Source organism: Magnolia sinica, chromosome 18, assembly GCF_029962835.1.
Source record: "Magnolia sinica isolate HGM2019 chromosome 18, MsV1, whole genome shotgun sequence".
Lineage (NCBI taxonomy): Eukaryota > Viridiplantae > Streptophyta > Magnoliopsida > Magnoliales > Magnoliaceae > Magnolia > Magnolia sinica.
The window spans coordinates 33377357-33439445 of record NC_080590.1 but is presented as its reverse complement, the minus strand read 5'-3'; the positions used below and the strand labels follow the sequence as shown (position 1 = coordinate 33439445).

The following is a 62089-nucleotide window of genomic DNA, read 5'->3' as shown; positions in this document are numbered from 1 at the left end:
GTCTCAGTTAATTTGAGCCAACCACATGAATCTCATTCAACCCCTAAATCTCTATGCTTGGAGATATTAGCCGTTAAACTTTTAGCCCTTATCTTATGCGAAAGTGGGTAGTTAGTGCAGTTTTTCTTAAAAGTTTATTAGACTAAATCCGGACATACTGCCACAGGATACCCCAGGACTTTAGCTTTGGATCCAGAGTCATCACCCAATGATCTGAACCGTTCATGTGATGGGCCTTACTTTGGATGGAGGGTGGCCAATAAATCAAACTCTAAGAATTTTAAACTCTTTGATATTGGACTCTTTTCAATTAAATATGGAGGATCACCTTAAATGAAAATCTCAATTCTTTTTAGTCATCCATCTATGATGAGAACAATTGTATAGACGGTTTAGATCATTGAAAAGAATGCCGATCCATTGGCTAAAGTCCTGACTTATGCAATAGATCAGGACGTATTCTAGCAAACCATTTGTTCTTGACCGTCTATTTATGCGCCATCCATGGTAAGGGATCACCGAACCACCACCCCATTTTGGACGAGGAAGAGGAAGGAAACGGATTGGCTACTTCCCCTGCCACTAGCCAGGTGGCTGGTGGTCGGTGCTCTGTGGGCCCCACCATGATGTATGTGTTTCATCCATGCCGTTCATCCATTTTTACAGATCATTTTATATTTTTTTCCCAAAGTTGAGATGGATATAAATCTCAGGTGGACCACACCAGAGGAAAACAATAGTGATTGTATATGCACCATTAAAATCCTCCTAAGGGCCACTGTACTGTTTATTTGACATCCAATCTGTTGATTAGGTCATACAGACCTAGATGAAGGTAAAAAAAACAAAGATCATCTTGATCCAAAACTTTTATGGTCCCCAAAAAGTTTTTAATGGTCGACGTTCATTCAACACTGTTTCCTATAATGTGGTCCACTTGAGATTGGTATATATCTCATTTTTGGTCTCATACCCTAAAATTATCTAGAAAAATAGATGGACGGCATGGATGCAGCACATACATCATGATGGGGTCCACAGAGTACCGACCATCAGCCATTGGCTGGTGGCAGGGGGAGTAGCCAATCCGCTCTCGCCAAGGATCATATGATTATTCTGATGTAAATCTAAGACTGGCGATGGATCGGACCCGATCCATTTACTAATCAGGCCAAAAATAATGGGCCCTGATAATGTGGATTGGGTCCGATCCACTTAAAAATCTGAAAATATCCAGAATGTGGCCCACTTGAGTTTTAGATCAAGCCGATTTTTGGGTTTTGGGCCTCACATGGGATGAAACTAGTGGACGGCTTGGATGGCTCACACACATCACAGTGGGCCCCACACAGCTTAAATATAGGAGTTTCCATGCAGTTGACTGTATCTGATCATTCAAATAAAAATAAAAAAATGGGTTTTGGATAAAACTGGCTAAACACATTTGGACATTTTATGGGTATAAAAATCTAATTTTGGGCATGTTTGGAAAGCAAAAGGGCAATGCATTGGTCTTCCATTTGTGCCCATGGATACTTTGGTCATATTAGAAATTTTCATAAACAAATAAAAAAAGGGTAGTGCTATTTGGTTTTGGGAACGGATATAAGGTCACGTGCCCCTCACTGATTCAAAAGGGTATTTCTACTGTAGGAATGGAAAAGGGTGATTCACTAATATTATCATATTTATCTTTACTGCGTGAGCTTATTAACTCCCATTTGGGGGATATTTATTTTTTTATTTTTATTAAAAAATAAATTTAAATTTAAATTCAAACAGAGATGACTGTAGGAAGAGTCTATTTCAACTCATATGGATCATATGAATCATTGATGGTATGTTAGGTTATTTTTAGACGATCTAAATCATTGAGGAGTCTGCATCTTGAATTAAGGAGGTACCTTCCCACACAACGTTGTATTTTAGCTTTGACATACAACGCTTTTTATTTTCTGCTGATGTGTCACTGTACTGGAGCATCCAAACCATCGAAAGATGCACTATATCATGGATGTTACCTGGAGCAGAAATTGGAACAAATCCACTCTCCAATGAGCCACATACAATATGAGTCAAACCAACGGCTGTCCATTCATTTCGACGTTTTAGCCATCATTCGTGAATGGGCCACTATGTTTTTTTGGCCAAAGTAATCTTTATGACACGATAGTATGTGATGAGCGAGCGACATGTCAGCAGGAAGTAAATACTCTGTATGTGAACTTGATATGCAATGTTGTATCTGAACATTTCTCTTCTTAAATACAGGTAGTTAAAGCAGCTTGAGCCATGTAGCTCACTCATGCCATGCTACGTGATTGCAACCGTTAGATTGCGTGTCCCATGCTCCCATCCCCGCATGCTTTTATTTGGACAGGCCTGGATGAAAAAGAAAAGAAATGATATAATCTCAATCCATTCTACATGAACGTACAGAGGATATCTGAGCCGTGCATATGGTGGACCCCACCATGACTTGAAAGTATAAAATTTTGCTAAAACGGTGTCATACAATCCTGCCCACTTGCATCTTCATGGTAGGCACACCTCATATACGGCTCAGATGTCCTCCACATCTAACATGCTGGTACGTGAACTTTGTTGCATGTGAAGTTAACATGCAACTGGCTTTAGGTGATCATTTCTCGTCTTAAATACTAGTAACGAATTGCTGTCGGTGTGTTGACGTCATCAAATTATGTGGGGCCCACCATGATGTATTTGTTATATCCAAACCATCCTTCCATTTGGTGAGATCATTTTAAGGCTTGAACCCAAAAATGAGACAGATCCAAATCTCAAGTGGACCACACTGAAGAAAGGAGTGTTGATTGAAGTTCTACCATTGAAACCTTCTTGGGGTCACAAAAGTTTTGGATCAATCTAATATTTATTTTTGCTTTTCATCCAGATCTTGTGACCCTATGAAACAGGTCGGATGGCAAATAAACATCATGGCGGGCCCTAGGAATGTTTCAACAATGAGAATCATTGTTCCCACTACCTTTTGTAGCGTGGTTCACTTGAGCTTTAAATATGATTCATTTTTGGGCTCATGATCTAAAATAATCTCTTCAAATAGATGGACGGTGTGGATATAATAAATACATCATGGTGGGCCCACAGAACTCGCAATTAAAGGTGTCAATGGGCGGGCTCGGGGCCGGCCCGACGTACCGACCCAACTGTCCGAAAACGGGCCCAGACCAACCCCTGGCCCGGCCCATTGACAGCCCTACACCTAATCCGCTCCGTTAAATGCTGTACATGGTGGAACAGATATGATCTGGGCACGTCCAAAAAATGCTACACAAATTTTTATGGCTGTGATCGGATGTCTATATAAATTTCATGTCCACACACTTTTGGTGGGCCATCCTAAAAAATCCACACCAAGTTTTCCATGGATCAATGCCGTACAAATTGGATATCTGCATCAGATGTCCAATGATCAATATGAATAGTCCCACTTTGGATATGATGGTTTGCTACACTTGCAAATATATGTAAGACACGTGTATGAGAACTAAAGTGTCAATCACTTCACTCTTCGGGTGGGCCAGTATTTTTTTTCTTCCTGGCTGGCGTATTGACGTCACTAAATTCTGTGGGTCCCACCATTAGGCATGTGCTATATCCAAACCGCTCGTCCATTTGGCGAGCTCGTTGTAAGGCTTTAGCCAAAAAAATTAATACAGTTCCAAAGATCAAGTGGACCACACTGCAAATAGCAGTTGAGGATTGAACGTCTACCATTGAAACCCTTTTGAGGTCACAGTGGTTCTGGATAAATATGACATTTTTTCCTTCTTCACTCAGGTTTGTATGACCTTACGAACATATTGGATGGAAAATAAATGTCATGGTGAGGCTTAAGATTATTTTAACGGTGAGAATCATTGTCCTCGCAGCTATTTGTGGTGTAGTCCACTTGAACTTTGGATATGACTCATTTTTGAGATCATGCTCTAAAATGAACTAGCCAAATGGATGAACTGCCTGATGTAATAAATACATAACTGGGGGGCCATGTAACTTTCATCACCTTTGGACGAAGTGGATTGGTTGGTGTACCACGCACCGGTAATTTGGCTGATGTGTGTACCGTGTACGTGTCGTGCGAAGAGGATCGCTGACGCTCCTAGCTTCTGGTTGTACGAATGGTTCAAGGGAGATCAAAGTTACAAGACCCCACAATGATGTATTTATTATATCCACACCCTTTATCCATTTGGCAAGATCATTTTATAGCATTATCCCAAAAATGAGTCATATGAATAGCTTAAGTGGACCAGGCCACAAATACCAGTGGGGACAATGATTCTCACCATTAAAACATTCGTGTGGGCCACCATAACTGTTATTTTTCATCTAATTTGTTCACAATCATACAAACCTGGATGAAAAGGAAAAACAAATAACATATTGATCCAATACTTTTTTGACCCCAAAAGGATTTCAAGGATAGACATTCAATCTCCCACTGTTTTTTGCAATGTGGTCGACCTTATCTTTGGATCTGTATTATTTTTCAGCTCAACCCTTAAAATGAGCTCGTCAAATGAACAGACGGTTTGGATATAACAGGAACCTCATGGTGGGACTCACAGAACTTGGTGATGTCAACATATCAGCCAGTTGGTGGTGTGGTACACCAGCCAATCCGCTTCCGGTATGTGTGACCTTATGAATAGATTGGATGTAAAATAAATGCTATGGTGGGCCCTACAAATTTTTACCGGTGAGAATCGTTGTCTCCACTGTTATTTCTGGTGTGGTCCACTTAAGGCTTGGATATGAATCATTTTTGGTCTCATGCTGTAAAATGATCTCACAAAATGGATGAACGGTGTGAATATAATAAATACATCATTTTGGGGGCCATGTAACTTTGATTTACTTTGAACCGTTCGTACGAATCGGAGCTCTTAGGAGGGGCAACGCTCGTCTTCGCACGACAGTACCCACACCAGCCATATCGCTGGTGTGCGGTACACCAGCCAATCCGCTTCCCTTGTCTTCGCAAGACCCGTACACACACCAGCTAGGTCAGTGGTGTGTGGTACACCAGCCAGCCAATCCCCTGCCGACATCTAGTCATTTTTTTTAGTTAGAAAAATTGTACTCGATATATGAAAAATATAAAATGAAATAAAATAGATTTCAATTATTTAGTTTCACTAGGCCGAATCACATAAAATGATGCGTTGTCTTTAGAGCATGATTCACCCCCTTATTAATTATTGATGGATTACAAGCGAATTGCTTCAAGGATAAGACAAGCCTGTCTTGATCCGACGTATAACAATCACGATGGGTCTATTTAGGAACAATTCAACGCAGCAGATCGTTTGAAAGAAACAAATAGTGGATGTATTTTAACAGTATTTTTATGAAGGAGATGCAATTTGGAGAATCTGACGGAATGAGAGAGATGTGTGTTCGGGTTGGTGAATTTGGACAGGAATGGTCCAGTTTATATAGGCACTAGGGAGTGGATCGTTGCTATATGGCTATTAATGGTTCAGAACATTTGAAAAATATTTCTAATCGTTAATTATTAATTTCAGTCGTTTCTGGTCATCGAATCGGAAGATCTGACCGTTGGATCATCATTCATCATGGCCCGTCCGTTTTAGAACTGTTGTAGATTTTAAGCCAGCCATTTTCAGAAACGGTTGACCGTTTCGAATTAAAGATTCAACCGTTCTCAGTTGCTTATAAAACCTTGGCTCATTTTAGATCCATCGCACCTAGGCTCCTACTAGACCACTCGCACCATCTCGCAACAGTTCGCGTAAGGTCGAAGGGAGCAACCACTCTGTGACACAATGTGCACGTGTAAAGTACAAAGTGTACCAACTAGCGCCACTATAGCCAAACTACCCATGCTCTCGCCCTCGCCCTCGCCCACGCCTGTGCCCGAGCCTAAGCGTGCGTGCGTGCGTGCGTGTCGATTTTCCCTCCTCTGTTGCTACGAAGGATTTTAATGTTTTTAACTAATTGATTTTCTACTTCGGATTTATAGATCTTGAATGCAATAAATGTTTCATCTTTTGATTTTAATAGATATACATATACATATCTTGAACAATCATTTATAAATGTTATGAAGTACCTCTTCCCTCCTCGGGTAAGAACGCCATTTAGTTTACATATGTCAGTGTGCACTAGGTTTAATATTTGAGATGATCTCTCAACGCTTGAGAATGGTTTCTTAGTTATTTTAGACCATATGCATACTTCACATTTATCTTTGTCATTATCATTGTATGATATTAGGCTGTTCTTATCCATAAGTTTTATGGTACCGTACCTAATATGTACTAGTCTACCATGCCACAGCGTTACAGACTCAATCATGTAAGCAGAAGAATTCTTTTCATTCAAAGAAAATTTGATCATCCCATTACAAGCATAACCCTTACCCACAAGGTTCCCATTCCCGAATAAGATCAGCTTGCCCGGCTCAAATACAACCCTTATCCTAGGTTTGCTCAAGAGATCTCTTGATACTAAGTTCCTCCTTATGACTGGAACATGTAGTATGTTAGTCAAGATTACCTTCTTTCCAAAGGTAAAGAGTAATTCCACGATTCCTTTGCCTATGACTTTCGATCGTCCTTCATTTCCCATTTGAACCCCTTGACCAATGGTAACATCTTTATAAGTTTTAAAGGCAGATTGATCGTTGCATACATGGACTGTGGTACCTGTATCATACAATCAACCGGAGATTTTTTCTTGAACTAAGTTCACTTATGTGACCATTGCTACGATATTATCGTCTACTACATTAGTCTCTTTCTTAGGTATTTTACAGTCTCTAAAGACTCGAACGAAATGTCCGGTCTTACCACAGACATAACAAGAACTTTTGGGTTTGTTCTTTTTCTTATTTTGGGTTTTCTTGAATTTTCCTTGATCTTTGTTAGGTTTAAGGGAATCATTTTTCTCATAGTTATTGTTTTGAGAAGGTATTTCTACTGCATTTACCTTGGACGAGGATGCACCATTAGTGTCATCCTTCCTGTCTCGGTTACGAGATTCTTCTTCAATACGAATATGCTTTTGAATTTGTTCCTAAGTAAATTTTTCAGATTTATAGAGTACCTTCTTCCTGTAGTCTTTCCAGCTCGAAGGCAATTTGACGATAATAGCTCCGACTTGAAAGGATTCAGGCAGGTATATTTTTAAAGCCTTTATCTTATTTATAATTAATTGTAATTCATGGATTTTGGCTAGCAGTGACTTATTATCTATCATCGTGAAGTCGAAATACCTGACAATTAGGAATTTCTGTGTACCTTCTTCTTCAGCCTTATACTTGTATTCCAGCGCTCTCCAGATTTTTTTTGCTGATGTGGTCCCCGTGTATAGATCGTACAACCGATCAGAGAGAGCATTGAGAATATAGCCGCGACACAGCAGTTCATCTTTTTGTCGCTTGATTCTTGCAAAGACTTGTTCTTGAGTGTCAACATTCGTCGCTTCAGGCAAAGGCTGGAGATTCAAGTCCAGGATGTAGAAAATCTTCAGAGCAGTTAGCAGGAATTTCAGCTTGTCCTGCCACATAGTGAAATTTGAACCGTCGAATCGGTCCAATCTGATCAGATCTTGGTTTATCAGTTTGACCGATGCAACACTTTTGATATCCATAATCACGCTTTAGGATTGTTAGAAAAATTGTATTGGATATACCGAAAAATATAAAAAGAAATAAAATAAATTTCAGTTGTCTCGTTTCACTAGGCCAAATGACGTAAAATGATACGATGTTCTTAAAGCGTAATTCACCCCCTTATCAATTACTGATGGGTTACAAGCGAATTGCTTCCAGGATAAGATAAGCCTGTCTTGATCCGGCGTGCAACAATCACAATGAGTCCACTTAAGAACAATTCAACGCAGTAGATCGTCTGGCAAAAACAAACGATGGATGTATTTTAACAGTATTCTATGAAGGAGATGCTGTCTGGAGAATTTGATGGAATGAGAGAGATGTGTGTTCGAGTTGATGAATTTGGATAGGAATGGTTTAGTTTATATAGGCACCAGGAAGTGGACCGTTGCTATGTGGCCATCAATGGTTCAAAACGTTTGAAAAACGTTTTTGACCGTTGATCATTAAGTTCATCTATTTCTGGTCGTCGAATCGGAAGATCTGACCGTTGGATCATCATGGCCCGAACCCGAGCGCGCACGTGTGAAATGCACTGAAATACGCAACCTGAGCGTCTCAATCTCCAAAACTCCAAGTAAGAATACTATACACACATCCACATATAAATCCCAAAACTCTTTCTATCATTTCCTATGTGGGATAAAAGCACACACCACATTTTTCCTATTTGAAATTCCCGAAAATCATTATGGGGGCAAAATCCCGAAAATTTGAAAAATTGAAAATATTTTTTCAAAAACCAATGATTTCAACATTTTTTTATATGCTGTGGTCCACCCCATATCTCACACACGTGTGACATTGCGACATATGTGCCCACATGTGAATGCAGTCGTCTCCCACACGTGGAATTAGCAAGCCCCTTGAGTAACCGGTCTACAAAGGAACCATTTAGACAGATGACCTCAGCCATCCGATCCGCACCTTCGCGAAACACACGGTTATAAAATGAGATTTTAGCACCATCCCAATCACCATGAGTTATTGATGGTGGATCATGAATAGTAACTAAATCCAATGTGCAGTCCAGATCAATGATTAGACTGTCTACATCCAGACTGCAACAGTAGTGTCATTCCACACCTGGGACCCCGCTTCCCATTTATAAAGGGTATTTATTTGATGCTCTGGCAGAGCACGACACTTGATAAGCCGCATTAAGATATTATACATGTGACATATCATGTCACTATATCCTCCTACCAAAATTAAAAGATGTGGGACAATGCTAACCTCTGACTTGTGGATATTTGTTTGTTGAAACAGGATATTGGATTTTATTTTATTTTTTTCCATTTTTAATCATTCTATAAATGTTCACCGATTTGAAAGGCAGATAATCAAATAAGTGTAGTTTTAGGTTCATGATATATCTGGATGGGACCCATAATTTGGACAGCTTAATTTCAATAAACTGTACTTCAGGTAGGCAATCTTGGAGCAGAGTCAAAGTGCATGAGTATCATCCATCACCTTCTCCCAGAGTATCAAAGCTTTACTCTTCAAAAGATGTATTGTCATTTCGAGATAGTTGAGAAATGCATGTCATTTCAATTAAAGAAGGTTTGCTATGTGTGTTTCACCCACCTTAGAACTTCATCCAGCAGCTATAGTGGATGTTCACATAGTTAAGGAAAACTTTCCAGCCCAATCACTTATCTGGAACATCATATTAATCAGATCCGGACCATTGATCTACTAGGTATATTATCGAATGGACAATCCTCCAAAAATCACACCAATACTAGCCACCTCAAATGGGCTTTGTTAGAACAAGTCCAACCAAAGCCAACTGAATTAGCTACAAGCGTTTGGCATAGGAAGATATGGTGAAGTAGTAGAAAAGGGAAGTAGCCATGGTACTATGATCTTGAATCATATGATCCTCCACCTATTTGGACCTTGGGCATTGAATCTATACTTGTGGGACCCATGGTTGGGTTGTCCATATATTTGATATTGTTGGTACCTCAGTGAATGAAGCAGGCATCACAAATTTCCCAGATGCAAAGATCCTAGCTGCCCAATCTTTGGCCGTTTCCACATTGAATGTGGCATTTGCATTTGTAGGCCATGGATTGAAGGATTTGGGTCTTCTGAACTGGGAGAACACTGAGGCATAGTTCAAAAACTCAACTCTACATGTAGCCAGGTCTGGTCGACTCAAAGACTCAAAACAAGTCGTGGTAGACTGAGTGAAATATGCCTTGTTTCAACACCGAGGTCTTGGGATCGATCCCTAGTGGGGGTGGCTAACAGTGAAGTGTGAACTGACAGTGGGGTGTACTAACAAGCTAACAGAAAGAAAAAAAAAAAAAAGACTCAAAACAAGTCCGACTCGATAGTACACAGGCTGTTTTGAAAATTTATATAGTCTTGAATAGCTGTAGTAATAAAATATCCTCAATCCAACATAAATCTGTCTGCTGGTAGTGCCTCTATGCTCTCTGGAAGCGGTCGCCTGATCAATGAGTCGTGCCAACTTGATTGAGTTTTCGAGTCAACTCGATGAGTCTTGTCAAGTCCCACGAGAACCAAGTCTCTTTGAAACAAGCTCATCAAAGAGACTTGGCTCGAAACCTTGTCAAGTCAACTAGGCCGAGTCGCCAAGTTTTTGAACTATGTACCCTCATTTACAATGGGACCCATCAACCAATGGTGAGGATCATCACCAAACCACCGTCCCAAAAGTACAGACGCAGGCAGAGGAAGCTGCATATCTTCTTGGGCCAATGATCATATGATTCCCCTAAGACCTTTGCATACATTCAAAAATTCAAATGGGGTATCATTCATAATGCTTAGTAAACATGACTTCCGAGAAATAACAAAGGCCAAAACCCAGTTCTGGGTCTAGAGAAAGACCTTGGTTGAGCCTGCAGCTCAATCGGACAGTTGTCCCTCTGCCTTGAGCACATATCTGCATTTCACAACAAAATCTGTGGACGGTTTTCTCGTTCCTTTGCCAATTCACCCAGTCTGTGAACAACTTTACAAGCGACGTCATTATATGCTTTGGAAATTTCACATTCAGGTGCTGATGCAACTATTGGATTGCCTTCATCTGAGGTTCTTCTAATATCCACCTCCAACGGTATCTAAAAGTAAGAGAAACCATAAAAGTCAATGGAATCTAAGTCCAATTTTCTACAATTGATTAACAATTAGAGGATATATCGGGTAAGAGGAATTATATGATCTATGCATGGTACGCTTGGGTTTTCAGTTAGTACAAGTGAGGCCGATGGTTAGATACATGATTCTAAAACTCACTTACTTGACTGGAAACTCGGCTGAGTCAACTCAACTCAGCTAGATTTCAAGCCAAGCTGATGGGAAACTTGGTACTGGGCTTGACTCAGACTGGACTCAGTGTGACTCCAAGTCACTCGCCTTAAGAGGTTGGATTTTATTAAGAGTAAGGTGGGAGGGAGGATTCAAACCCCCAATGACCAACGTCAACCAAGGTAAGCAATGAACTTAACTGGTGAGATTAATATACTTAATGTTGTTGCTCTATGTTATGTTGAGCTTCTTTCAGTTGACTTTGGATAGTCATCGTGTCTCTTCTAGCAGGTAACAAATAGAAAGGTTCTACATTGAGGAAATTTCAGGGTACGGTCCATCCATGGTGGGTCCCAACAGACCAATGTCCAGGACCGCTTAACCACAAGCCCCAGTCATTCAAACTGAAGAGCCGAATATAGCGTGCTGCGCTCAATTATTATATCCTATTAATGTGTCATTACGATCCTTGGCTAGGCAATTTTCATGGATCAGTGGTATACAGACTATGTTTCAACACTGAGATCAGGGATCGAGTGCCCGTGTGGTGTGGGTGGGTGTGGGTGGGTGGGTGTGCATTTAAAAAATTAAAAAAGATACTTGGCTAGACAACCATCCATCTTGAACATAGACCGTTGCTTTCATTCCTTTGAAATGTCTATTTGATTTTGCATGTGGCCTACTTGATCAGCAGATAGATTAGGAACATTCAAGATGGAAATATGGATTTAATCAATTTTCGGGCTGGGTCAGACCTGCACACTACCAATTTTTTTCAGGCTCAGGCTTGGCCTACTGTGCTGGTTAGTGCTGGGTTAAGGCCTTGGATCTCAAGTGTCAGGCCAGGCCTGGGCCTAGCCTTGCTTGGCCCAAACTCGGCCCATTGCCACCCCTAAGCAACAGTACTCAGTTGTTACTCTAGCACTTGCCCTTGAAAAGAAACATTCACTAAAGATCTAAATGATTAATAAATACCTCGCCAAGGAAATCCATATCCATCTCATCAGCAGTCCTACGTGCTCCTCCACGGCCAAAAATGTATGATTCCTCGCCACAGTGGGGACATCTGAAGCAGCTCATGTTCTCTACAAGTCCCAATATCTGCCAAAAACAGCCAAATTCCAATATGATGAGTAAACAGGATTAACAGCAGCATTCCTCTCATCACGTGAATCAATTCAAAGCCAATTCTGCATGCTCAAAATTCAAGAGCTTTCATATATGCCTTCTTGGAATCACGGTTAATTTAGAAAATATGGCAACCATAACAAAATTCAAAATCAACAATGCAAGTCTCCTTAAGCCTTCATTTGAGAACTATCACAGAGACAACAATAAAGTTTCCAAGAAAGCTACAAGGAAAGCAGTTGCGTGGAAAAGCAAAATCATGTCAGCCAGTTTTGCCAGAATATGATTATTGTTTACTGGCATTGCTGCAGTGAGCATTGGACAAACAGATATATGGATATATGGGAAAAGTATCAGATTCCATCTCCGTACATGCAGCACAAGAGGACAGGATCTGGACTGTCCATCTGCTGGGTTGTCCTGTGGATGGAACATACCAAAAAGATCACACAGGTCAGATGATCCTAGCCATCAATTGAGGACTTCACTAAGCAAAATGTCCAAGGGTCTCCACTCAACGAAAAAAAGAAGAAAAAGACTACCAACCAATCAGCAGATTCTGGGCATCCGCATTCAAGCTGGGGCCATCAGATCAACGGTCTGTATCACTGAATCATGGCCCGACTTGTGGGACTGATGCATTGGCACCCTATAATTCTTCATCCTTACCTAGTATTGGATCAGCATCACAGCCAAGTCCTTGAAAGCCTCTTTTAATTAATTAAGCAATTTGAAATTTTTATTTATTGTCAGCCCAAACAAGACAATATGCACAAAATCTTTGATGTATACATAAAGGCTTTTCAATTGCACACTATCTGACTTTATATGGTGGTAAACTTGTGACATTGTACCTGTCATGGATTGTAAAGGATGTAGATTGGCTCCTGCCGGGGGCTGCAGGAAGATTCCTACAGCCTTGACATGGCCCAATGAAAAAAGCACCATGTGCGCCGGTCAAATGTGAGCCCCTGAGTGAACAAAAAATATTCCCTTGGCGAAATGAATCTTTTGCCCTTTTTACTGTGGGGCCCACATCTGACAGGGCACTTTTTCATTGGGCCATGTGAGGGCTGCAGGAATCTTCTTGCAGCTAGCAGTTGCAAGCAGTCTGTGTCCAATCATAACCATGCTTTGTGTAGGACTTGTGAAATAGACACTTGATCTTTTAAATGCAAGACAAATCAAAATACAGTAGAAATGGTTCTCCTACAGATCCAAGCTTATCAAATACTGTATTCAGTGAAGAAAGATGTCAAAAAGCGGTGCAAAGAAAAGAACATACAGGAACTTCGACTTTACGAAACATATTAGCTCCTCTCCGAGCATCTATAAGCGCAACATCCTGAGGAGTTGAAACAATCAAAGCACCTGCCACAAGAACCAATACAGTCACGGATTAAGTGACCAAAACATTTGTTGAAAAGTAGGGCAGCAATGGAATGGGTCCCAAAAACCAAAGCAAAGCCAGTCAATTTATCAGGCCTGAAATTCAGCACCAAGCACAGCTCAATCTTGTATGGTGCATGGCCCATTTATTTGGTGGGACTAAAAATCAGGCCCAGTGAGCTCAGCTGTGAATCTGGAACACGCCACAGTCCAATGGAAGCCCTATTGACAAGGAAAAAAGTTATCTTAGTCCACTGTCGCAATTCCAGAAAAATTTAAGTACCAGGCCAGATAGAAAGCCTATAAATTTTCATATTATAAAATGTAAGGATTAAAAACGGCAAGATTGCGGACCACAATATCAGGGTCCTAAAGCAAGTCAATGAGACAAGGTTTGATTTTATAACTTTGCTATTAAAAAAAAAAAAAAAACCGAAATTATAAGATACAAGGTCCACTCAATCTTTCACAACAAAACTTGGGTGAAAAATATAACTAAATAACAAAATTAGAGCTTTGCTAAGCACGTGTGTGCAACAAAGCTCATGTAAACTCCGCATGTGCCCGCATGGCATGATAGGTCCAATATCCAATCCATACATCAGAACGGCAACATTAAATTCATGCCGTAGCCCAAGAATCAGGTTGATCCACTGGTCAGGTGAGCTACAGTTTGCAAAACAAAAAAATGGCTCTGAAAAAGTTGGCTGAAGTTTTCTAACCCATCCACCTGGTTCCAATATTGGGGACCACATGCTGATTGGACCAGATTTTATTTTTGGGAAAACCTGTACCATGTTGGACCAACCTGATGGATGGATTAGATCTCACACATATGTGCCACACTAGCACATTTGTGGTGTGTATAAAAGCTTTATTGCGCATGCTTGTGCACTTAGCAAAGCTCATAAATTATTCTAAAATATTTTGATAATTAATGTACCAAAATATTACACATACAACCATGTCCTCATAACCTAAGTGATGCAGGACAATTAAAAGCTCGAACTGATAGAGCATGGCGAATCAATCCCTATATCTCATAACCCAGGCCTCACATCTCATGGGTTAGGACCTCGGCCGAACTCCCCTCGTGGGCCCCATTTTACATGGGTTCCACTTCACACGAGCCACCCGCTTCACACGGGTGGGGCCTGCCTCACACGAGCCACCCGCCTTACATGGGCCGCCCACCCATAGTGTGCCCCTGCATCCCACAGGCCACCCCACTCGAGCCCGATGTGAAAATGCCTCTGCATTACTAAGATTAGGGAGTCAAGCGAGTCTGACACCTAGAACCTCCATCGCACCCAGTGCCCATACCTGTACCTCTATAATGTAGCAAACCCCACTCATAACTTAGTAACAAGGTATAAAATCAACTATTTTAAGACCAATTTCGCAAGGGAGTCTATAAGAACATCACTGCACATAAAGGGTTATAGAATTTTCAAAGTTCTCCAACCAACTAATGGATGTTTTCCTGCACTTCTTCCCGTTGTTGTTCTATCCTTGGTTCACAAGTGCACTTGTAATGGGCCTTTCAAAGAGACATCACCTATCATCCATTGTCTCATCTACACACCAAGGTTTCTAGCTCATCAAGCTCCTCCTCAGTGTTTGCTACATGAGCATTCTGCTCCAAGTTAAAAAAGGAGTTCAATGAACATTGGGCCTTGTAAACCCAATTTTATAGCCCATCCTATCTCTCAGAATTGATACTAGAACTAGGGTTGCAACTTACGTTTGGGTCAACCTGAACACGACTAACCCAACCCACGTTCGGGTCGGGTTGGATTGTCAGGCTCCTCGGGTCAAGTTAGGGTTGGGAAACTCCAATCCAATTTGAAATTGGGTTGGGTTCGGGTTGAGCAAATACAGGTCAGGTTGGGAATAATCACATGTACTCGTGTCTGGTTGGTCGGGTCAGTATAGGGTTGAACCTCATGTTGGAATTTGGGTTAGGTCAGGTTGTGGGTTGGATCCTTCTGAGGTCAGGCCACCCGAGTTGCACCACTAACTAGAACCCCTCCACTAATAGTTTTGGTTTAGAGAGTTTTTACAGGGTTTGAAAGGGCATGCCAATATTTATTGAATCCCTCCATTAATAGTGTTCGTTTAGACAATACTAAAATAAAATAAAAAATAAACAAAAAATAAAATTTAAGAGAGTTTTTTACTGGATTGGAATGGGCGTGCCAATATTTATTAACTTAAATGGTGTAAAATTACACCAGATGCCACATAAGAGGACTAGAAGATCCATTTTATTTTTTATGAAAATAGCTTGTTTCAATACCTGATAATTGCAAACCTTGTGAAATGGACAACTGAGCGTCGCCTGTGCCTGGAGGCATATCCACAACAAGTATATCGAGCTTTCCCCAAGCAACTCCCCGAGTCAACTTTTCAAGAGCACTCATTACCTGCAAGGATAGAAATCAAATTCTATATGAGAACTAATTGGATATGTGTGAAGAAGTCTTCCCCTTGAGAAGAATACATTTAGATTTGAATTGTATCACGAATTCTGGGAACCTATATTCTGATAAGAGGTTGAAAATAAACAACAATAATACCTAGAAAATTGACACTCAAACATTGCAAATTCCATCAGTGATAATTTGTAATTTGAGAATCACGTCACAATCCCTTGCAATAGGATTTAAGGAATAGGCCATGATCTAATCTGAAGAAGTGACATGAGGAAGTGAAACAATGACAGTTAGATATACTCCAAATAAAATGCAATCCATCATTCCATCTTCAGTGCTCTCCGTGTGCCCAACAAAACGATGGGGTTGGAAGCAATCTAAACCATAGTCCTAAAACTCACTGACTTGAATTGAAACACGGCCGAGTCAACTCGACTCTGTAAGATTTTGACAGGAAACTAAGTATTGGGCGTGACTCGACCTTGGTTCATCGAGTCGACTTGATGACGATCAACTGGATGCAACTCATTGTGACTCAAACTGTGTCACTCAGTTTATGATGGGAGGGATTTTATTATAATTAAAAAAGATGTTGGCAGCGAGATTATAATCAACCCCACCTGACTCAAGATTGAACAAGTTGATCCATGTCTCCTAGTCTAATAAACATGATCTAGGATAGCAAAGAGAGAGTTACTTCACATCTATAACAAGTTGACATAAATAATAGCCAATCAAAGGACTAATATCCAAGCTAATGTAAACCTGCCTAAAACTACAAGGATATAAACAGGAAGAGACCACCAAAAAGAATATAAAGAATTAAAAAAAGTAGTAGAACATTATAGATGCATTGGGTCAATATTTCTAGAGTACGTATGACCTCATAATCATGTGCGATAACTGAAGAACATTATAGATGCATCATGTCGCTATGTTCGCTATGTTTGAATGCATATGAATTTTGATAGCATAATCCTGCATGATGAAAGTGTTGTCCATCCATTTTCACAAACATGAAACTAGTATTAGTTATTTGAAAAAATAGCATCCATTAGCCTACTATTATTTCCATACGTCAAAAAGAAATTGTTCTAAATTCACGCCTACATGACAAAACCAGCCAATTAATAATTGAACATGAGAATTATGCAACAAAGGCACGACTTTAAGACGAAAAACACCTCATCATCATCTAAGCCTTATTCCAGCACCTATAAGAGTAAAAAGAAGGGGGGAAAAAATGCCAAACACAAACCATAGGACCTCTCCATACGATTGGAGCATCATTGTCTACGAGAAATCCAATCGACATACACCGCACTCCATGGTTTTCAAATGGGATCATCTTCAAATCTGCAAAGACAAGTTACGAGACAATTACACCCTGCGAAAAGATGAAAACCATATATGGAACAAGGTGCATAAAGTCAATCATTATTCTTCTTGACTTTCATATCAGTGCAAACAATACATGAAGCACAATATAGTATCAACATAGAGGAATTCTGTGATACTAGACCTGAGAATATGAGTAGTTTCTTGGGACTGGAGCATTTACAAGCAAGGCTCGGTGATCCAGGCAGTTGATCTACAGGCCCCATCTAAGATGTTTCATACTTCGAAATCTACCTGGTGGGGAAATCCCAAGGCTTACAATCAGTGGCCTAGAAATAATTGGTTGAGGACAAAATTAAAACCAAGGTCCATATTTAACAGAAGAAAAGGGGCAAGAGAATGGCAGTGTAGGATCCTCCAAATGGGAGATTATTGGTACATGGTCCATCCACCATGGGCCCATCAAATCAACGGCATGATCACTGAACCATCAGCCCCAGTTGCATCAATAAGAACCCAAGGATACTATTCATATTTTCAGGTCAAGGATCACATAACCCCTCTACTGACATATGGATCACTAGAAATTGATATATAGAGAAGCTTGTCTGCTAGTGACTAGTAATTGTGTAAAATAGCAAAAGAAACCCATCCAATGGTGATTGGTCAATTAAATTCAAACTGATCAATATTGATAAGCACGCATCCAACACAACATTGACTTTTAGAGAAAAATAAAGGACAGACTCAATCAACTTAAAGTGTTCACTAAAACTCAAGTTAAGTAAAAGTCTATGTATTATTGCAAAATAACCAACATGATACACAGCAAACTCACATTAATGTATTCAGACACGACAAAAAGACAAATTCACTTTATCTTGGTTCGATGCTTCTTACTGCTTCAAGCAATTATGTTGGAAGCAGAAAGAAAGAAGGCAGAAAGAAGAAGCATGCTTACTTATTACACACTCAACTCACTGCTAGGATATTTGATTTACATTCTCTGCTGGGTGCAATTCACAGTCTGTTAAGTGATAAAATAACAAAATTACTTCTTCAAAGCATAGAAGCACCATAAAAATATCTTTCAACTCATCTATCTTGTAGAGAAGCATAGAACCTTGTCAAACCATGGATTGAAATATCCGTTTTGTATCGGCCAGTTCAGCATAATGGCATATTGTATCTGTATCGGCTCAATACGATATGTGATACTGGCTATAACAGCCGCAGTGGCCAAAAAAAAAAAAAAAAGGCACAGTGTCAGCCATATCAGCCATTTTTTTCCCCTCGTCTTCTTTCATTTAAACCATGGAGGCTTAGAAATTCGTTTTTACAAGATCTAGGCCTATTTTGGAGATCATAACAAAAGATTTGAGTGAGATTTGACGAATCAAAGTGAAATGGACCATTATAGGAAAAATCGGAAGAAAAAAGAAAGAAAACTGCAGACCATTTTCTTTCTTTCTTTCTTTCTTTTCTGTGCATGCGTGCATGTGTGTTCTAATCTTCTTTTTGTTGTATTTCAATATAATGGACCTCTATTCACCAAATCAAGTTGATTTGTGTTCAATGGCCTGTTTGGTTGACTTTCAACAGGCAAAGCCAACAGACAACATTCTTATCAAAGAAAGCTCGGAGACACCATTATATACATGTCCAAAATATATATAAAGAAAAGGATAGATTCTTGAATATCTCTTTTTTCCCTTTTTCTTTCTTTAATATTTTTTCCTTCAATCTTGGCTTTAAAAAAATTTGGTCCAATACAGGCCAATATGTTCCAATACGGGCTGATACCAATATGCAAAGCCTATGGTATTGTTTTTCGGCTGAGCTGATATGCCCCCTTATATTCAGAACCATGTGTCCAACAAAGATTCCAGATCTAGGAAATCAACAAGACCAACTAAATTGCATAAAATGAAGTTTCAGAAAAACTCCTCAATCACATAGTTACCAATCAAACACACAAAACAGTGCAGATCTGATGTACCCAAAGAAGAGGAGCCTCCAGAAGATAACCACTTAATGTCAAAAAACAGGACTTGTAAAATAGAATAGAAACTCAAATCCTTGCAAGAGTTTATAGAAAGCCTGATATCCTCAAAAGTGAGTTGCGATTATCAGGAAATTATGCGATTGTAATGGACGGAAGAAAGGCAATCCATGATACACTTGAGTCAGAGTGGCTTCCCATAATGAGCAGGGAATGGTGATCAGACCAATGTAATATTGACAACATCTTGAATGTCCCATGGCAACAAAAGAGGATTTCAAACGTGGAAATCACCACCTGTCTCCCTTCTACCAACGTGAGGTATGACCAAAGTCAGTTCAATGATAAGAAAAGGATAAGAATAAAATGCCCCAACAGCACAACTTTTTTTTTTAGAGAGAGAACAGAAACTTTATTCAAAAGGCAAAACAGTCAGCAAAAATACAAGGAAAACTACAAACAAGAAAGGCAGAAAAAAGACTATACACAGCAATGTAAGGCAGAAAAAAGACTATACACAGCTATGTACTTCTCCCTACAGATTATTTCTTAAAATATTTACAATTACACTTCTTCCCAACACTGTGTAGCTAAAAGGCTGCCCTCCATTGCAAGGAAAATCGTAGCCCATTCGATAACCAAGTATTTCGCCTTAGCAAAGACCCCCTCAGCAGAACCTAACTTGATGAAACATCTAGAATTCATCTCTTGCCATATCACCCATAGTCCCGCAAGCAATGATAGTCTCCACACTTTCTTCCCAGCTTTGCCCACTCCTTGCCATGTTTAGAAGAAATCAAATATAGACTTTGGCATCACCCATGAAACCCCAAATAATAAGAAGATTCTATCCCAAATTCCCTTCACAATGGGACAACGCATAAATAAATGGTCAACCGACTCACTATCCGTCCAACAAAGGGGCCACGAATTGACTAGTATTAATCCTTGCTTGCAGAGATTATCAATGGTGAGGATCTCGTTCCACCCCACCAACCAAGCAAAGGCCACAACTTTTCTTGGAGCAGCACATGACCATAGGTAGGAATGCACCAGGTCTTCAGCCACTTGGGACCCCATCATCATGTTATAAAAAAGATCTCACTGTGAAAGAGCCAGATTTATCCAAAACCCAAGTCATCACATCCCGTTCTATACTTAATGTCACACCTCATAGTTTGTCTAATAAAGCCAATAGTTCAGTCTCCTCTTCCAACTTCAGATGTCTTCTGCAAGGTGGTGTCCACACTGCTGACGGACCTAGCCAGGAGACACATTATGCAACCGAAATATCTGGTGCCGCAAAAACCGAAGCTAATCTCTAGAACACTTCCTTCAGCGAACGAGTTCCCAACCACGTATCTTCCCAAAACTTCGTGTTCCCCGTTTCCTACCGAAAAATTGGCACCAGCCTCAAAGCTTTTTACTCCCTTCACGATCGCCTTCCAAAGTCCTGTGGTCCTACACAAGGAAGATTCTAGAGGCCGCCACCTTGATTTATGTGTACCCATACTTTTTTTTATAATAATTTCCTTCACAGACTGTCGTTTTCGGTTCCAAACCTCCATAGCCATTTGCCTAGCAGTGTCTTATGCATTGGGGCCAATTTTCTAAATCTTGCTTTGCTTCTTTTGGTCAGCAGACATCATCCCAATTCATGAGGTGAAATTTCCTTTTGTCCCCTGCTCCTTTCCAAAGAAAGTCTCTTCTAAGTTTTCTCCAATTTCTTCAACACGCCTGGTGGGCATTTAAACAGGGAGAAAAAATAGAGTGGAAGGTTTGCAAGAGCAGCATTAATCAATAGCAGTCTAGCACCAAACGATAAGTGGTGTTGCCTCCAGGATGACAGTTTTCTCTCAAACCTTTCAATTACCCGATCGCACAGATGTGGGGGGGCTTACCAATGCATAGGGGAAGCCCAAGATAAGTGTACGAGAAGGACCCCGCTCAACACCGAAAGATTATTGTCATCTTTCTTAGTTCTTCCTTCAATATACCAACACCCAACATTTCACACTTTAGTGGATTTACCTTTAGGCCCGATGCCGCTTCAAAACAACAGATAATCTTCCTCAGGTTACTGACATGGGTTTCATTAGCATCACACATCAAAAGTGAACCGTCTGCAAATTGGAGATGCGAAACTTAACTTCTAGTGACACACCATTCTCCATCATTCTACTCAATGCCTCCACAACAATAACAGAGAAAAGCGGCGATAGAGGATCGCCTTGTCTTAACCCTCTCATTGACTTGAAGAATCCTTTAGGGATCCATTTATTAGTACCAAGAATTTGGCCGAAAATACACCCGCGGACATCCACTATCGCTATTTCTCCTCGAATCCAAGTCTCCGGAGCATGTAATCCAAAAATTCCTATTCGACATGATCATGCAGCTTTTCCAAATCTAATTTGCATGCAATGCCTCCACGACCTTCCTTAAGCCTCAAATCCAAGCATTCATGAGCTATCAAGGCACTATCCAATATTTGCCTCCCTTCCACAAGCGCACCTTGGAATTTCGAAATATAACCTTCCCAAGTACAGTTCTAAGTCTTGATGTTAAAATCTTGGCTAGAATCTTGTATGGGGTTCCAATCAAACTAATCGGTCTAAAGTCCCTCAAACTTTCTGCTCCTTTCTTTGAGATCAATGCTATGAAAGAGGCGCCAAATCCCATCGCCAACTTACCTTTCTCGAAAAAAACATAAATGAATGCCACCACTTCCAGTTTTGCCGAGTTCCAGTCCAGTCCTAGCACCTTATCTCTACCCAACTCATGCCTTATCTCTACCCAACTCGTCCACAGTCCCCTTAGTCTCCTCCTCTGATATGTCACACTCAAGATATAATGCAACATCAGGTTTGATAAATTGTAAAGACAAGTTATCAAGCTTGGATTGAAGTACCCCTTCTCCAATCAACAAATTCTTATAATAAGACACAATGGCCCCAACCACCATGGTTTTCTCTTCCACTTTCACACCATTTGTTTCCATGCTATGCATTTTGTTCACCCTTGCCCTTGCACTAGCTATTTCGTGGAAGAATTTCGTGTTATTGTCTCCTTTCAACCATGTGGCCCACAAACGCCGCCTCCACTTTATCTCGTCTTCCCTCAATCAACTTTTGTATTTAACTGTTAGCATTTCTGCCACAACCAGCTGATGGGAAGGATCCGCCCAAAGCATAGGCACCTTCAATCTAAGCACGAGAACCACACAAAGTAAAAAAGAAGCAAGCTAAAAATTCTCATTCAATTCAAAGGTGCCTTCATACTACTCATCCTAGGCCCTTATATAAGCTCTAAAACGTACATAAAAGGAAAACTCATAATGTTATTGACAACCAATGACTTGTTACAAATGTGAAAAATAAATAAAAAGGATTTGACTAGTGGATTCTTCATAGCTAGTTGATTGATTTCGCTAGCTAACTACCTAAATAGGTAAGCTATCTAAATAGGAGGCTCGGGCCTCATTATTGATGGGCCAACTATTGGGCTTGGGTTTAATGGGCCTGGGCCTAACCTATGGATCGTGGCCTCAGATCAGCCTGCATCAGTCCTCTCCCGCTTGAAAGAACTCGACTCCGGCGAGTTAATGGCTTGATATTACTGATAGAGGTCGGGATTTAGACGTTGGCAGTCAGCTGCTGTGATCCATGTAGCATAGGAGAGAATCCTTGCCAACAGACAAGAAACTTTTGGTAACCACCTTGGCGCGTGGAGACGAGATGGTCATCAAGAACATCAACGATCATGTCTGTAGGAGTAAAATGGTAGAAAGTATAATGGCATGTTCTTCGATACAATCGGCAGTATGGTAACCATGATAGATGGAAAGATCTTCCACATTGAAAGTAGGATTGATAAGTAAATCTGGTGGGAGATCTAAAACATAAGCATTGGCACTAATCTTCTTTATGATTTTCAACAATCCCACATTTTGAGGATGGAGCTTCTTTAAGGTACTGGGGGGCAACTGTTTAGGACAAATATAGGACATCACTTTCATTAATTTCCTCAAATTCAACAAAGCGACATCTTGTGTTTGCATGTTGCTTATAATTTACATTACTTGCAACGGTATTGCATCAAACTTCGTCATGCACCCGCTACATATGGCAAATGAAGTCATGAACTTTTGCACTTGGTCTCGAATCTACAGGTAGAGGAACCAAATCGAATATGGGCTACCTTCTGCAAATTCAACAAAGCGATGTCTTGTATCTGCATGTTGTTTATAACTTTCATTACTTGCAGCGACATTGCATCGAACTTCGTCATGCACTTGCTGCATATGGCGGATGCAATCATCAATTTCTGCACTTGGTCTCGACTCTATAGGTAGAGGAACCAAATCAACTAGAAGATGCGGTCATATACCAGTTTAGCTTTAAAAGGTAACATCCCTATGGACCTGTTGATTGAGTTATTATAAGCAAATTCAACAATGAGTATTACTAGGTCCCACGTAGCTATATGATCGTGGACAAGACACTGTAATAACTTGTTCAAGCTACAATTGACCACTTCCGTTTGACCATCAGTTTGTGGGTGGTACGCACTAGAGAACTGGAGCTTGGTTTTTGTTGCTGCCTAAAGAGTTCTCCAAACACAACTCGTGAACTTCGTATTAGGATCAGACACAATTGTCTTCGAACACCTATGAAGACGAAAAATCTCTCAAAAGAATAATTGAGCAATCTTGAGAGCGTCTGATGTATTTGAGCATGGTATGAAATGAGTCATCCTTAAAAATTGATCAACCACTACAAATACTGAATCAACTTTCCGAGCAGTTTTTGGCAAACCGAGGACAAAGTCCATGCTGAGGTCTTCCCATGAAGCATGTGGGATCGACAATGGTTGATATAATCCACTGTTTTTCTTTTGGTCCCTAGCAAGTTGGCAAACCTTGCATAATTGGTAAATTTTAGCAACATTTGATTTTATATGAGGCCAAAAGTATCTATCTCCAACGACAGCTAGGGTCTTATCACGACCCAAGTGTCCACTACACCCAACATACTCATGGATGGATGTATTGGGTAGGCAAAGTTGTTTTCCTCAGAACAAGTAGCCATTATGAATGTTGAAATGTGGGTCTCGCATGCTCTCCACTAAGAATGCCAGTATAAATATGCCTGAAATCCTTGTCGTTAGCATACTCACGCCGTATCTCTTTGAATCTCGGAACAATGACCACCATTGATGACAATAGATGTGCACGATGGCAATGCATTAGCAAACTGACTGTCCTTGCCAGCCTTGTGACGAATGACAAAAGAAAACTCTTAAAGGTCTGTGCTCCACTTGACACGATGAGCACTCATCTTCTGCTGAGAGTTTAAATACTTGAGTGTTTCATGATCAAAATATAGGACAAACTCCTTGCCAACCAAATAGTGACGCCAATGTTGTAGAGACTGCACAATTGCATAAAATTCTAGGTCATAAGTGGTGTGCTGCTACTTTGTATCAAAGAGCTTCACGCTGAAAAAAGCTATTAGATGGCCCTCCTAACTGAGAACCCCACCAATGTCGACATTAGAAGCCCCACAACTCACCTCAAATACCTTCTCAAAGTCCGGAAGGCGCAAGACCGGAGCTTCGGTCATCTTACGTTTGATCCTATCAAACGCTCATGTTGATGCAGTTGTCCATCAAAACTCCATTTGTTTCATACAATTGGTGATGATGCTATTGAAGTTCCGCACAAAATGTCTTTAAAATGTAGCAAGGCCACGAAAACTGTGAACTTCAGAGATAGTTGTAGGTGTCAGCCAATCAACTATGGCTTTCACCTTGGCATGATCCACCTCTACACCTTGCAACGAGACAATGTACCCTAAGAAAACCATAGATGTACTCATGAAGGTACACTTTTTTAAGTTGATGTAAAAGTGCTCACGATAAAGGACTTTGAAGATAAGACTTAGGTGATTGAGGTGCTCATTTCTTGACGTACTGTAGATAAGAAAATCATCAAATTAGACAACGATAAACTTACCAATAAAGGGCACAACAACTACGTCATGATGTGCATGAAAGTGCTTGGCGCGTTTGTGAGACCGAATGGCATAACTAGCTACTCGTAGAGACCGTCCTTCGTCTTAAATGCCATCTTTCATTTGTCACCAGGTTGGGTGCGAATCTAGAGGTATCCACTGTGAAAATCAATCTTTGGGAAGGCGTTAGCACCTGAAATCATGTCCAACATATCATCAAGCCGAAGAATGAGGAAAAGGTATTTCACTGTGATTTTATTAATAGCTCGGCTATCTACATACATACGCCAACTGCCATCTTTCTTGGGAGTAAGGAGGGTTGGCACCACACATGGGCTTAGGCTCTCTCAGATGTAGCCCTTTTTAAGCAACTCGTCAACCTGACGCTTCAACTCGGTGTGCTCGGCAAGACTCATGCAGTATGCCAGTAAGTTGGGTAAGGATGCTCCAAGAACCAAATCAATCGTGTGTTGAATATCCCGCAATGGAGTCAACTCCTCAAGAAAATCATCGAGGACCAATCATGGAAGTCATGCATCATATATTTGACTTCATCAGGAATAGGCTCATTTTGGTCAATAGCATGCTCTTGCACCTGCTTTGTGACTAAAGCGAACATTACGCCTTTCTTATTACTCTCTTCTTCAAACTTCCGCATGGTGAGAACATAAAAGTTTGAAAGAACAGCCGATGTTGATAATGAAGGTGTACATGAAGGAGGTGACGTAGGCTGCAATTGGCGAAGAAGGATATGATGACCTCATTATAGGAAAGTATGCATGTTAGCTTCACCGTCATTTTGTACCTTTCAGTCAAAGAGCCAAGGTCGACCAAGAAGAATGTGGGCGACATTCATCGGAATTGTGTCACACCAACTATCATCCTCATATATGCCAATTTTAAATGATGCCAAACTGGCGCAGCTAGTTGATGGGAAGGATTCACCTAAGTGTAGGCACCTTCAATCCAAGCACGAGAACTACACAAAGTAGAAAGAAGCAAGCTAGAAATTTTCATTCAATTTAAAGGTGCCTTTATACTACTCATCCCAGACCCTTATATAAGCTCTGAAACATACATAAAAGGAAAACTCATAATGTCATTGACAACCAATGACTTATTAAATATGGAAAATAATAAAAAGGATTTGACTGATGGATTATTCATATATAGATAATTGATTTCGTTGGATAACTACATAAATAGGCTAGCTACCTAAGTAGTAAGCTTGGGCCTCCTTATTGATGGGCCAATTATTGGGCTTCAATTTAATGCGCCTAGGCCTGGCCCATGGATTGTGGACCCATATCAGCCCGCATCAGTTTCCCTTCTTGCTAACTCTTCAAATGACAGAGGCTGACCCTCCTTAATTTCTAAATATTGGAGTTCTGAAAGAATTGCACTTGTTTCTTCTTCTCTCTTACTATGAATATCTTTCTTCCACTACTCTCTTTAGCAAACACAATTTTTGAAAGAGTATGAAGCCTAGGTGTCCTTCCACCCAAAAAGAATCCCACCATTGTTTTATCATGTCCACAAAATCTTCCACTTCAAGCCAAACAAGTTCAAATCTGAAGGGCCTTGGGCCCTAGTTTTCCTCCACTACTTCCAAAAAAAAAAAAAGAAGGGAAAATGACCAAATATAGTCCCAGGAGACCGTGTTGGTATGTTAGTGGAAACATCTCAATATATAAATTTATTTATTATAATTATTTTTTTAAAGGATCCACTTCAAATTATATGGGTTTGGCCTGACCATTCAACCATTCGACCATGTAAATTTGACGTTCCCCATTGGAAGATCTATGAGTTCATTTTTCTATACCCATGCTGAGAAGTCAACCATGCTTCAAAGAGTTCGATCCCCTGTAGATTTTTCAAACAGATATCTAACGGTGTTGAATTCCCCTCCGACACACCACGACACTTGCCACCTTAATGCAGTTGCTTCCATCTCAACCCACAACTTATCATGCAATTTTGGAGAGTTTGGCCCATATACTTCTATTAGAGCCCATCTATTCCCTGTTATTATCTCTTTTAACAGAATAGAGATTGAGAATTCTCCACCCCAACAATCTTCTTTGATCCATATTGACGAGTTCTAGATTACCACTATTCCTCCTGGTGACCCCACTGCGTCCTTCGCAATCCAGTCCTTTGATTGTCCCGAGCAAATATCTGAAATCATTCTCTGATCTACAGAGCTCAGCTTGGATTCTTGCAATGCAACAATCTGAGCTTTGTATCGCCTACAGAAGATGCAGATTTTGGCTCTTTTCTCGGGGCAGCCCATTCCCCTCATGTTCCAAGTGATGATCTCCATTATGAGACTCTTTCTTTTCTCCCTTTCCCCATCTCGGCACTAGGCGTAGCCATATCGTGATTCACTAAGTATGCCAGGCTTTTCAATTCCCTGAATCCCTTAAGGGGCTCTGGTCTGAGATTCTGCAACAACAACCGCTCCCTCTCAATGCTTCTTTTCTCCATCAATTCAAATAGCTCAATGTCATCTTCTTCTCGATGTGTCTCTATTGTAAAAACAATAGAGGAATAAACAACTTTTGTTATCTCTCTGTCCTCATATATGATCATTGCCATTTGGGTATTAGCCTCCATCTACTATAGATCTAGCTGTCGATCTAGAGCTGTATCACCTCCCAAAGGAAGATGAATTCTCGAGCTCCCTAGACTCTCCATCCCTTCATTAGATGAAGAAATAAGAATTCGTTGGCAGCCGTAATTCGCAAATATCTTATGGATCAGTTTCTCCGGTTGTATGCCGTTGAATACAAAGCATTTCTATCGGGCTTAAAGGAATGCCTCTTTCGCACGTGACTTAAGTAGAATATGCACATGAGTCAATAACATCTCTTGCTTCACCCGTATGGGATCGAACGTATCTTTATACGTGTATACACTCCCATATAGCCAACATGTCAAGATCTCCTACAATCCTACGTGTGCCAAGGCGCGACAATTAATGAAGTCCACTTGTGATTTCGAGCTTTCGTTGAAACTTCTTCAACATCCGTCGGGGAAGAGATTGTCCCCTTGATCATTAAAGCCCCTGCAATTGGTGGCGATATATTGCCTCTTTGCTCAACATGTGGTTGATCCTCCCGATCTCCTTCAACGTAAAACTCCCCTCCTCCCCAGCTACATGTTGGCGGTGGAAAGCATTAGCTCCCTTTCCATAGTCGCGCAATGCATAGTACCAATCCCCTCACCATTCCCTTCGTCTAAGACTTCATCTACCCCCATCCTTTGAAGAGTGTTGCAACGCATGTCTCTGATAAGTTCCGGTACTCCAGCAGATTCCTCCCCTTATGTTTTATCTTCCTTTTCAGCTATCGCTTCCATCTCTAGCAGGTCTATCTCCAACGTCAACCCACCATTTGTGTTTACCTTAAGGATGACATCTCGCACCTAGAGTTCGACATGGAGATCCAGCAATTTGAACCACACCTACTCTCCAAGCACCAACCAAGCTTCACCTGCACATCCCTCTTACTAAGTTGTCCTTGGACATCCCCCCTAATAAGATAATCCTATTGATGTCTTCTTCTGGCTCTAGCATTAGAAGAATTTCCATTTGATTCAGTCTCTTTAGAACCCCTTTTTCTCTCCCCACCCCCCAATTTTTGTCCAGCCACGCTTCTACCGCCGACAAGGGAGTGCCATGTCTTGTGGAGAGAACCACCAATCTTAGGAGAAACTCCTCCTTATGGACTTTCTGGATCCACATCGTCGGTCTATCAACCTCCTAGGTGGTCCAAATGTCAACCTTTTCCACTTATGGGCCTCTCCTTACACACTTCATGTTCTTCTTATCTTGCTTCCTCCCCACTAGCCTCAACTACCTCCCTCCTGTCTCCACCAAGCGATGGTTGAAGCTCTACCATTGCTTTCTCCATACAACCCTCTCCTTCCTCATTTTCCTTCTCTAGAACCCAAATTCCTATTGTTGCCCTACCCTTTGTTATGCCATAAATAGAATGGAAGTCATCATCATCATCTACGCCTTATCCCAACTAATTGGGGTAGGCTACAAGAACCCTATTCTCATCATATCACTCTATCCAGGACCACATCCTCAGTTAAATCTGGTCACCAAAAATTTTCTTACTACCTCTATCCACTCCCAGTACCCAAGTATCCAACTCTTTTAGCCAGCTTTTTAAAGGATCTTGGTATCCTTGTTTTCAAGTGAAGATTCCATTTCAACTATAGATTTAACTTAATCAATGCCTAAGCTAGTGACAAAACAATATCAAGGTTCTAGCTCACACTATTAGATGCAAGTGATGCAAAAATAATACTAAATATGGAACATTAAAAAAAAAAATAAATAAAAAAAAAGCAGCCATGCATCGATGATAGATTGATAACTATTGAAAGCATAGAATGACTTTGAGGGTGCATTTAAATAATCTAAGTTAACAAAAATCAGTCCTAGAGAGAAAAGGTAGCACCTTCACTCACTTCTGGCTTTCCATGAAGTTTCATCATAGTAGGGATAGATGGTCCATATACATCAGCATCAAGCAAGCCCACCTCCAGTTGACATGTCTTCGCAAGTGCAACAGCCAAATTAACTGCATATCCCAAAAAGAATTACCCTAACACCCCATAAGAGCACATTGCAAGCAAGAACATAACATGCAGAAGTACAACTAAATCTGTGTGTGCGCGCGCGTGTGCATGAATAAACGCATGCCAAAAGGCGTGCACCAAAAATCTCCATTTTGAGGGAAAAACTCTAGTACTTTGAGCTGTCCCAAAAGAAGTAAGCTTACAAAATTGAACAAAGAAAATAAAAATTGTGGAATTGGAATGTGTCATTTTCATGTTTCACATTGGTTTTTGCAGACCCATTTGGCTAAAAATGTCCCTTTTGCCCATTAATCATCCATTCAATTATAACCTACAAACCAAAATATGAGAGAGAGCAGTCACCCAATTCGCCAATACAACTTTGGAATAAACTTGTTAGTTTTTTAATCAAGACATAAGAATGTTTATCCTGAATAAAACATCAAACCCTGAGTTCACAACTTTGTAGAACCTATTAACATAAAGAAAAAATAAATTAATTAATAATTTTTAAAAAAGTTTGCATCAATAGGTCAAGAATTGCCATTCCAAACAAGCCCATAAACCAAATATGAGAAAAACAGGGGAAAAATCACTGCCATAGCCTAGAAATAGCTTATTTAATTCAAAGGGAAATGTTTGTGAATACAGGGTGTATATTGCGAGTCAATCTATACCAATATCCCACCATCCAGTTTGAAACATGTATTATTCCCACCCACCATTATGTTGTGTGTGACCCTATTTGGCATAGAAACTGAGAAGATGACGGATCAGGACAAAGGATTAGGGGAAAAGGGGAGAGCAGGAGATTTCTGCTCTGACGATCTGATCCGGGAAAATCAGATTCAAAACACAGACAAGGGAGATTAGACTCTGATACCTTCGAGACAGAAGCGAGTCCCTCAAATCAAAAGTGGGCGAAAAGATGTGGCAAGCTATGCCACACTCTTTGTTAGGGGTTTCCCGGAAGGCTGGCTACCTATCAACTTCTCCAGAGTCTTCGGTAGAGCTGGAGTAGTGATGGATGTAGTGCTGCCTAGAAACAAGGCGAATGGATCTATTCGGGCTTTTGCATTGGTTAGGATGAGTTCGGAAAAAGAGTTAATGCAGGCGATTAAAACCCTTCATGGTGAAAGTTTCGGGGGACAAAAAATGCTGGTTCAGCGGGCGAGATTCGGTCCTGAACTCAAACACAAACGCGTTAATGTTTCGGAGCACCCAAATCCAAAACGGACACCGTTTAAAGCAGTGCAGAGTTTTCCCCCATCGAAATATCAGCCAGGAATTACCTCCTTTAAGGAGGTGTTACTCCAACCTTCAGGGATTTCTAACCCTGACCAGGAAGCTATTCGTAGGGGTGATAAGGGTACAACAAAGGAGAGAGGAAGAAAAGAGGTCCAACATATTCAGGTCGATGATTTAACAGTTCAGCTGAACCAACAATCTTACAACAAATCCAAGAAGATGCTAAGGGATTCGGTGGTGGTCGTGACCAAAGAGAAAGTTTCCAAATCATCAGTAATGCAGTGGCTAGAGGAAATTGGAGGGATGCCAGCGAAATCTTATTCCATTTCTCCAATAGGCTTCAACGAGCTCTGGATGAAGCTGCCGCTCGGCTACAATACAGACTTCCTGATGATGGCAGGGGTGCTGCATACAAATGGCCCAGTTACAAGTATTTTGAGATGGGAGGAATTTTCCGCTTTCGGCTATGAAGATATCTGGATTTTGATATGGTCGGTCCCGCTAGAATTGTGGAACGAAGATTTCTTCCACATCATCGCTTCTCGTTTGGGAGATTTCATCGAGCTAGATCCCAAAACCAAGTTAGGCGAAGAGTTGGGGATCATCAGAGCTCGGATCAGGAAAAAGAAAGGGACGCCGCTACCACCATTCATCAAGGTATTTGCTGAGGAGAGGCAGCTGATCCTGCCGATTCAACAGGAGGGTAATAACGACCCCATCCCTAGATGGGGAGACCTTTGGAGATCCATAGAGAAGTTCCCATCTAGTTTGGGAGTTCGCGCTCATCAACCTATGGAAGAAGGCTCATGCCCTCAGTATTCCGCAAGACCACTGCATAGTCGAGAGGTATCGCTCCAATGCTCAAGCAGACTACCGAATAATCGTTTTGGCATGCATCGTCACTTCAGCCCTGGTTATGAACACGTGGCGATGATTGAGCCAGATGATCAGGATCAAGACCGGCCTTTGTTTGACACGCGTTCGGAAGTTACAGCAGGTACTCCTTTTTTGCATCGTAAGGAGGCGATGTCTAATTGCTCTCGAGATCTCTGCGCCTCTTTACATCGAGACGCTATGCATGGCAGTCCAGGGACATTAGTTGGCGACGATCGGGAGACGCCACGTACCAACCTCAGGAGCAACGCTGCACCTGCTACCGCCAAGACACACCATCCTCTTGCATGTTGCGCTGGCAACGATTGCGAGGCTCGGACTGACTCCTTTAGCCTCGGAGCTTGCTTAGGGTGTCATGATAGCAACGATCGTCAGGATCGGTCTGACAGGGCGAGCTTCGGACCCTGCCTCGGGAAGCTAACGGACGGTCCAGTGCCTGTGAAAGCCTCATCGTTAAATCTCAGCCTTTCTTTACGAGTGGACCCCCTCTCCGAACTTAACCCGGCGCCTAAGGACATTGTATCGTCTGCATCGAGCCGATCAGCGACAATGCAACCTTTCACGGAGAGAGAAGATCTTCTCGAACCGAATACGGAATACATATCGCAATCTTCGGAATGGGGAGACTCTTCAGATATAGGCTCTATTCATTCATCTCATTGCTCCGATGCTCGAGATCAGGCCATTGTTTCCTTATTTCAAGAGGATGCTGGGAATTGCTCCTTGGATGACGAGTCTCAAGGAATTCTAGAAGCAGAACCTTTACAAATGAGGGTGGGGACAGTCACAGTCAATATGCGGTCCAAGCTGGGAACTGAAGATTAGAAGGCTCAAATAGCCAACTGCATCCATAAGAAAAGATGGTTAAGGGATGCTCTTAGTCATGTCGGAAGGTTGATTGGTCACTCTTTCGGAGATAATCCGGAAGACTTCATAGCATTATTTCAATGTATCGAGATGCGCGGCCGGCCCCTTTCAACGTCAATTTCTCCGAGGAAACTTCACGCCAGGACAAGCTACAACAGGGAACTCCACAGTCTCTTATCCAACCCAAATACAATCCCTGCAAATGATAAAGGAATGGCCATAGGAGATCGAAGGAGTAGATTGGTTTCCTAAATGATTATAATATCTTGGAATGTTAGAGGGGTGGGGTCCAGGCAAAAGAGAAGTCTGATTAAAGACATCTGTGCCACAAGCAAAGCGGACATTATCTGCTTGCAGGAAACCAAGGTTCAGTCCTTCAGCGATATCCTTCTCAGATCTCTGTGGAAGGTGAAAGATGGGTCTTGGGAGGCTTTGAATGCTAAAGGAAGAGCGGGCAGCATGCAATTGGTGTGGAACTCAGCTGTCTGGTCCCTTGATCAGAGTTGGGTTGGAGAATTTTCGGTGTCGGCTGTCCTTTCAGAGGTTAGTTCTGATCGTTGTTTTCTGATTTCCTCTATGTATGGCCCTAATCAAGCAGACAAAAGGAATGCCTTCTGGGAAGAGCTGAATGACGCTAGACAGAAATTCAACGGGCCGTGGTGCATAGGAGGAGATTTTAACACTACTCAATACTCGGAGGAGAAATCTAATGGGGGTAGAGTGAAAGCAGGTATGAGATCCTTCTAGCAATGGATTGACGTTCATGCTTTGATAGATCTTCCTCTCCTGGGAGCCATATTTACATGGTCGAATGGTAGAGCCAACCCAATTCTTGCGAGATTGGACAGTTTCTTAGTTTCGACGGAATGGATTGAAGCCTTTCCTCACACCTCTCAATCTTCTCTTCCAAGACCCACATCAAATCACTGGCCGATTAAACTCTCCATGATCAAAGATAACTGGGGGCCTAAACCATTCAGGTTTGAGATCTCCTAGCTGAAGATTGAGGGCTTCCAGCAACTAATAAAAGATTGGTGGGCAGGTTTTGTAGTTGGTGGTTTTGCTGGTTTCAGAATTTTTAAGAAATTGAAACTCTTTAAAGATAAGATTAAAGTGTGGAAATCCACTCATCTCCATGCTAGAGACTGGGAAATAGAAGACTTGTTGGCAGAATTGCAGGCGCTCGATTTTGCTGCTGAAACTTATCTTCTGTCTGTTGAATCTTGGAATAGAAGGGCTCAATTAATTCATAAATATTCATCCAGGGTGAGCGAAGATGAGATTTCGTGGAAGCAGAAATCATGGTATAAATGGATTTCAGAAGGAGATAAAAATACAAAAATTTTTCACTTCATGGCCAGCGCGCGTGCTAGAGTAAACAGGATCAATTCTTTACAGATCAATGGTGTTCGTACCGAGGATCATCAACTCATATCTGATGAGATTATTGGATACTTCAGCAACTTATTACGCAAAGAAGGATGGAACAGACCAAAGCTTGATCTTCTTCAATTCGATCAGATCTCAGCAGAAGAAGCGTCTTCTCTTAAAGCCAAATTCTCGATTGAGGAAGTTAAAGAAGCAGTGATAGCTATGGAAGGAGACAAAGCTCTAGGACCTGATGGGTTCCCGGTTGCTTTCTTTCAGTTTTTTTGGGGCTCAGTGCAAGGAGACATCATGGAATTCATGTCAAAGTTTTATGTCAGGGGTCAGCTTTCCAGGGAACTTGGAGCATCCTTCATTGCTCTCCTTCCTAAAATTCCGGGTGCTGATTCTTTGAAAGACTTTAGGTCAATAAGCCTTCTGGGCGGCCCGTACAAGATTTTGGCTAAAGTCCTAGCGTCAAGGATGAAAAAGGTTATGGGTAAGATAATTTCTGAAAATCAAAGTGCTTTTCTTTCGGGAAGACAGATTATTGATAGTGCTCTAATAGCCAATGAGTGTCTTCATTCAAGTCAAAAATCGATTTCCAAATCTCTGCTGTGCAAATTAGATCTTGAAAAGGCCTATGACCATGTCGACTGGGATTTTCTTTTATACAAGCTTCAGAGGATGGGTTTTGGGGCTAAATGGCGGCTTTGGATTAAGGAATGCATGAGCTCAGCTATGTTCTCGATCATCCTCAATGGTTCTCCAAAAGGCTTCTTTGGATGTTCTCGGGGCCTTCGCCAAGGGGATCCTCTATCTCCCCTCCTCTTCCTGATTGTGGGGGAGGCCCTTTCCAGAATGATGAAAAGAGGGCAAGAAGTTAGAATCATAGGGGGGTGCTTTATCAAAGGAATGAATTCTCCAATTTCTCATATTCAATTTGTAAATGATACACTTCTCTTCTGTAAAGCCAACTAGGAAAAAATTAGCAACTTGCGCACGACCATCTGTTGTTTTGAGGCGGTATCGGGTCTCAGAGTCAACCTCTCTAAGTCAAAGATGTTCGGTGTTAATATGGAAGAAGTAGAGACGGCTCTTTTTGCGGATCTTTTCGATTGCCCGACGGGAGTCCTTTCGACCACTTTTGTTGGCCTTCCCTTATGCTTTGAAAAGCCTCCAAAGTGTCTATGAGACAAAGTCATTGCCAGATTTGAGCATTTTCTTGCTAGATGGAAATGCAAGTATCTATCCTTGGGGGGTCGTCTCACCATGATTAAAGCAGTCCTTTCCAACTTACCATTATACTTCATGTCTTTGTTCAAATGTCCGAATGCGATCCTAGACAAGCTTGAAAGACTTAGATGTGATTTTCTTTGGCATGGCAATGTAGACAGGAAGAAATTCCATTTGGTGAATTGGAAGACGGTGCGCCAACATGTTCATAAGGGTGGTGCAAGTGTTAGAGATCTCAGGAGTATGAACCGGGCCCTCTTAGGCAAGTGGATTTGGAGACTTGGTGTTGAGTCAGGAACTCTTTGGAATTGTCTGATAAAGAGCAAATATGGTCAATCCAAAGGTGGGTGGTGGTCAGGAGAAAGCACAACATATAGAGCTTCGGCCCTATGGAAAGGTGTCTTAGGTATGACGAAGGAAATTCTTAAAGGCATTCGATTCTCCGTTGGCAAAGCGGATAAAATTATGTTTTGGGAAGATATCTGGATGGGTGATCAAGCTCTTAAACATGCATTCCCTAACATCTATCGCCTTGCCCCAAACAGGTTTATATCGGTGGCTGACAGCTACTATATTCAAGGGAATGACATTGTTTGGAACCCGTCCATAAGAAGAAATCTCCAAGACTGAGAGATCGAAGAATATGCGGCTCTCCTATCTTGTATTGGCTCCAGTAAACTTGATCAGTCAAGTATGGATAGGTTGGTGTGGATTCCAGACAAATCGGGCTCTTTTTCGATTAAATCCCTGTATCATTTCTCTTCCACGCCTCTAGACGTTTTAGAAGAGGCAATGACAGATAAATTGTGGAAATACAAGCTGCCCCCGAAAATTGCGATGTTTGCTTGGCTGGTTGGCAAGAGGAAAGTCTTGACGATTGATAACTTGAGGAAAAAAGGTATGATAATTACCAATATATGCTTTTGTTGTATGGAGGACGCAGAATCTGTGGATCACATGTTTGTCCACTGTCCTTTCGTTTCCCAGATTTGGGCTTCCATCCTCTCCTGGTTTTATGTTTCCTGAGTTTTCACAAATTTGTCGGGACGGTTGCTAAAAGCTTGGCACGGCATCTCGCTTGGAAAGCAAAGTTCTATAATTTGGAGAATCTCCCTTATGGCAGTTTGGTGGGCGGTGTGGGAAGAGAGGAATGTGAGATGCTTTAAAGGGGAATCTAACGGGATGTAACAAGGGGAATCTAACGGGATGGGTTACATTGTGAAAAGAGTTCAGTTTTATATTTTCAAGTGGGCCTCCAATGTTATTCCTTTACAAGATTGTAATTTGCTTTTGTATGGAGTTAACTAACTCGCTATCTCAGCGGGTTGGTTTCTCCCCTATTTCGTTTCTAATTTTAATGAAAGTTACTATTGCCTCTCAAAAAAAAAAAAAAAAAGTAAGTGCTTATGTTTAATATTAAGATACATGTTTATGATTATATAAAATGGGAAATGCCCATATGTTGAATTTATTGGTCCTGCATAAAACCCACACCCCATGTCCGTGTGCAATTTACCATGGCAATAACAATCCATTGAGTCTCCTGGTGCATATCGCATGTTTATTATTTAAGCAAGTGAATGCATCTCTTTTCTTTTATGTGTAATTGAAAGTGGGTATTTTGGGCCACATATTCTTGTATTGTGCAAGCACTTTGGCAGTTAAAACCCTCGGTAATCATGTATGGCCCCTAGTTATGAATCACTTTGAATGCTATGCCTTTAACCCATATCTATAAGGGTTTGGACTTTGGTGCAGCGTATAAAGAGGGTAGGTGAACACCACTAGAGCTGGGCATGTCTAACCCGATCTGGTGGATCGACCCGATCAGACCCGATCCGACCCGTTCCGAACCGAACCAACGGCTTGGATCGGTGCAGATCGAGTAGGGTCATTTAGATTCGACAGTTTTTCAGATCAAGTTCGAATCGTGGTCAATCCGGACCGATCCGAATGGATCCAATTCGATCCGATCCGACCCGATCCGCACAATGTTCATTCAACACTATTTACTGTAATGTTGTCCACTTGAGATTGGGATATACCTCATTTTTACTTTAATATCATAAAATGATCTAGAAAAAAAGATGGACGGCATGGATGAAATAAAGACATCATGCTGGGGTCCACAGAGCACCGACTATCCACCATTGGCTGGTGGAAAGAGGAGTAGCCAGTCCCTCTGCTGTGCTCAAGGCTCAAGGTGCATCGAGCACCGAGCTACACAGAGCAGGGGAATAGGTTCTATGCCGTCCAGCTCATGGGAACTTCTCGTGAGGTCGAGTGTGTGGGCCCCACTGTGATGTGTGTCGAACATCAACACCGTGCATTTGATGGGTCCCCTTTAATTTATGGGATATCCCAAAAATTAGCGGTATATGGAACTCAGGTGAGCCATTCCATCTAAAATCATGTGAAGACATTCCTAAAACATATAAAAGCACTTGGTGGGGCCCACCTAAAATTTGGATGCATATGAAACTTAGTCTGACCCCTCATCCAAGTGGGACACACATAATGGATGGTCTGGATTTGTGACCTACACCTCGGTGGGCCCAAAAAATAATCATGATGTTTTAATGGGAGGGTAACCGTAACCCCTCGCAGGTGTACGTAAGTAGACTGGCAGGTGTACCATGCACCATGCCAGCTGCAGCGCTGGTGTATTGACGTAAGCAAGTTCTGTGGGTCCCATCATGAGGTATGTGTTATATCCAAACCGTCCATCCATTTGGCGGGCTCGTCTTAAGGCTTGAGCCGAAAAATAAGACAGATCTAAAGATCAAGTGGACCACACTGCAAAAAGCAGTGGGGGTTGAATGTTTACCATTGAAACGGAGGATTTAATCTGAACCGTACCCAACCCGATCCGACTTGGTTTCCCTGACCAAGTCGGACTCGGTTCGGGTCAGGCCAACAGTGTGACGGATCGGATCGAGTCAAAGGACCCAGACTCGGTCCCGAATCGGATCAAGTTCGGTCAGGTCATTGAAAGTTTTCGGACCGAGTCGAGTTGGACTCAATCCGGTCCGACTCAACTCGATGCCCACCTCTAAACACCACATATGCACTTGAGAAAATTCATCTTCTTCTCAGTGTACCTTTTACCGTTGGCTATCTATAACTCTTTTTTACGCATCTTCATTGCCAGAGATAGGTGTGCTGAACCTCGAACCAATCTATCTTCATATAGACCAAAGAATAGATGCGGATTCCTTTTTCACTGGCATTTGATGAAGTATCATATTCAAATTTGTCCACTCTCTTTGGTGGTGCTTCTGAATTTATGTTTACTGTGATATTGACGCATTTGTACATTGAACTGTAAGCTATCTCATTCTAAACCCATCTCCCAACATTGTCGTGGAAGGTGGGAGATTGTCGCAGACCGACTTCTCAGTGCCCATTGTGTACACTGAGTTGCGCCTGTAATCAAAACATGTGATATTCTCCTAAATAATGGCATCAAATCACCCCAATTATGACTTCTCAGAGCCAGTTGTGTACACCGAGTTGCGCCTGTAATAAAAACAAGTGATATTTCTCCTAAATAATGGCATCAAATCACCCCAATTACATGATTTCACCAGACCCATTACGCTAAGACATTTATTAAAAGAAACCATCAAATTAAGAATCGTCCGATCAAAACTCACTATTTCAAACCCATAAACTAAAATCCCGGAAAAGGAAAACACAAAGAGAGGACAAAACCCATATTCCAATCTGTCCACTCTCTTTGACGAAGATTCTGATTTTACGCATTGTGATATTGACGCATTTGTACATCGGATTTTAAGCTACCCCATTCTCATCTCCCAACACTGCCATGAAAGGCGGGAGATTGTCACAGACCAACTTCTCAGTGCCCATTGTGTTCTCTAAAGTTACGCTTGAAATTGAAACATGTGATATTTCTCCTCAATAATAACATCGAATCACCCCCAATTATACACGGTTCACCAGACCCATTAAGCTAAGACAAAATTTTGAAAAGAAAAACCATCAAATCATGTATCATCGGATAAAAACTCGCCATTTCAAACAAAACCCAGAAACCGAAATCCCAGAAAAAGAAAACCCAATTCACCTGCAGTGGTAGACTTTCCAACGCCGCCTTTCCCAGAAGCAACAGCGATAATATCTTTAACCCCCTCAATCCAAGGCCTTTTAGCACCAACTCTCTTCTCATTTGAGGCAACAGCATACCCTCTAACAAATCCCACCCTCTACACTTCAAAAATAATAATACTAGTTAAAACCAACAGCAATCCGAAAAAAAAAAGGAGAGAAAAACCGAAATTATGGCGGTTGCTACGATGCCAGCTTTCGTTGAAAAAGCCCTGGAAAATAACGGAAATTTGAAATTTCAGAAAAGGCCAGAAAGGAGGAGCGAGGATGGGTTTACCGTTACAGCGTTTGGATGGGAGAAGGACGATTTCAACAGCTGTTCTATGTGAAACGATCTCATAAAACCCATTCCAGAAAAATGTCGATCTTCCGGCAATTCTATTTTAATCGATAAAACCCTGGCCAGGGCTTTTCATCCGTCCTGTTCCGTTCCGTTCCGTTCTGGTGTGAAACGGAGCTGAACTCGTGCGACTACACACGTGCGAAAAAATCATGCTAATAAAAGACCTCGTGCCCCGTGTGAATGCCAGCAACTTTTCTAATGTGTAACAAAAGTTACCGGTGACTTTGTCACGGTTGGTGTCTGGGAGGAAAGTCACGGGTAACTTTCTCTCGACACGTGACTTTTTTACCAGAAAAATAAGTGAAAATCTTCGCGCTTGGGTCATTTTTCAAGTTACTTGTATTTAATAGTTGAAAATTTTGAAATGAAAATCATTGTAAAGAATTGCACCTACATTTCCCTCTCTCAACTTTCGTTTCCCTCTCTCAAGTCTTCTTCTCCCTCTCTTGGTCTACTTCTCCCTCTCCTATCGAGCTTCCACAAGGTAGGAAACCCCTTTTCTCTTTTTCTATTGCGTTTTTCTTTTTTTTTTTTTTGTGTGTGCTTCTGCGTTGTTGGACACAACTTGGTGAGGTGGCGTGGATAATGAAGATGATCTGTGGGGCCCACCATATTGTATTTGTTTTATCCATGCTGTCCATCTATTCTTTTGGATTGTTTTAGGGCTTAACTCCAAAAAAGAGGGATATCTAAATCTCAGGTGGACCACACTACTAAAAAGAATAATGATTGAAAGTCCACCATTAAAAAACTACTAGGGCCCACTATAATGTTTGTTTCACATCCAAGCTGTTGATTAGGTTATAAAGACCTGGATGAAGGGAACAAAACAAATATTAGTTTGATCGAAAATATTGGTGGCCCACTAAAAGTTTTTAATGGTGGGTGTTTCAATCAACATTGTTTCCAGTGAAGTAGTCCATTAGATGAACAGTCTAGATCTTCCACTTACTGTCCTCCATACCGTACATTAGTGCAAGTACCTCAATTTCTGACCTTTATGTGTCTTTTATGTGGGCTACATTGCTAGCATTTTGAAAACATGGGCCCACTTTTATCCAATCACAAAAACAAAGTTACAAGTTATCCAAACACAAAACAAAGTTACTTGTAACTAAGTTACAAGTTACATTCAAACAGAATTACCTGTAACTTACTTGCTCCTGTAAGTTAGTTACATGTTACTTTCTTGCAACTTAAAAAAGTTACAGGCATTTGGCTTATTTGTTTTTCAAATACCAGGGTAAATGATAAATACAGTGTAAATGAGCAATTATTACTTCTTTTTTTACCTGATTTGAAAAGAGGAAATGAGGTTGGAATTTTTCCTCGAAAACAGTGGCACAAAACAATATCATCTTATCAAAATTATGGTGGTGAAATTTATGAGGCCCATCACTATATATGTGTCTAATCCACACTGATCATATGTTCTACGTGCTCATTTTAGGGCATGAGCCAAAAAATGAGATAGATAGAAAGCTCAAGTGGTCCACACCACAAAAGCATGAGGAATTGAACATCTGCCGTTAAAATTTTAAATGAGCTTAGGGGCCACAAGGATGTATACCTTCCATCCAACCCATTCATAATGTCACAGAAACATGGATGAAGGGAAAATAAAAACAATAAGCTTGATCTAAAACTTCTATGGCCCCAAAGAAAAATTGAGTGGTAAGCATTTATTTCCCCATGTTTCTTGTGGTGTGGTCTACCCGAGCTTTGGATCTGCATCATTTTTGGGCTCATGCCGTAAAATGAGAGGAAAAAATAAATGGACGGTGTGGATTAAGATCATACATAACAATGGACCCCATGCATTATAATGGAAAAAAATCTTCGCCTCTCCCTAGTGCAATAGCTTTTCAAAGAAACTTCATGTCAACATCAAGTCATTGTCAAGAGGCGGCTACTGGGTGTAAATACATGGGTAAATAATATTTACCCATTTACATTGCATTCACCATTGGATTTGAAAAACAAACAAGCCCTTAGGAACCTGAATGGCACAATGGACTATAGGAAGATCACAACCGTAGAAGTCATTTCCCTCCCAGCCTTTTCTTGTACGTTTGGCTTACTTTAGTTTTGGATCAGCCTCATTTTTGGGCTCATTCCCCAACATGAGTTGGAAAAATAGATAGGCATGGTATGTAGGAACTTTCCCACGTAATAGGATTTCATTATAATACATGCCGCTATCAGAAATGATGACGCCTGGTTGAGTACTTGATTAAACAACTTTCAAACATGTGTATTTATAACTAAGTCAAACATTATTGGGTTCACGATGACCCAACTAAATGGATTTTGATTGGATCATATGCATTGATTTTCTAAGAATATCTCCCAGTGATTCAGTCATCAAGTAATTTGCTTCCCTTGGCGACTATCATATGAGATAGGGATGAGCCTACTATGATGCATGTGTTTATCCACACTACCCATCTATTTTGCTAGCTCATTTTAGTGCATGAGCCAAAAAATGAGGTAACTTTAAAGCTCAAATGGACCACATTGCAAAAACTGGTGAGGATAATGTCAGGTATGGATGAAACCTTCCTAGGGCTCACCATGATGTTTGGTTGTCATCCAAGTTATTCACAAGGTCACACTGCTTGGATGAAAGGAAAACACAAATATTAACTTGATCTAAAACTTTTGTGGTCCTAAGAAGTTTTTAATGGGTTGCATTCAATCCCCACTTTCCAATGATACGGTCCACTTGAGCTTTGAATCTACTTCAGTTTTTAGTTCATGCGCTAAAATAAGCTGGAAAAAATGAATGGACAACGTAATAAAACACATACATCATGGTGAGCCCCACAGTCCGCTCTTAAAGATATTCCTGGAGAAAACCGTGACAGACAATTTGCCTCAAGAATGTCTGTTTTCCACTGTAGTCCCACTTCTCATTTCTCATAAAAGCAAACACAGCTTTTTCATGTGATTTGCATATGTCAAATTGTATGCAGGTTGTTCTATTTAATCTTAAACCAAGGCAGCTTCAAAAGCTCAAGTTTTATGCTATGATTCTAATTTAAAATTTTGAAAAGAACTAAAAAATAAATCCCAATATAAATGATCTCCCAAAATTAATCTAACATTTTGATTACCAAAAACCATATAAAAAATATTATAGTCAAGCACGGTGAGTGCAAGATATTATAAAAAGTTTAAGCATATTTATTATTTTAAGGGTTAGTCTAAGTCAATTCAGGCCTGGATCAGATACGGGTTCCAATCCTTTCCGAGTTGGCTCAAACTGGACCCATTTAAAAAAAGTTGAGTTTAGAGATTGGGTTGGGTGTCCATGGCCTCGTAATCTAAGGCTTGGGAATTGATTTAGGGTCAACCTAACCAGAACCCAATTGATCCAACCTAAGTTTGGGTATTCCTATGTCGGGCTAGGGTTGGAAAATGTCAAACCAACATGGAATTTAATTGGATTTAGGTTGAGAAATTTTGGTCAGGTCAAGTCAAGTTGGGAACATTCACATGTATTTAAGTTGTGTGGGGTTGGGTTGTTTTAGGATTGGGCATTTAGGAATTCGAGCTGGGTTCGGACTAAACACCTGGGTTGGATTTCAGATTGAACACCTATCTAAGTATCATCTCTTGACAATATTTACATTTGGCCATCAATTCTCACGTTTGGTTTATTGGGACATAAAATTGCAATGATGACATTTTTATATTAGTTTAATGTTAAATAATTTTTATATATGTTGATGTCATTATTTGGATTTTAGATTTTTGCAGTAATTACATGGAAAACGTAATGTTTACAAATTCCTTTATTTGTCTGGAGTACATTTGCATTTAATTAACAATTTATTTGTTTGGTTAGTTAATAATAGTAAAATCACAAAGATAACCCATTTACTTTATATTGTCAGGAAAATTGGTGAAACAAACTTTTAAGATAAAATTGGCCCCAATTGCCCAACTAGACCAACTTGTACCTTTTTATTATGACTTGATGGGCTTTTGGACCCAATTGCTCTTATGCTAAGTATTCTTGAGCATGAAGATACTACAATTGGAGCAGCCATGCTTGCAAGGGAGTGATTTTGATGTAGAGTGGGCTGCAGACACTTTCATATCTAAGATGGATCAAAGAAGGCCCGATCGGAGGCAGAAGTCATCAAGACCATTAGAACCTTAAAATAGGCATATCTTGCAAGCCGGAATGGGTTACTTGACGTATCATATATGATTTTGGGGTAGGACAAGCTACTTCAACCAACCAACTTGGCCATCCATGCCGAAATTGCAAGATTTCATCAGATCAACGATCGAAAATCAATTTTCTTTCCGTTTTTACTATTTATAGTAAGTTTTAGTTTGATTATTACCCTCCATCTGTTGGGCTTTTGGAGTTGTGTCCAACCTGAAAAGTGTTTAGAAAAATTAGAAAAATAGCGGTTAAGCCACATAGTTATAGTAAGTTACGAATTTTAGGGAGTTTTAGTTGTGGTTTAATTCTGAAACTTCTTCCAAAGCTTGGTATCCTTATTTAAAGGGTTGTAAATTCGTTTTTATTATTAATCAATTTTGAATTTTATAGAGTTTATTTTATATTTTTCTTGTTCTTTTCCTTGTGGATTCAAGAAGTCTATGTGAGGAGTCCAGAAAATAATGGAATTTTGAAATTTCAGAAAAGGTAAGAAAGGAGTAGGAGCCAGGATGGGTTTACCATTACAGCGTTTGGATGGGAGAAGGACGATTTCAACAGCTGTTTTATGTGAAACGATCCCATAAAACCCATTACAGAAAAATGTCGATCTTCCGAGAATTCCATTTTAATCGATAAAACCTTGGCCAGGGCTTTTCAATCGTTCTATTCCGTTCCGTTCCGTTCTGGTGTGAAACGGAGCTGAACTCGTGCGACTACACACGTGCGAAAAAATCTTGCTAATAAAAGACCTTAGGGCCTATTTGTTTTTCAAATCCCACAGTAAATGGTAAATGCCATGTAAATGGGTAATTTTACTTTTTTAACCTGATTGGAAAAGAGGAAATGAGGTTGGAATTTCGCCTCGAAAACAGTGACACAAAACAGTATCATCTTACCAAATTTATGGTGGTAAAATTTGTGAGGCCCATCACTATATATGTGTCTGATCCACACTGATCACATGTTCTACGTGCTCATTTTAGGGCATGAGCCAAAAAATGAGATAGATACAAAGCTCGAGTGGTCCACACCACGAAAGCATGAGGAATTGAACATCTGCCATTGAAATTTTAGATGAGCCTAGGGCCCACAAGGATGTATACCTTCCATCCAACCTGTTCATAACGTCATAGAAATATGGATGAAGGGAAAACAAAAACAATAAGCTTGATCTAAAACTTCTATACCCCAAAGAAAAATTGAGTGGTAAGCATTTATTTCCCCATGTTTCTTGTGGTGTGGTCTACCCGAGCTTTGGATCTGCCTCATTTTTGGGCTCATGCCGTAAAATGAGAGGGAAAAATAAATGGACGGTGTGGATTAAGATCATACATAACAGTGGACCACATGTATTTTAATGAAAAAAAATCTTCACTTCTATATTCGAGTGCAATAGCTTTTCAAAGAAGCTTCATGTCAACATCAAGTCATTGTCAAGAGGCGGCTACTGGGTGTAAATACATGGGTAAATAATAATTACCCATTTACATTGCATTTACCGTTGGATTTGAACAACAAACAGGCCCTTAGGAACCGTTTGAATGGCACGGTGGACTATAGGAAGATCACAACAATAGTAGTCATTTCCCACCCAGCCTTTTCTTGTACGTTTGGATTACTTTAGTTTTGGATCAGCCTCATTTTTGGGCTCATTCGCCAACATGAGTTGGAAAAACAGATAGGCATGGTATGTAGGAACTTTCCCACGTAATAGGATTTCATTAATTATAACACATGCCGCTATCAGAAATGATGCTTGGTTAAGTACTTGATTAAACAACTTTCAAACATGCGTATTTATAACTAAGTCAAACTTTATTGGGTTCACGATGACCCAACTTAACGGAATTTGATTGGATCATATGCATTGATTTTATAAGAATATCTCCTAGTGATTCAGTCACCAAGTAATTTGCTTCCCTTGGCGACTATCATATGAGATAGGGATGAGCCTACTATGATGCATGTGCTTATCCACACTACCCATCTATTTTGCTAGCTCATTTTAGTGCATGAGCCAAAAAATGAGGTAACTTTAAAGCTCAAATGGACCACATTGCAAAAAACGGTGAGGATAATGCTAGCTATGGATGAAATCTTCTTAGGGCTCACCATGATGTTTGGTTGTCATCCAAGTTGTTCACAAGGTCACACTGCCTGGATGAAAGGAAAACACAAATATTAACTTGATCTAAAACTTTTGTGGTCCTAAGAAGTTTTTAATGGGTTGCATTCAATCCCCACTTTCCAATGATACGGTCCACTTGAGCTTTGAATCTACTTCATTTTTTAGTTCATGCGCTGAAATAAGCTGGAAAAAATGAATGGACAACGTAATAAAACATATACATCATGGTGAGCCCCACAGTCCGCTCTTAAAGATATTTGTCACGCTCCGAACTCGGAAACCGGGCTCACAGAATTCCCGATCGCCGAATCCGACGCCGACAACCTCCGTAGAACCCCATTTTCGGATCCCGGCACTCATTCACCAGGTTCCGATCCTGGGATACTACAAGGAGGATTTCAAATCATCAGTCTGATTCATAATGAGCATAACAAAAGCATAACCCACAAATAATAACCACAAGAACACCACCACAAAATCCACTATGATCAAAAACTTTTGAGTACAATGCGTCTGAAAGGGAAAATACAATGTAACAAAAGAAACAAAACTCCAGAAGCTCGGCTGCACACTCCAACTACGGCGAGACTATGGCTGCGACTGTGTCCTAGCGTCTCCTGCACGCATCAATCGTGCATAAGCTTATAGAAAGCTTAGAGGGTGGTGTAAGTGTGTGCACAATATAAACGTGCTCAAAATGTAAGGTCAAAGTAATGCGGAATCATGGTGATGAGCACATGAATGCAATCAGCCGTACCAAGGCTATGCGGTGCAAGATATGAATGCTATCGGCCATAACACATCCATGTGATGTGAGATGCAACTCAAGCATGCCAAACCTCATCATATATTAGTACAGTTCTCATTCTAGATAATCACCGGGGTTCAATACACTCCAAATGGCACTGTCGCTCTCCTAGCCGCACAGTCCAAGCGAGCGTAAGAAACCTTACTATCCGCCTGGCCAATAGTCTGCCAATACCTATCCGGCACGTCGATAGCGGACCCATTCGCGAGCTGGTCAAACTCAGCCTAGTATTGCCCTCTACCCTTGGGCGAGTAAGGCCACACTCCTTTCCAACCGACCACGACACAGTGGGAGACGCGGCCTCCTGGTATTCGGCCCTCATGCGCTCATATATCCACTCGGTCTCGACGTTGGAGTCATCTTCTGGTACCATCGGGTTTAGGGATTTTCACCCAGGGACATCTATGGTGTCCGTATGCTAGAACCAAATATTTTCGGTATCCAATCTCGCCATCCACGATGTGTCTGTGGAGGCTATGACCCTGATGTGGCTAGGGCATCCAGTAACTACAATCACACAAATGCAAGTGCATGAATCACACTATCAATCATGCAAGTAGTCCTGCGTGTACCATGCACTTATATGAGGCAACTCCGCCTATCAAGGAGCCTATAAACAGTCTGCTCGAAGGCATATGCTATGATCGGTCACTCCTCACATCAGGCATGCGTATGATGCGAATGATCATGAATCATGGACCTGTACTATACTAAACATGTATTAAGAAATGAGCTCAGATCAAAACGAAGATGGGCCTAGACGGCCTACACATTACAGGTATGGGCCTATTAATGGGCCTTAAGGAGAGTTATAATGCGGACATTTAACCAACATTATCCATTCAATGTGGACGTCAAACCAGCATTGCTCTCAAGGCGTGGCCCGTTGCAAAATCAATACATATACCATGGTGGAATTACACTACATTGGGCCTTATGTATGTCCTATTGGGCCTTGACCCGTGGGCCTCCAGTACATCAAATGGGCCTCATAATATGGGCCTAATACAAATCAAGGTGGGCCTCAACAAGGACCACTAATACATGAAGATGGGCCTCCACAATGGGCCTTAAATTATCTCCAAAACAGTTGGACAGTTGGATGAAACACATACATTATGATGGAGCCCACACTAATAGAGGGTGTGGTTTACAATACTTACATAAGTGGGGCCCACCAAAATGCTCATTTTTCACCCAGCCTAAGGCCCAATATAATGTTTATTTTCCACCCAACTTAAGGCCCAATATAATGTTTATTTTCCACCCAACTATTCATAGGGTCATGTGAACCAGGGTAGAGCCCACTGTAGTTTTTTTTATTTATTTATTATCCAATCTATCCATAAGGTCACGTGGGCCTGGATAGGGCCCACTGTAATATTTATTTTCCATACAAAATGGGCCCACTGAAATGTTTGTTTTCCATACAACCTGTTGATAGGTCATGTGGACCAGGGTAGGGCCCACTGGACTGGGGCCCACTGCAATGTTTATTTTCCACCCAAAGTACCGTGGGTTGGGCCCACCATTTATTTACATCGGGACGGTCAGGAGCCCACCGTAATGACTTTATTTTATTTTATTTTATTTTATTTATTTATATATATATATGGATAAATATATATTTATATATCACATGGACAGGGGGCCCACCGTGATGTGGTCCATAAATCCAGCCCGCTCATTATGTGTGTCCCACTTGGTTGAGGGTACAGACCAAGTTTCAACCGCATCCAAATTTCAGGTAGGCCCCACCAAGTGTTTTTATATGTTTAGACATGTCTTTATATGATTTTAGATGGTGTGGCCCGCCTGAGTTCCGTTTACAGCTGAGTTTTTGGATGGACGGCTGGTCCAAGGGGACCCATCAAATGCACGGTGTTGATGGTCGAAAGGAACCAAGGTGGGGCCCACTGCTGGGGCCGTGAGCCCCAGCCCGTCCGTCCGTCAGGACGTCCAGCGCGTTCTGCCAGTGGCAGCGGCTGCTGCTGCTTTTTGTTTTTTTTTTTTTGAAAAATTGTTTTTCTGCAGCTTTTCCCAGGCGGGGCCCGCTTTAGTAAGATCCACACCAACCATTGGATTCCTTGGTCCAAGGCCGACCCAAGGAGTCCAATATTCGCCCTATTTTTGGCAAATAGAAGGGTCATGGTGGATTTTAAGGGTAATACCACTAGTTCCCATGGTATGGCCCGCCAGAAAATGGGATCAGCCTCATTTTTCAGTTCAACGTCTAAAATGATCTGAGGAGAAGGATGGACGGCTTGGATTGTGTCTACACATCAAGGTAGGGCTTGCATGAGAGGCCCACCATTTTTTTTTTCCTTAAAGTATACACCCATGCCATTAACACTTTACTTGCCAACGTCCAGCGTCCAGGGACGCTGGACGGCATACATAAATATATTATTGGGGTGGGTCCCCATATCAACTCGACTCAACTCAAAGCTTGAGCTCGACTTAGCTCGAGTATTATATATTAATATTATATTATATATATTATGTAAAATATAACATATATTTATATATATATATATATAAAGCATTTGGCCCACCTAAACAATGGATGGTGTGGATCATCACTACGATAGGATGGGCCACACCGTCTAATGTAGATGGACGGGTAGATGTAACACATATTGGTGGGATTCACACCATTACAAAGGAAGAGAGAGAGATAGAAAGAGGGATATACGGTGAGATAGAGGAACCCCGCCACTATGGGCCCTCTTGATTAAATCACATACATCCAAATGGGTCCCACCAACAAGTGGGCCCTAAAATTTAAAATAATAACAAATCACCCACCTTATCTCCCTTCTTCTTGGTCCCTTAGACTCCAATGCTCCTTATCTTCAACTTTGATGGAGGTTGATGGACTCTTGATGGTGGGGATGAGAGATGAGAGGGTGTAGATGGAAGATGGAAGGTGGGCCACACTTGAGAGGGAGAGGAAGCTTGGACGTTTGAGGCTTGGGGTTGCTTGGAGATTTTGAGAAATGAGGGAGAGAAAGAAGATATGGATGGGTGAGGTGAGGTGATGGAGTGATGGGTTGGGTTGAAAAATTGTAAAAGGTGTATGGTTGTTGTTGAAATTTGGAAAAGAGGAGTGGTGAGGTGGAAAGAAGGTGGACTTTTGAAAAAAAGAGGGAATGGGTTGATGTACTTGAGGTAAGGCTTACATTAATGGTTGATTGATGGGACTAATTGCGTAGAGATTCCCTCGAAATCCGCAACGCGCGGTGTTTCTTCGGAATAAACGCTGATCAACATCTTCTTGCCTGGGTATCGGTTCGGTGCGCAAGTCACGGCGTTGGAACAGCGGCGACGACGCGGTCGCTATGATACAACTTTCGGATCAAGCCGACGTCGGTGCGCGGGACCTAGCTTAAGATCGTGCGCAAACACTGAATACGGTGCGAAGGTTGCCGAAATTTGACCGGAAGGACCGCGGAAGCTAACGGAACAGTACGGATTAGGACACGGGTCTTACAATATTCCTGGAGAAAACCGTGGCAGACAATTTGTCTCAAGAATGTCTGTTTTCCACTGTAGTCCCACTTCTCATTTCTCATAAAAGCAAACACAGCTTTTTCATGTGATTTGCATATGTCAAATTGTATGCAGGTTGTTTTGTTTAATCTTACACCAAGGCAGCTTCAAAAGCTCCAGTTTTATGCTATGATTCTAATTTAAAATTTTGAAAAGAACTTAAAAATAAATCCCAATATAAATGATCTCCCAAAATTAATCTAACATTTTGATTACCAAAAACCATATAAAAATATTATAGTCAAGCACGGTGAGTGCAAGATATTATAAAAAGTTTAAGCATATTTATTATTTTAAGGGTCAGTCTAAGTCAATTCAGGCCTGGATCAGATACGGGTTCCAATCCTTTCTGGGTTGGCTCAAGCTGGACCCATTTAAAAAAAGTTGAGTTTAGAGATTGAGTTGGGTGTCCATGGCCTCGTAATCTAAGGCTTGGGAATTGATTTAGGGTCAACCTAACCAGAACCCAATTGATCCAACCTAAGTTTGGGTATTCTTGTATCGGGCTAGGGTTGGAAAATGTCAACCCAACATGGAATTTGATTGGATTTAGGTTGAGAAATTTGGGTTAGGTCAAGCCAAGTTGGGAACAATCACATGTATTTAAGTTGCGTGGGGTTGGGTTGTTTTAGGATTGAGCATTTAGGAATTCGAGCCGGGTTCGGACTAAACACCTGGGTTGGATTTCAGATTGAACACCTATCTAAGTATCATCTCTTGACAATATTTACATTTGGCCATCAATTCTCACGTTTGGTTTATTGGGACATAAAATTGCAATGATGACATTTTTATATTAGTTTAATGTTAAATAATTTTTATATATGTTGATGTTGTTATTTGGATTTTAGATTTTTGCAGTAATTACATGGAAAACATAATGTTTACGAATTCCTTTATTCGTCTTGAGTACATTTGCATTTAATTAATAATTCATTTGTTTGGTTATTTAATAATAGTAAAATCATAAAGATAACCCATTTACTTTATATTGTTAGGAAAATCGGTGAAACAAACTTTTAAGATTAAATTGGCCCCAATTGCCCAACTAGACCAAACTGTACCTTTTTATTATGACTTAATGGGCTTTTGGACCCAATTGCTCCCATGCTAAGTATTCTCGAGCATGAAGACACTACAGCTGGAGTAGCCATGCTTGCAAGGGAGTGATTTTGATGTAGAGTGGGTTGTGGACACTTTCATATCTAAGATGGATCAGAGAAGGCCCGATCGGAGGCAGAAGTCATCAAGACCATTAGAACCTTAAAATAGGCATATCTTGCAAACCGGAATGGGTTACTTGACGTATCATATATGATTTGGGGTTACGACGAGCAACTTCAGCCAACCAACTTGGCTATCCATGCTGAAATTGCAAGATTTCATCAGATCGACGATCGAAAATCAATTTTATTTCCGTTTTTACTATTTATAGTAAGTTTTAGTTTGATTATTACCCTCCATTTGTTGGGCTTTTGGAGTTGTGTCCAACATGAAAAGTGTTTAGAAAAATTAGAAAAATAACGGTTAAGCCACATAGTTATAGTAAGTTACAAATTTTAGGGAGTTTTAGTTGTGGTTTAATTCTGAAACTTCTTCCAAAGCTTGGTATCCCTATTTAAAGGGTTGTAAATTCGTTTCTATTATCAATCAATTTTGAATTTTATAGAGTTTATTTTATATTTTTCTTGCTCTTTTCCTCGTGGATTCGAGAAGTCTATGTGAGGAGTCCAGAAAATAATGAAATTTTGAAATTTCAAAAAAGGCAAGAAAGGAGTAAGAGCCAGGATGGGTTTACCATTACAGCGTTTAGATGGGAGAAGGACGATTTCAACAGCTGTTTTATGTGAAACGATCCCATAAAAACCATTCTAGAAAAATGTCGATCTTTCGGGAATTCTATTTTAATCGATAAAACCCTGGCCAGGGCTTTTCAATCGTTTTGTTCCGTTTCGTTCCGTTTTGGTGTGAAACGGAGCTGAACTCATGCGACTACACACCTGTGAAAAAATCTTGCTAATAAAAGACCTTAGGGACTGTTTGTTTTTCAAATCCCACGGTAAATGGTAAATGCCACGTAAATGGGCAATTATTACTTTTTTAACCTGATTGGAAAAGAGGAAATGAGGTTGGAATTTCACCTCGAAAACAGTGACACAAAACAATATCATCTTACCAAAATTATAGTGGTGAAATTTGTGAGCCCATCACTATATCTATGTCTGATCCACACTGATCACATGTTCTACGTGCTCATTTTAGGGCATGAGCCAAAAAATGAGATAGATACAAAGCTCGAGTGGTCCACACCACGAAAGCATGAGGAATTGAACATCTGCCATTGAAATTTTAAATGAGCCTAGGGCCCACAAGGATGTATACCTTCCATCCAACCTGTTCATAACGTCATAGAAACATGGATGAAGGGAAAACAAAAACAATAAGCTTGATCTAAAACTTCTATACCCCAAAGAAAAATTGAGTGGTAAGCATTTATTTCCCCATGTTTCTTGTGGTGTGGTCTACCCAAGCTTTGGATCTGCCTCATTTTTGGGCTCATGCCGTAAAATGAGAGGGAAAAATAAATGGACGGTGTGGATTAAGATCATACATAACAGTGGACCACATGTATTTTAATGGAAAAAAATCTTCACTTCTATATTCGAGTGCAATAGCTTTTCAAAGAAGCTTCATGTCAACATCAAGTCATTGTCAAGAGGCGGCTACTGGGTGTAAATACATGGGTAAATAATAATTACCCATTTACATTGCATTTACCATTGGATTTGAACAACAAACAGGCCCTTAGGAACCGTTTGAATGGCACAGTGGACTATAGGAAGATCACAACAATAGTAGTCATTTCCCACCCAGCCTTTTCTTGTACGTTTGGCTTACTTTAGTTTTGGATCAGCCTCATTTTTGGGCTAATTCCCCAACATGAGTTGGAAAAACAGATACGCATGGTATGTAGGAACTTTCCCACGTAATAGGATTTCATTATAATACATGCCGCTATCAGAAATGATGCTTGGTTAAGTACTTGATTAAACAACTTTCAAACATACGTATTTATAACTAAGTCAAACTTTATTGGGTTCACGATGACCCAACTTAACGGAATTTGATTGGATCATATGCATTGATTTTATAAGAATATCTCCTAGTGATTCAGTCACCAAGTAATTTGCTTCCCTTGGCGACTATCATATGAGATAGGGATGAGCCTACTATGATGCATGTGTTTATCCACACTACCCATCTATTTTGCTAGCTCATTTTAGTGCATGAGCCAAAAAATGAGGTAACTTTAAAGCTCAAATGGACCACATTGCAAAAAACGGTGAGGATAATGGTAGCTATGGATGAAACCTTCCTAGGGCTCACCATGATGTTTGGTTGTCATCCAAGTTGTTCACAAGGTCACACTGCTTGGATGAAAGGAAAACACAAATATTAACTTGATCTAAAACTTTTGTGGTCCTAAGAAGTTTTTAATGGGTTGCATTCAATCCCCACTTTCCAATGATACGGTCCACTTGAGCTTTGAATCTACTTCATTTTTTAGTTCATGCGCTAAAATAAGCTGGAAAAAATGAATGGACAACGTAATAAAACACATACATCATGGTGAGCCCCACATTCCACTCTTAAAGATATTCCTGGAGAAAATCGTGGCAGACAATTTGCCTCAAGAATGTCTGTTTTCCACTATAGTCCCACTTACAAGCAAACACAGCTTTTTCATGTGATTTGCATATGTCAAATTGTATGCAGGTTGTTTTGTTTAATCTTAAACCAAGGCAGCTTCAAAAGCTCAAGTTTTATGCTATGATTCTAATTTAAAATTTTGAAAAGAACTTAAAAATAAATCCCAATATAGATGATCTCCCAAAATTAATCTAACATTTTGATTACCAAAAACCATATAAAAAATATTATAGTCAAGCACGGTGAGTGCAAGATATTATAAAAAGTTTAAGCATATTTATTATTTTAAGGGTCAGGTCTAAGTCAATTCAGGCCTGGATCAGATACGAGTTCCAATCCTTTCCGGGTTGGCTCAAACTGGACCCATTTAAAAAAAAGAAGTTGAGTTTAGAGATTGGGTTGGCTGTCCATGGCCTCGTAATCGAAGGCTTGGGACTTGATTTAGGGTCAACCTAACCAGAACCCAATTTATCCAACCTAAGTTTGGGTATTCTTGTGTCGGGCTAGCGTTGGAAAATGTCAACCCAACATGGAATTTGATTGGATTTAGGTTGAGAAATTTGGGTTAGGTTAAGTCAAGTTGGGAACAATCACATGTATTTAAGTTGTGTGGGGTTGGGTTGTTTTAGGATTGAGCATTTAGGAATTCGAGCTGGGTTCGGACTAAACACCTGGGTTGGATTTCAGATTGAACACCTATCTAAGTAGCATCTCTTGCCAATACATTTGACCATCAATTCTCACGTTTGGTTTATTGGGACGTAAAATTGTAATGATGACATTTTTATATTAATTTAATGTTAAATAATTGTTATATATGTTGATGTCGTTATTTGGATTTTAGATTTTTGTAGTAATTACATGGAAAATGTAATGTTTACAAATTCCTTTATTTGTCTGGAGTACATTTGCATTTAATTAATAATTTATTTGTTTGGTTAGTTAACAATAGTAAAATCATAAAGATAATCCATTTACTTTATATTGTTAGGAAAATCGGTGAAACAAACTTTTAAGATTAAATTGGTCTCAATTGCCCAACTATACCAAATTGTACCTTATTATTATGACTTAATGGGCTTTTGGACCCAATTGCTCCCTTGCTAAGTATTCTTGAGCATGAAGATACAGTTGGAGTAGCCATGCTTTCAAGGGAGTGATCTTGATGTAGAGCGGTTTGCAGACACTTTCATATCCAAGATGGATCAGAGAAGGCCCGATTGAAGGCAGAAGTCATCAAGACCGTTAGAACCTTAAAATAGGCATATCTTGCAAACCGGAATGGGTTACTCGATGTATCATATATGATTTTGGGGTAGGACAAGCTATTTTAGCCTACGAACGTACCTATTTGAGCCGAAATTGGAAGATTTCTTTAGATCCACGATTGAAAATCAATTTTATTTCCATTTTTACTATTTATAGTAAGTTTTAGTTTGAATATTACTCTCCATCCGTTGGGCTTTTGGAGTTGTGTCCAACATGAAAAGTGTTTAGAAAAATTAGAAAAATAATGGTCAAGTCACATAGTTATAGTAAGTTACGAATTTTAGGGAGTTTTAGTTGTGGTTTAATTTTGAAACTTCTTCCAAAACTTTTTATCCTTATTTAAAGGGTTGTAAATTTGTTTTTATTATCAATCAATTTTGAATTTTATAGAGTTTATTTTATATTTTTCTTGTTCTTTTCCTTGTGGATTCGAGAAGTCTATGTGAGAAGTCTAGAGAAGTTCCGTGAATTCGGAATAGTTATCCCCTTAAGGAAGATGGTGGTCGACCTCTGGTCTTTCCCTGCTTAAGATCTCAAGAGTCGTTGTTGCCGAGAACTGATCAACTCCCGGTTGTGCACCACTCCTTATGGTACGGGGCATTTTTAGCCATCGGTTTACAAGTGCCTCCTCTAGGTGATGTAATTCACATCGTTGGGTCCTTGTGCTTTAGAATAAGAATTGTGTACTAAGGAGTGTTGTGGGTGATCCAAACTGCTGATCTGATGTGACGTGCGGATATCAAAAGTTATTCCAGCTTAGACAATCTGTGGCCATCCAATCTATGCTTTCTCTCTGGACATTTGATGACTTTTCTTTTCTCAATTATCCATGAGGGGCCGCCGATTGAAAGCCCAGCCCCTCTACGGTTCCCATGGCATTCCCACCACTTGTAGGTGGTATCAGATCAACGGTCTAGATAACTAAATCATAGGAATTTTTTAAATTATTCTTTACAGAAAAGGCAACCATCAACCCTGCTTTCTAGGGGTGAAAATCTGGAGGGTGGGGTGGGGTGGGGTTGGGTTGGGTTGGGTTGGGTTGGGCGAGGGTCAACCTGAGCCGAACGCAACTTGGGACCTAACTTGCAACTCAGCCCCAATGCATTTGCAACCTGAGGTGCCCAGCCCAAAATCTACCTCAACCCAACCCAACCTAAATACACATGATTACTTTCAACTACAGCTGTACACGAGTCCAACCGAGTAGAGATTGGCCTAGCTTGGCTCAGCTTAGCCAACAGGCCCTCCAGCTCGAACTCAGCTCATCTTGGCTCAACTTGATCCCTGAGCTTAGCTAGGCAGCTCGACTCAGCTCAGGCCAACTCAAGCCAAGTTTGAGCTGAGCTTGAGCTCAATCTTTCAAGCCAAGTTCGAGTTTAAGCTTACGAGTGGAGTGAGTTTAGGTTTTATTGTTATATATATATATATATATATATATATATATATATATATATATATATATATATATATATAAAATTTATTTAAATATATAAATATATACAAAATATTTATATTAAGTGAACCTGCTCCGGTCAAATTGATGCAAACCAAGTCAAGTTCGAGTCAACATTGAGGTCTTGGTATCGTTTCCCCCCTAGCGGGGGTAGCTAACTGTGAAGTGTGAACGGACAGTAGCTGTGCTAACAAGCTAACCAAAAAAAAGAAAAAGAGTCAAGTTTGAGTCAAGTTTTGAGTCAAGTTCAATTTAGGTCAAATTCAGCTAGAAAGTTTTTCAATTTTAAAAAATAGCTCAACTCGGCTCAAACCTAAGCTTTTTCGAGTTGAGTTGAGCAAGTTAATTAAGCTAACTTGATTCGCGTACAACTCTACTTCCAACTAACCTAACCAACCCAACTTGGACTCAAGCCAGGATCACATTTTCCAACCTAAACCCAATACAGGTACCTTGACAACCCAACTAAAGCCTAAACCCAAGTCCTAGCCGTACTAATTTCCACTAGTTTGGGGTAGTTTCCCACATGCAAATGTACACGTGTGTACGGATCAAAGATTGCCTCACCTGATTTACAGGGGCGTTTCAGACTTTCAGGTATTTGAAGGGAGGTTTGCTAGAATACGTGCAGGTGTACTGCTACAGGATACCTTCGGACTTTATCATTTGGATTTGGGGTCATCTTCCGACGATCCAAACCGTTTATATGATGATGGATGGAAAATAAAAATAAAAATCTCGAAGCGATGCATCTCAACGTTTTGATTCCTTTCATTTGAATATGCATGTTTTCAAAGCTCCTGAGTAATGAAAGGGTTAAAAAATTCCAAGTTATTTTCGACATGGCGTATCCTAAAGCGTAGTTTATTGCAATACACGTGGATGTCTTCCAGCGGACCTTTCTTTTTCTCAGGTTCTTAGGCACTTTCAGAAGTGGGAATGGCCCCCACACCTGTGGGGTTTGGTCGGTTAGCTTGCCTGGCTTAACGTCATTCCATCATGGCACACCACCTCTCTGGCAACTTAACCCAGCTTTTCATTGGCAAGATTATCCCCAAAATTACGATAAAACCAATACACCATATGCAAGAGTAGCCGATCTGGTGGGCCACCACTCTGCAGTGGGAAAACTAGTTTAAATAGCTCAACTATTCAAATTCTAGGTACAAATACGGCCCACCAGATGATCGGATGGGCCTAGCTTGAGACATGGCATTTACATGGTGGGGATTGCTTGATGAGTGTCTCCGTGCACATGGAGCTGTACACGAGTCAAGTTAGCTCGGTCGGCTTGTTGGACTCGACTCAGAAAAGCTTGACTCACCTCTACTTGAAATTGGAATCGGACTGAGTCGAGTTGATTTTTGAGGCTTGAAAAAATTTCGAGCCGAGCTCAAACTTCCCTGAGCTCAACTAGAATTGACTCGATGACTTAACTATTTTCATATTGATGATGCTTGCTACGTATTTGATGAAATGACTCAACCAAGTGTTGTTTCGGGTGCATACATCCTCCGTGGGATCAGCCAATGGCGAGGAAGGAATGAATACGAAACAAATTATTACAAAAAAATTACTTTATATTATAAGACTACTTTCGTATCTTGATTTTGATGCTAACCGTTGAGTGTTCAATGAAATACATATAAAACGTTGTTATTATTTTGCATTATGTGAGAAATTGGAGATGCAATATTTGCATTTGGAAAAAGGCCGCATAGAGTCGAATTATCTCGGGCCGCTAACTGAACTGAGCTAAGCTGGCCAATCATGTTTGAGGACCGAGTCGGTCCGATCCGAGTTCAAGCTGGGTTTAGCTAGTGGTTGAGCCAAGCCTAGCAGTGCCAAGCTCAACTGAGTTCAACATGTGTACAGCACCAAGTGCACACACTTCTCTTTTATATGCAATCCGCCAAAAATGGTATAGTTTGCTAATGGTCATGATCCATAGATGTGGGTCCCATGTTTGGTGATTCCAACTGTTGATCTGACTGGGTGTCTCAGAAGATTCTAGCCCTTCGATTAGTGTCCTACAAATAAACGGTTGAGAGAAATGTGCAGTAGTGGTCCAAATTCAATGCGGAAAATGACCAAACATAGCAGATTTTTGGTTTATTCACACATATCCGTGGTGGGTCCCATCACTGGGCCACACATACAAATCGTGCGCCTTTGTTTGCGATGCACATGATCTGTGACTGCGTCGGACCGAAAGATCCGGCTCGGACGGTGGATATTAGATAAGAGATGAACAACACGTGAGAAGTGATCCAGTGATCCTGAATACATATGGGATTATGGGTGGTATGTGGACGGTATAAATCAATCTGAACTGTTCATTTGGTCTAGCCCAGTCTTAATGGGCCATTGAGTCACATTGCTTGGACGGTTCTAACCATCTGATCGGACGGTCATGGATTGCTTATAGTTCCAAAGAGTCACTTTGATGAGCCAATCCTAACCATCCCGTACCTAGCTAGGAATACGTACACTTTTTCTGGGTTATTGGATTGTACAGGTGGGCCTAATGCTCCCCCACATGGGCGTCTGCCGCCAACAACGACCAAGATTAGAAGCTCATAGTGTGTATATATATATAGAGAGAGAGAGAGAGAGAGAGAGAGAGAGAGAGACTTTTATTTTATGGCCACCAAAGGTTAGGACTCATGGTTGTCCTTGGTGCATGGTCGTGCATCCGCATCAGGGCCTATCATTTCTAAGACTTGGATCTTGAACCATGGATCGTGCTTGGACAAACTGAAAAATCTGTCAAATAGCACATAATCTTGGGTCCAGCGCTGGATTGAGGTACAACCTGGACGGTTTGGATTTCAGGTTCAAATCCTCAGTTCCGATAACTCTCATGTATATATATTTTTGGTCCTGTAAACGCTTTTTTAGACCAAAATGCCCTTGTGTCATTTGAAGCTGCTTATGATAATTGTTTATCTCATAAATTGAATAATTTTATTATTATTATTATTATTATTATTATTATAAAAGGAGAGTAGATCTCCTTAAATGAAGATGGGGCCAACTCCATGAGAGATAAGAGATTTGATCCGTTCAGTTCATTCACGGCATCCTGTGATCTTAAAAGGTATTAATTTCATCTAAGTTGAGCCATGTGCTGCCTATAAAAGAAGAAAATGGTGTCATTCTTTAAGAGTTTTTTCCTCTGTTATGATCCACCCTAGATGTCTTCATCACTCATTCTTAGGGTCATGCCTTAAATTAATTCCTCTTCTAAGTCATCAAAGTGGATTTCAGTAAAAACTCATAGTGGGCCTCACAAAACTTATTTGAAAATGTATATGTGGAGCCAAGACTATAGCTTGGACCCCATTTGAGTTGTTTTTGAATTTTTTTTAGGGAGAGAAGACCACCACCGCAGAAGGCCGTTGGATGTTACTTCTAACTCGGTGGGACCCATTCCTTCGAGATTCCGATGACTTGATGACGACATTCTCTCTATTTCCGGCATGTTTCCGACGACCTTTTTGAGTTTTTTTTTTTCCAGATAGTGGGACCCTCAACTATTCCGAAAGTTTTAACGGTTGGAAGGTAGTTGTGTGAGCTACTACACTCTCCAGTCAATCTCCAACGAGCCTTCGACGAACTATTCACTTTGTTGTGAGACTCGCATTAACTATTAGGTTGAAAAATGACTTGTTTTACCCCGAATGGGCCTTATTGTAGGGCCATACTGCAAGAGAATATGGATAGGGAGGAGGAGTTAGGATACGAGGTGGATAGGGAGGAGAGGTTGAAGAAGAAGATGGATGGGGAGGAGGAGGTAGGAAAGGAAGATGACGGGAAGAGAGGCGGGGAAGGAGAGGATCGCACTTGGGGTCTGTAAATCGTACCTGGGGTTTGTGGATCGCACCTGAGACACTATGATCACACCTGGGACACTCGTATTGCAATTGGGACATTGAGATCACACCTGAGATATGTGATCGCACTTAGGACACTATGAACACACTCGGGATTTGTGGGTCGCACCTGGGACACTAGGATCCCACTTGGTATAATTTTAATGAAAACAGTCATAACTCTCTCGTTACAAGTCCGATTGGGGTAATATTATAATCATTGGAAAAATAATTTGATGAAATTTCAAATAGATTTAGAATAATCTCATTTGGATACTATTTGACTACCCAAAAGTGGGTCTAAAGTCTATCATGGCATGGATCGTAACTAGAAAAAAAGAGCAAAAGCAATCCCACAAAAACAGTTATAACTTGCTCGTTATTGATCCAATTTGGGTGATTTTGTACTTATTGGAAATATAATTTGATGAACTTTCAAATGAATTTAGAATCATCTCATTTAGATACTATTTTAGTAGCCCAAAAGTAAGCTCAAAGTCCATCATGGCATGCATCGCACTTGAAAATGAGAGCAAGTGCGATCCCACAAAAATAGTCATAACTCTCTCGTTATATGACTGATTGGGGTGATCTTATATTTATCGAAAAGATAATTTGATGAACTTTCAAATGACATTAGGGCTAAGAGGCTGTTGGACCCAACTTTTGATGCACAACAGAGATCCTTAGACCATGCTCGATGGTGATCTTATCGAAAATGAATAAGAAAAATTATTGGACTAAGCTTGACGATAATCATGTTGAAAATGCACAATAAAGATCCTAATACTAAGCTTAATAGTGATCTTGTTGAAAATGCAAATGGAGATCCCTTGACCAAGGTCAATTATTATCCTGTAAAAAATGCACAACAGATATCCTTGGACTAAGCTCGACGGTGATCATGTTAAAAATGTACAATGGAATCTTTGTACTAATATCAATGATGATCTTGTTAAAAATGCATAATGAAAATCATCAGACTAAGCTCAATTATGATCTTATAAAAAATGTACAATGGAGATCTCCGGACTAAGTGCAGTGGTGATTTTGTAGAAAATGCATAACGAAGATCCTCATAATAAGCTCAATTGTGACCCTGTCGAAAATGCACAACATAAATCTTGGGACTAAACTCAATGAAAATGCACAATG

General features: G+C 40.6%; 1 protein-coding gene across 5 annotated transcripts; it reads right to left on the bottom strand.

Moving 5' to 3' along the window:
- Nucleotides 1–10428: 10428 nt before the first annotated feature.
- LOC131232995 (iron-sulfur protein required for NADH dehydrogenase, mitochondrial) lies at nucleotides 10429–40054 on the bottom strand. Of its 5 annotated transcripts, none has more exons than XM_058229541.1 (8): nucleotides 39893–40054; nucleotides 39575–39713; nucleotides 29754–29876; nucleotides 17183–17280; nucleotides 15789–15915; nucleotides 13386–13471; nucleotides 11948–12073; nucleotides 10429–10785 (listed from the first exon to the last, which is right to left on the bottom strand). In XM_058229541.1, exons 1-8 carry the CDS (start codon nucleotides 39962–39964, stop codon nucleotides 10615–10617), a joined length of 942 nt encoding a protein of 313 aa, XP_058085524.1. In that variant the 5' UTR covers nucleotides 39965–40054; the 3' UTR covers nucleotides 10429–10614. The 5 variants fall into 5 exon arrangements, with proteins under 5 accessions (XP_058085524.1, XP_058085525.1, XP_058085527.1 ...); XM_058229542.1 differs by having other exon boundaries at nucleotides 15804–15915; XM_058229544.1 differs by having other exon boundaries at nucleotides 29754–29850; nucleotides 39893–40035.
- Nucleotides 40055–62089: the final 22035 nt, after the last annotated feature.

What these genes read in the sequence shown, in the direction of transcription:
- LOC131232995 (XM_058229541.1), bottom strand. Translation starts at nt 39,964, where the DNA reads ATGGGTTTTATGAGATCGTTTCACATAGAACAGCTGTTGAAATCGTCC. An exon ending in TCGTATGGAGAGGTCCTATG is followed by an intron (nt 15,916 to 17,182) that starts GTTTGTGTTTGG and finishes CTATCCTTGCAG; the next exon opens with GTAATGAGTGCTCTTGAAAA. An exon ending in ATATGGATTTCCTTGGCGAG is followed by an intron (nt 10,786 to 11,947) that starts GTATTTATTAAT and finishes TCTTACTTTTAG; the next exon opens with ATACCGTTGGAGGTGGATAT.